Genomic DNA, 72,089 nt, shown 5'->3' with positions numbered 1-72,089 from the left:
CCTACCCACATACAAAAAATGATGCGGCAGTGGTTCTCCAATGTCCTATTTTCCTGGGCGCAGGTTACTTATCATATCAAACAGATAAGTCCTCCAGGTCCTTCCTATAGTAGTAGGTCTACCCCCTGAACTAGTGTAAGTTCTATTCAGTCTTCTCTGCATTTGCTGCTTATTCACACTCAGTCCCCTAGATGAGGGTCAGATGGCCTGGCACCAGACCACCAAGGATTGTCCATGGCCAGGTATACATCTCAGTACCCCATGTGCCTCAGTGTCACAGGGTGGGGTACTGATTCCTCTATGCCATGACTCTAAGGAACAGAGTGTCTATTTCTTTCTAGTCATTGGCATCCAACTCCGAACCTATCCACGGCTCTAATTGAGGACCAGATATAAGTTTGAGCCAGTGGTATTGCTCTCATTGGGAACTGGACATCTCAGGAGTCTCAGTATGCTTACATCTGAACTTATAAACTTATAAGACATATGATATTGTCCAATGGCTCCAGCTGAGGACTGAACCTCTGGGGTAGGTGGTTAGTTGGTTGATGATATGCCTCAGCCTATGGTATGGCACCCATTGGAGACCGCATATATGTTATCCGTGATGATATCTGCCTGCATGATGTCACAGCTCCCATTGAGGACCGCACTTGCATTGACCAAGTGTATTAATCATACATGTACTTATTGGACGGCACCCATTGGGGACCCGCATATATGTCATCCATGATGATATTTGCCTGCATGATGTCATGGCTCCCATTGGGGACCGCACTTGCATTGACCAGTGTATTAGAGTCTGTTCAGGCACCCTTATTTATGCAAATTAGGATCTGACTCATACAAACTTTTGGCTTAGGTGATGGTTGGAACTTCAATGAGATTGTCACGCTGATAATGTCTACTACTAGTGTACTACCAGCACAATGCCTCATAACAATCCTGATTGCAACACAGACTCAGTTGATTACGACCCTGCCCAGACCGAGGCAGAAGACATACCGGACGATGGGTCTGGTAACACAGAGGAGGATGTTCAAAGGTACCTATCATGGATTATGTATGCCACCATCAAGCTCTGCGCATGGTGATCACAGTGGTCAATGCAACAACAACTGAAATCGAGGCCTATTCCAATACACACTATAATAAACAGCCATATCACACTTCTGCCTTATCAGGGACTGCCTGGGTCACTGAGTTACTCACTGGACATCCAGAATGCATCTGATGCGAGCTCGGAGTTCGCAAGCACGTATTCTATGTCCTTATCAATCTGCTTCGACAAGCAGGATGCAGAGACTCAAAGCATGTGCCCCTGGAGGAGCAGCTCGTGATATTCCTGTATGCGTCTGTTACAGGTCTCTCAATTCGTCACATTGGTGAACACTTTCAGCGATCAAACGAGATGATTTCCAAGTACATACACTGCTGCTTTCCTGCAACTCACTAACACAATGTTTTTTCAAGATATTTCAAACAGATTCTCTTCACATTCTCTTCCCCACCAATATATACCACATATGTCCGACTCCCTGATGCGGACAGCCCTCCTCCTGTCGAAATTGTTCGAAACCCAAAGTTCTTTCCATTTTTGCACATGCTATCGGTGCTATTGATGGCACACACATTGTGTGCCATCCTTTCAGCGAGGATCACCATGCTGCCCAGGACCGCAAGGGCAATTTCTCCCAAAACTGCCTTGCCGTGTGTTCCTTCAATTTATCCTTCACTTACATGCTGGGCAGCTGGGGAGGATCCACTTCAGATGCCTGTCTCTACCATGATGCCTGCACTACTGACTTCACCATCCCTGAGGGAAAATACTACCTTGCTGATGCTGGATTTGGCTCATGTGACGAGCTACTAGTCCCATATTGGGGTGTGCACTACCATCTTGCAGAATGGGGTCGGGCCAATCTTTTGTAAGTGTGTTCCACGAGTGTCAGTACATATACTTATGTTCACATTGTTATATAGACCTCGCAACTGCAAAGAGCTATTTAATTTATGTCACGCCATGCTCTGAAACGTTGTTGAGCGCATCTTTGGTGTTGTCAAGCGCTGGTTCCACATACTTCTCCTTCCGCCAGAGTCTGCCATGGGAATCCAAGTACACATCCCTCCTGCATTGTGCCTCGTGGATAACGTCATCCGAGTTCATGATCTGAACGACATGATGGAGTATCACAACATGTTAGATGAGTACCTCCTCACTGATACCAGAAGCTTTGCTGATAGTCCTCCTACTGAACAAGCACGTTCTCATGCAAACCTTCGTCGTGACCATATCGCTGCCGAGATGTGGGAAGCTTACAATGAGGAAAGAGTTCAGAGGGGCGCACAAGCAATCATAGAAACATTATCATAGTTGTACGTCGAAATGCGGTGATATTACATTGAGCTATTGAATGCTAGTATCGTGGCGCGCTACTACTTTGAGTGCTGGTCCAAAAACAACTTTCTAAGACTAGGTTTTTCAATAGCGAGATAGATGTCAACAATGGCAATGTCACTCTGAAACTTATTCAATACATTGAGCAACTGATAATCCTCCAAGTCCTCAGTCTGCAATTGCGCCACTGCCTTCTGCCTACATAAGGGAATAGGATCCACACATTGTGCGGAGGCATTTGAGGCGTTGGCCTCAAAAGCATGAGTCACACGCTCAAACATTGAATTGAGGCCTCGAATATCAGACCCCATCTGCTGGAGGGCCAATGGCATTGACAGGTGTGCTGACTTTCCTGAATCTCTGGACTTCGTTGAATATGCAGGACGGACAACAGCGAGTGTACTATCGTTGTGTCATCGATAGCTTTCCGTTTGCCAGAAGCAGTCGATGATGGCGCACTAGGGAAAATGGATGCATCAAGTGGGAGTTGGTGTGAAGCACCAAAGATTGAGGGCCCTGCGGCATTGGTATTGCCAGTAGGGCCCATTTGAGGATCTGAGTCAGCGACAACAGTCGCGCGCTCAGGACCAGCCTGCACTGTGGTACTAAACTCGAGCCCATCAAGGGCATCATCAAGATCCGACATGTGGACTTCATTGAAAGAGGAAAAGGCGACTGCATTGTTGTTAGAGTGTGAGGGAATGTTGGCAATGTTCGAGTTAGAGCGCTACGTGATGCCAGTGGCGAAAAAGGAGTGGTTGTTCGCAGTTTTGATGAGACCCTTCAATGAGTTGTAGTGCTTCCACCCTTTGTCCTTGAGGCTCTCGGCTTTGGGGTTTTCTATTGGTATGTAGTACTATTAGCATAGCGCTGTGCAGAGTCGAATCGCCATACCTTGACAAAGTCTGCCCACATACTTTCTGACTCTGCAGTAATCGAGGCTCCATTCTCCAAGCTGTAAGACAATCCAGATGCGTTAGCCACTTTGTGGACTACGCCGTATAGACTTCGGAGCTAGAAGTCCATCAGTGAAGGTTTGACTGATCGAGAGTGAGATAGCATGCACCCGTGCCCATTTTGATTGACATGCAATTAGTGTCTTGGGTGCACCTGAGCAGGTATGGTTTGCCATGCTATCAGCAATAGAGACCCAGAATGTCTTGTCAAAGTTCATGCCATCCCCACCTTTGGGGTGGTTGGCAGTGATATACTCGATGAGTAAAGTCTCATCTGTTTCGGTCCATACACATTGATCCTTTGATTCCATCGCTTCTAAACTACCACGAGCACTTTTGCGACCGCGTGACATCCTGTGAGTGTTGCGTAGATAGGTGGACTGTCGTTGAGTAACGGGTATGCCAGCGATTGTGATTGATCTATGTATGTCACATTGTGACCAGCAAATCACCTAAGCCAAAATTTTGCATGAGTCAAATCTAAATTTGCGTAAACAAGGGTGCCCGAACAGACTCTTAATCATACATGTACTTGTAAGATGTCTCGCATGGTGGACCAGATCTCTTAAAAGTCTCATTATGATTTGAACTAGTACTTGTTGATGGCTCTGATTGAGGACCGGACCTTTGAGGTAGGATCATTAATGATATTTGCTTCAGCCGGCTGGTGTGATGGCTCCCATTGGGGACCACACCTCACTGGGCCTCAATGTTGTTTTTTGTGAACCTCACTTATTTATAGCAAGTGCGGTCCCCAATGGGAGCCATGACATCATGCAGGCAGATATCATCACGGATGACATATATGCGGTCCCCAATGGGTGCTGTCTGACAAGTACATGTATGATTGATACACTCGGTCAATGCAAGTGTGGTCCCCAATGGGACCAATGGACTTATTTTCTTATATGCCAATGAGACCTATGATCCAGACGATCCTTGGAATGGCCTCCTTCGAAGTTGCCTGCTTATCAATGTGAGTACACTTGGTGTCTTTCTATATTACATGATCGCTTAATGTATATACTCTTACAAGGCATTCAGGCATGTGTTTACATTGCCGAGTTTGGTGGAGAAAGAGCCCAAGGCTATGTGTGCTGGCAATGTCTGCATTCATAGTATGACTGTCATCACTATTCCTCTGTCACATATATTGCAATGCAGGTCATTGAAATACTTTCAATTAGTGTATTTTTGTGGCTGATGATTGAGACAGGTTTGATTTGCAATTTGTTCATCATCAGTGTTTTCTTGCATGGATACAACAACTGATTCAGAGATGTGTTTTACCACTCTCTTCTTGACCTTTTGGAAGATTCAGATAAAAGAGGGGAAGTAACAGATCTCTTTGTGTGGTGGAATTGGTAAGCCAATGATTTTCTGACGAGTTTTTAAGGTCTCAGTCCTATTGGTTTAGTCAGATATTTCCCCCTTCATCAGCAGCTAAACAAACTCTCAAAGCTAACAGTGCTCTCTCTAAGATTCACCAAAAGTGTGCAGCTCTCAAAGATGTAAATGCTGGTGCTTTGTAATGTATATCTGCATCATCCTAGCTGGTTGGTAGTAAAACTTTGTAATACTATGTGCTGCCGAGATCTTTTGCCAACAAGATGTTTGATACCAAATAAGAATTGGCTATCCCACAATATTGTTGCAATGCAACATAAACATTCCTGAAAGGTAGTAGTTAAAATTACAGCCATTGGAGAGAGATCGGTAGTAGCACCATGTGAGACTCGCCTTGCAGCTAAATGTTAGTGCCAGACATCCAGTCAATGACAGCACTCTGTCAGCCATGGACTCTTTGGCGGATATGGTATGGGCTGGAAACTAATGAGAGCACTGTAAATTTACAGTCATTGAGGAGATAGTGGCAGTAGCATCGATGTGAAACTTACCTTGTGATGCAAGGCCACCTTTGAACCTCATGGCACATTTGACAGATTCATAATTAGCATGTTTCCCACACCTTGCAATTGGTGACCATGCATTATAAACAGTTGGTATGATTGACAATTTGGAAGTATTCACCATTCATTTAGCAAGTGATAAAGATGACATTTAGCCAGCAAGCTGATAGACTTTATGACATCTCCCTCCTATATAAAAAAGATATGTATGGCACCTTACAAAAGTAGTACTATAGTAAGTGTACCATGTTTTCTTTGTTTTTATTTGCAACCATCTTTGTAGCCCCGACTTGTATAGTATTTCTGTGAAATGATTCAACTGTGATTATCCTAATCTAAGGAGATATGCTGACTCTGTAATTAATGATAAATCTTATTCCAGAAGAAACATACCTTTGTCCAACTTTGTATTTAATTTTTGACTCAACTCCTTTATTTGATAGAACAGAATAAACTATGATATCTTTCCAGAATTAGAGAAAACTCTTGAAACTGGAACCATCAAAACAGACTTACTTATTGCTTTTGTAGCAGGAAAATCATTAAATTTCTTTTGTGTTATGCCTTTCGGCAACTCCAATATTATAAAATCAGATTTGATCAAAATTCACTAGACTCAAAGTGAGACTCTAAGAATATCTGGGTGGCATGTGTTGTTTCAGAGATATACAAATAAAGTTATACTGCTTATAAAAGCTTGTTTGAACATTGCATTTTACTACATGCTTAATCTATTCATATCAATTTCCCACCAAGATCAAGTTGCAGATCAGCTTAATGTATCACTAGGTAGAGACATCTGGAATTTAACATCTCAAAGATTCATCCATTAGTTTTAATAGATGACATGTCTCCATTCTTATCATATTCTATACAATTTATCTCAAAGTCGCTGGACATGCAACTGTCTTCTGATTCTAACTATTATCACACCTTTAACATTATAAACATTAAAGCATCATTAATCTTCTTTCTCCAACTCAGAAGATGTCCCTCCTAATTCATCTGTCATTCCAAGCTCTTAGCTTCAGTTGCAACTATCATCAGAGGAGAGCTCAGAAGGAGAGCTCAGAAATGCTCTCCAATGCAAGTCATGACAAAGACGTGTCTAGCATATCATCCTTTCAGGCACACATAAATAGCTTGAGTCATCATATCACATATGATGATATATCCAACATTCTAGAAAAATATATTCAAAGAGATAGATCATCATTCAAGACAGAAGATTTGTCATCTCACTTAGAGGATGATGATAGTCTAGCTGATGATTATCTACCTACAAGTAGAGAAGAATATACTCCTATAGATATTGATTCAATGTTAAACTTGGCATGCTACATACTATGACTTCCTGCTTTGGAATAGCTTCATACATTAAATCCCTAGATGAATGTTGGAGAGGCAATTCTTAATTTCTTCTTGATGACCAAGTAGTATCTCAAACACGGCCAAGGACCTTTGAGATATGCTAATATGGCAGCTGTGGCTCCTTCCCTAGTCAACAATGTGGCTATCTATTGACTTTATTTGTAAGCAAGAGACTTTTAAGTGTCAAAAAGTCTTTGTTGCTATCTAAAGTAAGCAACTGTCTTAGTGGCCAAAGTTATGAAGACACTCATAGGAGAAATAAAGACAGCTATAGAGGCCACTCTTGCACTGCCTAATGTGATGCAATCACAATCTTATTTGCATACATCTGGGTAGTGTTCCAAATTTTCATATTTTTTCATGATTCATTACTTTTTCTTCATTGCAAAGTCATCTGAAAATTCTGAATCATCACATCACCAGGTTATAGACCAAGTGATCAGTGAGAAAACTTCATTTGAAAATGTCTCATTGTTATACTTGTCTTTGGAGGCACTAGATGAAGTTGCACTTTCTTCACCACACTTAACTATCCAGAAGAATTGGGTTATTTGGTATCTACTCCACCAAACTCTTCACCTTTATCTGAAGATGATTTGTAGTTTCAAGTTTCTGCCTCTTTTTTCTTACATATAATGGAAGAGTATGGGGGATCACCTTCTATTCAACCCCTATCTTTATCTAGCCAGGAAGAATCAGCTAAGCAGCCAATTACTAGCAAAAAATCTAAGGCCACTTTGATTTTCATCAAAAGTCTTAATGACCAATTTGTCTACCATTCTATAACCTATGTTCCCAATCAGCTCCAAATCAAATCCAAAGAAAAATCCAAGCAGTCATTAAGATATATTCAGTCTGTTCAGAAGAATGATGAAATGCTGGTGAGTTTCTTATTTTGTTTGATATCAATAGCAATTTTCTTAATATTTGATTCAGACCAGTGAATCTAACAAAAATAATCAAAGTCAAAGGTCAAATAAAGAAAAAGTATTAAATTTTACCATGTTCCTTAAAGCTTATCAAAATAATTGGATATTAAACAAGAGAAAGAAGAAAGCAGGAATCTCAGGCTCGACATGGAATGAGAAAGTAAGTTTTGGATAGCAAATCACAACTTCGGACTAAGGTGAAATTATTCTAGTTTCTCAAATCCTTTCATGTCTGGGACATGAGTGGACTCAATCAAATGAACCCCAAAGCAATATCAAATAACAAATTAGTCAAGCTATGGTGTCCAAAAATATCCAAGTATCTCTATCTCTATCATATTTTATGTGTGTATATTAAGTTATCTGCAGAAGGAGATCAAGGCTCGCATGCATGTTATTGTCTAGTATGTTTGTTGGATAAAACAACAGAAAGGAATAGACAAGCTTCCTGAGGAGGTAAAAATTGGATTTCAAGCTCTATTCAAACTTTTAGAAATGTAGTCTTAGTATGATGAGCTAGTTAGTTCCTTGTAATGTGAAAATTCAAATATTTCAATGGGAATTCAAATGAGTAGAAGTTTGATGGAGTCCTAGTATGTACAACATTATTTATAGCCAATATGCTGGACAGATGGGACATTGATAATAGATGATGCTAGACAGTTTTTTTGTAGGAATAATCCAATTATGATTGACCTGATCCAAATAGATGATTCAGTCATGAGAAAAAGGGTGACCTTTGATAATCAACTGGTGATACCATGCTCTTACTTGAGACATGGTCCATCCATTGCCAGATACAGCTGTAATTCCATACTTAATAGAACAGCAGAGAAGTGCTTTGAAAAGTTAATCTGTGAACCCTGGATTGACTTCAATGGAAGGAAGTCTGGATTTGAAAGACTGTGCTGGTTCAAGGACTAGCAGACATCTTGTATGATACCAGTGGTTGCAATTCAAGCAAAATTTTTGAGTAGCCTTATCAGGACTAAAGGAGTTTGGGGGGCAGAGATGATGTATACCAGCAGGTGTATAGACCATTCCAACTCCAGGGCTTTTGTGAGCCAGACTTTCCATTAAACTTGACTACATAAATGATGCCTTAAATATCACATTAGTTGGTTTAAGAGTGATCAATAAGAGATGCATATTTGTTACCAGCTATTATAGAGGCTTCTGACCATTGAGTGAGATCTGACTGTATACTTGTTTGACAGGGTGCAAATTTTCCATGACTGGTACAAAGATTGAGTGTGTACAGTGGGTGATGATCTTTGTGGGAGAGACCATCTTCAATACATAGAAATAATGAAATGGATTCTTGCACCTAACTAACAAACTAACCTTAGGAAAAGCTGTAGAGTCCAAATAAAACTTTGTGTTTCCTAATGATGTTATGAAACAATTTGATATAAGTTGAGGAAAGAGAGGGAAATATAACATAAGCCAGGGGGTCTAATTGATTTGTAGGAATAAGTGATGCTGCTTCCTAATGACATTATGAAACAATTTGATATAAGTTGAGGAAAGAGAGGGAAATATAACATAAGCCAGGGGGTCTAATTGATTTGTAGGGATAAGTGATGCTGCTTACATAAGTTACACAATAAGTCACAAGTAGAGGTCATCATCTGGTAGTGTCATATCCCATATATTCACACTTCTCTTCCGGACTTTGGACCCTTAGATCCAATCCGGTCCAATGCATAGATCCGCTTCCAATCCAATTTACGATAAGCTTCTTAATTCATTTCCTGTTCATATAACATTAAACACAGCCTATTGGGTATTTCCTCTTCCCAGTGTTTCAGTTATACTTATTACCAGTATGCTTACTGATCCGTTAACCTATGCTTCATTTCTGACTCGCGTTTGATAACCTTTGCACATGCTTCGTACATAGCCTCGGACCTTTGCTTACCGATCCTTCTGTTATCCTCTTAGTATATAAACTCGTGTATATGTCCTGTAGTACTTCAGTTCGAATATCATCTTAGTTTGTCCTCTTTCTGTCCTCCGGACTTGAGTTTAATAAGCTCTTGTCACCCTCCGAGACTTTGGATAGATGTCGATTGTCTATATCCTCAGCTCTACCTTCGGGTAGTCTATACTCTGTTAGTTTCTAGTTCGGACACGTCCAGATTAGTCTTATACGTGTTTCTGATATCCGGAAGTCATCCGGATATATCGACAAGACCCGTCCAGACCTTCGGACACATTATCAATAGCATCCTGAAATAAGGGACAGTACTTGGGAAAGGGGCACAGTGTACGAGTTGAGGCCGAAGTCCTTCGGATCTGATCCTATGAGAGTACGACCTTAACAGGTAGGTAGGACCTCCTACATAAAATATTCTGCTAATATGTAACTCATAAGAAACAATCATGAGTAATGTAGTAAGGTTCAGATATGTTAAGGTTAGTGGGCTCTATGTATACGTCTGTAAGATTTGGTAAGGAACGAGCAAATAAAGTGGCAACTGCAACATCATTGTAAGGTGGGGTGACTCCCACAGTGAGCATGTTGATCAACTTGTTGACAGGGAGAAGATTCAAGTCCAATGTATCTAGACTGCAGTTAAACACAAGCCCAAGATTACTCAAAACACAGTAATGCAGCAGAAGGGATGAGACACCGGCTAGCGATGCCCTAGGGGGGGTTGACCAGTATTGAGAACAGCCGAGAAAAAAGCTTTCAATTTGAGGTGAGGCTATGGAGAGTGAAAGCAGATCATCATCATCTAAGGTGCACATATTGGAGAAGCCCAGGTCGATATGTGTAAGTGAAATGGATAAAGCAGTGCAAGATTCTTGAGCTCTAGTGGGGGTACGTTGCATGGAACAAAAGCATGTACATTCACGCTGAAATGCATGAGGTCAGACACTGAGAAGAGGTAAATGGCGGAAAAATTGGGCAGGGCCACCAGGAAGTTGATGAATTCACCCAGTGTGATGCTACCAAGCTGGTAGAACAGCGAGATATTCAATTGCTCGCATGGGACCTGAAACTCACACAACATTATGAAGACAGTGGTGAAGACTTTGTCGTTTAGCATGCCATGCATCAAGTTCATCTGAAATGAGATCCCAAAGGAGAGAAGGGGATGATGGAAATTAGGGGTATGCAGTGGCAAGTACAGTTGGCCATATATGACCAATGTCAGGTAGAGTAGTGAGGGATGCAAAAATATGGGTTCCATGTCCTCAATCAAAGGGACTTTTAGGAAGTGAAGGTTAGGGAAAAGGTGAATGTTTTGAATGAAATCACAAACAGGTTGGCCAAGTCTGAGCCAGGCGAGGTTTTGGAGGGATGGAAGTGCACTGAAGACACAAGAGAGAACAGGCTGTGAGTGACCAAACAAGTCTGAGAGGATGAGCATTTGAAAACCACTATTGATGATGTATAGCAGGATTTGGAGAAGAGGACTGCTCAAGTTGGCTAGTTGTAAGTGGGTTAGGTGTGGAAGGAGGGGGGCATCAGATCTAGAGGCATGACAAAGGAATATGGATATGAGAACATCGACTGCCTCCATACTGAGACAGCCTGGAGGTGTCATAATTGTGCCAGGAAAACTTCTAATGTGACATGAGGATTCTGCATATAGAGAATAATGAAATAACTCACATAGCACCATGTTCCATTTGGATGGAGATGCCTTTGCACCACTTACTCCAGCATTAGGTGAAGCAAGGGTGTTGGAGAAGGCAACTCCTGTCATAAGACCATCAGAGCAACATTGGACATGAAACTATTGACTACTAGGAGGGGGAGCAAATGGCACTGACTATTAGGGCTGCCTGTCATATCCCATATATTCACGCTTCTCTTCCGGACTTCGGACCCTGAGATCCGATCCGGTCTGATGTATAGATCCGCTTCCGATCCGATTTACGATAAGCTTTCTAATTCATTTCCTGTTCATATAACGTTAAACACAGCCTATTCGGTATTTCCTCTACCCGGTGTTTCGGTTATACTTATTACCGGTATGATTACTGATCCATTAACCTATGTCTCATTTCCGACTCGCGTTTGATAACCTTTGCACATGCTTCGTACATAGCCTCGGACCTTTGCTTACTGATACTTCTGTTATCCTCATAGTATATAAACTCGTGTATATGTCCTGTAGTACCTCAGTTCGAATATCATCTTAGTTTGTCCTCTTTCTGTCCTCCGGACTTAAGTCCTTCTTACTCTTGTCACCCTCCGAGACTTCGGATAGATTCCGATAGTCTATATCCTCGGCTCTACCTTCGGGTAGTCTTACTCTGTTAGTTTCTAGTTCGGATACATCCGGATTAGTCTTATATACGTTTCCGATATCCGGAAGACATCCGGATATACTACGAGACCCGTCCGGACCTTCGGACGCGTTATCATTAGTACTTTGAAATAAGGGACAGTACTTGGGAAAGGGGCACAGCGTACGAGCTGAGGCCGAAGTCCTTTGGATCCGATCCTACGAGAGCACGACCTTAACACTGCCATAGATCAACTCACATATTTCCACATTGAATGGTGCACCTCGGTTTGGTAATATATGTACATAAAGATGTAACTAGTTGAGTGGGTATGCTAATGCAACTAATCTTAAATATATAATATATTCTTTATATGTGCTTGACAGGCTCTACTAAGCAAACATTGTCAAAACTTATGGTAACGGTAATCTGTGAAGATGGCAAAATCTTTAACTTGATAGTGCAATTCTTGATGTTGCACTTTGCAATGGTTCTTATTCTCCCTCAGTTCTGACCATCCATAATAAAACATTCCTGATTTTTCTTTTGGGGCTGAGCCAGAGTGAGACATTCAACGGGAATTTGGTAGTCTACCCTAGCACCTCCTGCAGTTTTGGCAGTGGCCCATGCTAAGATGTGGCCTGGAGGAGCAGGACCATTGGGCCCACAGAATGAATCAGGACAGTGACTATACACTAACTGCTTGAGTAACTTGCTGCCTTGGAAACTCACCAAGCCATTAAAAAGGGCATGGTAGTTGTGGAATTGTGAGACATGTGCCTTCAGCCAGCAAATTGAGTCTGTAATAAAAGTAATTGCCATGTTATGATGAATATCAGATTACTAACCATGTGGTTTCAGTGGGGTTGGTTCAACGACAGTATTACTGGAGTTAACGGTCTAGGGATCTTCTGTTGAAGGACTGGCATTGTCATTTTGGAAAGATATTGTAGCAAGGACCTCTGGGAACCGGGTCTCCCAGGTAATTGCTGAACTGGAAGCAAGGGCAGAGGGTGTGATTCTCTCAAGTGAAATGGTAACACTTTGGGGTGGTGCCATCACATATGATTTTCTGCGCATGTCACAGAATAAAGTGAAGTCACCTCATTTAAGTATTGCACCGTTTAATCAGCAACCATGGCTATCCAAATGTTAACTTGATGAAACAAAAAAATGATAGAAATGAAATGACTCACTTGGTGGCAACATCAGAGCATCTGACGGTTATGCAAGGTTGACTGTGGATGGCAATGATACAGGTATCCATAGATAAATTATAGAGCATTGCCCAGAAGCCCTTTTTTGGGCCTCCAATGACAAAAACCTCCTTCTTCATATACTTGTTGAATACATCAAGGTCAATGTTGTGTGTCTTCATGATAAATCGGATGGAAACTGTGACCTGCAAAAAGTTAGAGTTATTTTGTGTGAATAAAGTCATACTTACATATTCTTTGTTGTCAGTCTCTAGGGTTAATTGAGAGTTGATGAAGTCCATGCTGTGTACCACCCCCTCTGTGTAAAATTTAGGTCCATAAGCGATGCTAATGACATCTTCAGGTCTGACATTGTAACTGCACTCCTTAGTGAATTTGAGGGTAGCTGGAAGACAGGTACATTCAACCATTATAGCTTCGATTTGGATGAAATATGGGGCTACATGACTGCTAGTATCGTTCATTAACAGCTCATTTCATCCTGGAACCACATGAGGGAATTTGACACCCATTGCACAACCCCACTCTTCCCTATCCAATCTCTAACTAAGACTAGGAGAAAGTCACCAATTTTAATGGACTTTGACTCTTGCGGGGGGTTGACGTATGTTGAAATTGACATGTGGATTTGCAGAGTGTGATTGATCAGATGACACTCCAAATAATACTTGGAGACCTCAACCTAAGCAATATGTTAAAAATAATTGTACTACAAAGGAGATTTTGTGACACACCTGTTCCTGCGTCCTGGACTAACAAATGCAAAAGATATCATCATTTCTTTGGACGACATGACCTTGCAGCCCTAAGTCATCTCCGGCTACAACTCGAACTTCATCACCAACCCTAAAGACGAGCTCTACATCCCGGAGCCTATCTTTCACCTCCTTACACTGACTGTCCAAGTCAAATGCTAACTTTGCCGAACCACCAAATGCATGATCTGCCATTAGGATCATACAAATCTGTCTGACTAAGTCTGGCGTGTTAAGGCAAACCAAGTCGCCAGAGCGCAATAACTGCTTAGAGAACACAATTTTGGACTGTTTGCAGAACAGCGTGTCCCAATCAGACTGGATATGAAGTTGGATGACATCAGAATGGGGAACAGGCATCAACTCGGTGCAGTAGTGGTGGTAGTTTTACTTCAGAAGGCCATCATAGTATTCTTTGTCTTTGTTTTTGAACCTGACTTCTTCTCCATCGCAAATGATGGGGGACATCAAGATCCAGGTAGGCAGGTATGAAGGATCAAATAGGACAACCATACCTTTGGGCATCTCTGGCTGCTGAAATGCCAGGGTTAGCAAAGGCTGGTACACTCTCCGTGATTGATAGATCATAACAAGGTTGGGCCTGTATCTACATGTGATATCCCAATTCACTGTGGGACCTCATAGCTGACATTAGAATTATCTTAGGTATAACTCACTATAACCACCAATTTGCTCAACTAACATTTAACTGTGACCTTCCTCTCACATCAACATGTTGTAAGGACTCCATGCGTTCAAAGCCTCCTCCCAACAGGAGCTCCACACCATAGCATTAAAGTGGTTGCATACCTAGGCTGCAAGGGAAACCATCAATGATAGATGATATGGAAACTAAGATGTGTCTGAAGGTTATTACAACTGAGTGCATGGGCTAAGCTGATTCTCACAGTCAACAAGATATTGATTTGATTGTCTGAAAGTGTATAAAATAGGTGAAAAGATCCTCCAGAGCATAGTGACAAAAGAATAACAAGGAAACAGGTACAAGGCTTGGTATCTATTATACCAAAATTGAACATGTTTGAGCTTTGAGTTGACATGAGAGAACCTCCTATAAGGACCCAAAGATATCCTTCATCAATTCTAAAGCAGTAGTGTTTGCTGTAACATTTGTACCTATTAGCAAGGAGTGATCTCGATGAATAAACTAACCTTCTTCAGCTTGAACCCTCAGATTTGTAATCCTTGCAGGAATTGGGCACGAGCAAGAGTGACATATAGTTGCCCTATCAAAGATATTAACTCGGGATGCTCAAAGAGTCAATGACAATGTATACCAGGGGAGAACATACGAGAAAAATCTTCTGAAAACCAGAACATTGGCTCCTGTGAATGGTCATCGCCTACCCCAAAGAGAGAGGAACCTGAAACAAGTGTTAGAAAGAGGACTGATCAGTAAATGTGTGGTATCAACTTGAATTCGAGAAGCTCTCATTGTGTTCCTGTATTCTTCATAATCAAATGTAAATCAAGGCCTGTTCAGTGATTGTCTCATAACCCATGAATGAATTGTTTGTCCTGCTGTGAGGTTAGGGATTGATCTCAAGAAGAATAATCCAAACTTACCCTGTATCTTGTTTGCAGCAGCCCCTGTACTCGCAGTAACGGCCACCTCGTGCTTGGAGTACTTAGTTAACAAGTATTCAATAATTTTGATGATGGTGAAGGTTTTTCCCATTCCTAGAAAATATTGAGTACAGCAACTGAACTGGGTGTAACACTCACCAGGATCACCAGTCAGGAAAAAACTGGTTCCATTGCCAGTGAGATCTAACACGGCCCATTGCTAAGGATCGAGCATGGTTAAGTCAATGTTTCTATTGGTGGGTCTGGTCATGAGAACCCTAATAGAGTGGCTGGTTATAAGGTCATGGGTTTTTTGCTGGGGAGGCATGTTGTGGGAGGAGGACAAGGTGGGAAATTAAAAGATGGAGGCCAAGGGTGAGTATATATGTGGCCCAGCAACAAACTGGTTACCCCTATCTGTCATCTCAAATATTAACTGAACAGAGTAGTGCAATGTGCACAACATGTTGTTGACACTTGTGAACTTTATTGATGCACATTGCCTGATATGTTTTACTGTTAGAAATTCAACTGCTACATCATACAAAAATCTAACACTGAAAATACCTCAATGGTGAGGTGTTTCATGGAAGTGGGAAAGGTGCAACACATTGGATCAACAAAATTCATATAGGGATGACATAATAAGACAGATCCAGTCATTATTGATGGACCTAAGCAAGGAACTGTGAACACTTGTTGTCGACGTCACAATGACTATGCAAGTCATATCACTTCAGATCTAGATCACAATCATTATAGATGTGTCTTATTATTGGATGGCTTGCAAGTTTTATGCTTCAGCATGTCAACAAACTGCTCATAAGTCAAGCTTGTTTTGGATTGCATGTGCTCCTGAAATATTCTAGTTAGAATGAATGTGTTGATATCATCTCTAACTATGGTTGATGCGAAGAACTAGGTTGCCATCAACTGCATACACATAAGTTTTGTTTTTGTTTTGGCTCTTACATTTACTGTTCTTGTATTATTTTAGGCGATGCACAGGTTGAGTTGGATATGAAGCACTTTCCCTTCACAAGAGCAGCGAACCTTACATCAGGGTGAAGGACAAGCAGACCAAAGGTACATTAGAGTTAAAGGTGAGCTCTCCCTTGATGAGTGCTGAGTTTTGTGCTGAAAATCTGGTAAATTGCTCCAGCTAAAGCCCACTAACCATCAGGTGGAGATACACTTTCAAAACATGAGGTGAAGTTTGTGTAATTGATTATACAGAGTACTGCTAAAATAATAAAATTTCACACAACATGTCCATTAAGTGTTGCACTTGTCATAGTAAGTATGCAGCGAGTACATCCTACACTGATAATATTACTAACTACTTCATATGAACTTTTGAAGGATGAACCAGCAAACCAGTCTATTGAGAGGGCAGGGACTATGAATCTCAATACCTACTAACTGTAAAGTATCCTACTGTGCTTTGTTCATTTGAGTTATCTGGAATTTTTGTTATATACACCAGTCAAGAGCTCTCTAATGTAAGGGTTAGAGAGGGGAGAAAGAACTCTGCTAATTAGGAGCATATCCAAGCTGCATGAGCTTCAATACTAAGCATGCAAATATTATTGAATGTCATGATAGTATGTCTACATACAGCCACTTTCCACTACTGTTGTGTAAGGATGGCCAATGGAGAACCCCTGTCAATCTCTCGCACATGAGCAGTAAACCACCTCTCCAACTTTTTGCTTCATTCACCAGACCAATTCTTGTTTTTCTGCCACAGATCAAGAGTAGGCCAGATGCTACCATGGTTAGTTATGTCCAATAGAAGAGATATATCTTTATCACTAATGCAGTCATCCACCAGTGTGTCATGTGCTTCACAATGGATGAGATTTAAAGCATTGCTTGATGGCCCTGAAATTGCAGACTCAAAGAGTTGAAACAGTCCATAATGCAGCACAATGCACCACAAAATACCACCCATTGTGAGGAAACGACATGCACAAAGGAGTTGAAGGAAAGTATGGACATTATGTGTGTAATCAATAAAAAATGAAGTACCTGCCATCAGAGAGCAGTTAGTTGCCTGGATATTAGCAGGGATTAAAACAGATGGTTAAAGAGTCCTTGTAGATGGTGGGGTGAAACTTTTCAATCTATCCCAAGCAAAAGACACTAATAAGCTAAGAACCAGACAGATACTTAGAGGTGCTGAGTGTTTCATAACAGAAGTCTTGCTTAGGTCCTTTTTGAAACCACTAATGTCTCTTGGGTTACAAATGTTAAAGCATCTGGAAGGGGTATTTTGGGTACGCAGTAGTCTGAGTCAAAATAGATGTATGGCTTGTCGAATTGTTGCAATAACCATCGAGTCTTGGAGTTATCAAGAGCCTGTGAGGGATTGAAAAGATGTGACTCTTGTTTACACAAAAACTACATCCCTTTACAGGAACATATGCATTAGGCAGTTGGATGAAGGTAAAGAGGCAGTGACAGTCTGACATAGGACATGTGTGGCCAAAAGATATGACAGATAGAGACAATATGAGATGGAGATGTAGAATCAGTACACAAGACTGAAAGAACAAAACACAAAGACCCACCAAACAGACTATAAATAGACAGAGCAAGAGATCGATCCAACAGCCACTCCTCTCATGCATTACAGCACAAGAGTGCTCTGCCTTTTACAAGGCAGAGGGAGCATCATTTCATCAAATCTCATCCAGGTTCAACATTTACATTTATGACCATTGCAGTAAGCACATATTCCATAAAAATAGCTCACAAACCACTCGTAGAGGCTGATGTACCACTAGACTCTGCTCCCACCATCAACATATGTCAGGGTCTACTTTTGAGTATGTCCTTGTTACCTGAGTATTCAACTTACCCAAATTGCATCACTCCAGATGGTGGAGGATTTCTTTCAAGTATTTTTCACCACAAAAGCAAAGAAACAAGGATGGATGACACTATTATCTATATGCAGGTATGTGGACCGCAACATTCTTAATGATGTAGTAACCATGACCTCTGAATGTGCAAATGGCAGCCTGGGGGCCCCATATTATTCCCGATGAACAGTCCTCAAACCTAGTGCATATTGATGCCATCAGGCAGCTGTCCAGGTCAACCATGTTCCTTCTTGCAGCTTCTACTAGGGAAGCCGTAAACTAACCACTAAGCCAAATGATGCTGAGCCTTCATTGTAATCCCCAACAATAACTCATCCCTCCTATCAGAGGAGGTAACCCTCAGCATCCACGGCACTTGATGAATTAAGCAAGGGGAGCTGCCCAACTACCTTTTCAATCTCAATCATCTCATGCACCCTTTAGATCCATCCCTTGGCTTGGTTTCTCAGATGGCACATGCTGCCATTTCCAATCAGGTAGTTGCCCAGTGTTCTGGTACCCCAATAAAGGTGGTATGATACAACAGGACCTGGTACACTGAGTTTGTGCCCAAGACTATGGTAGCACTTTAACTTGCATCATTTGCACTGAGCCGGACAACATTAAGTTTCTCTCAATGTATGTAAGTCGCAGTAAACAATGTTCAGGCTAATACATACCTGATTATTGAATGCTATGAGGGTGTGTATATGCGCAATTCCTGTTATATATCTGGTATTCATCCTGGATAGGCAATATTACAGTTGAGGTTTGTGTCTTGAGTACATAGGGCAGCTGAACTCTGACTCTGGGACCTCTACAAACTTTAAAAAAATACACTCACTGCTATCAGTGGTGAATTTCTTGCACACAATAGCACTACAATTGATGCATTTGTGCTTATGGGGTGCACTTGTCTGATCACAACGAAAGTGACAGAAGGTGGCCATTGTGATGGCTGGGGAGGAAGAGTCCATGGCCTGGATTTGAACTGCAACTAGAGGTGCAGGTTTCATGATGTTTGAGTTGTACAGTAAGGTCTTGTTATTTGCAAGAAGTTTAGAGACATTGAGAGATGCAGATGGACCATTAATTAGATTAATCATACTGCCAACATCAACATTGGAAGGAGCAGCTCTTGAAATGCCGCTAAAGATGGTACCAACCTTGGCTTTCTTCCTACCCAGCTTGGAAACTTTGGTGGTTTTTTTAGGAGGCATGAAGATAATGTATGATGTCGAGCTTGATGGATGGAAGTGAGGAAGTGAGAAATTTTCATTCATTATTCTTTGATCTCATATATACTTCTAGAAATGTGGCATGGAGATCCAAACACACAATTTTGTGGTCTGATCTGAGCTCAGATCATGATTCTTGCCCTGGCACATATAAGTACAAATGACAAATACATATCATATTATATCAAATGGGAGATTGGAAGTAGTGATCTAGAAACTAGAATACAGACAATGCATAGTTGCCTTGTCAATGCAATCATAATAGTGTTAATTATGTGTTAAGGTCGTACTCTCGTAGGATCAGATCCGAAGGACTTTGGCCTTAGCTCGTACACTGTACCCCTTTCCCAAGTACTGTCCCTTATTTCAAGTACTAACGATAACACATCCGAAGGTCCGGACTGGCCTTGTATTTATATCCGGATGACATCCGGATATCAGAAATATGTATAAGACTAATCCGGACAAGTCCAAACTAGAAACCAACAGAGTATAGACTATCGGAATCTATCCGAAGTCACGGAGATTGACAAGAGCTTATTAGACTCAAGTCCGAAGGACAGAAAGAGGACAAACTAAGATGACATTCGAACTGAGGTACTACAGGACATATACACGAGTTTATATACTAAGAGGATAACAGAAGGATCAGTAAGCAAAGGTCCGAGGCTATGTACGAAGCATGTGCAAAGGTTATCAAACGCGAGTCAGAAATGAAGCATAGGTTAACGGATCAGTAAGCATACTGGTAATAAGTATAACTGAAACACTGGGAAGAGGAAATACCCAATAGGCTGTGTTTAATGTTATATGAACAGGAAATGAATTAAGAAGCTTATCGTAAATTGGATTGGAAGCGGATCTATGCATTGGACCGGATTGGATCTAAGGGTCCAAAGTCCGGAAGAGAAGTGTGAATATATGGGATATGACACTACCAGATGATGACCTCCACTTGTGACTTATTGTGTAACTTATGTAAGCAGCATCACTTATCCCTACAAATCAATTGACCCCATTGGAAGCGGATCTATGCATTGGACTGGATTGGATCTAAGGGTCCAAAGTCCGGAAGAGAAGCGTGAATATATGGGATATGACATTATGCCTAAATAGCAAGTGTATACAAAAACATAGTGATATGAGACTGCATTAAGAAGGAATAGGTGCAGTTCTTTCAAGCAAGCAAGTAGAAGATGTGGTTAGCTTTATCTGTGGAGGAAGAGCCTGCTACTGGTTTGATGACCTCAGCAAGCTTTCCTCACAATGAAGTAGAGGAAATGTGCGAGCAGGGAATCATCTGGTCATCAAGTGGCAAAGAGACTGTTTGAGTAGGAGACAGCATGGAAATAGAAGGAAGTGCGATAGAAGCCAATGGACCAATGTGTGATGCATATCCAGGGCCAGTAGGGCGGGGATGAGTGTACTGTCAATGTGATAGAGATGACACATCTCGCTTGCCATATATGCAAAGATAATTTGAACATCACTCCTATGGATCACTATGGATCACTATGGATCACCAATTCTATGTCATATCATGTTTATTTTCCATTTGTACTTACACATTCTAGCACAAGAATTATACATTTGGGCTTGTAGGGGAAATAAAATATTTGAAATTCATAAAACACTGAACTAATATAACAAACATGGAGATGTGGCTGCAAGCGATACAAAAGACAAAGTACAAAAACATTATGTTAAGTAGTAGACTCTAAGGGTATAGCCAACCAACAGCTGCTGCCAGTCTTCCCTGGGACAAACTTCTTTGAGTTAGTGGGTTGGCTGAATTGCATCAACTTTTTGCAATGCTCGTTGGTACATTGAAAGTGATGAATCAACCATTCTGCACCTTGGACATTGAAGTGGCAAATATTGCTCCCAAGGCCTATGGTCGACATGAGCCCAGCTGAATTTCACAACTGTCAGACCCCTACTACCATCAGTATTCTTCATCAGTAATATAACATCAGTGTGTCGACCTAGCTTTTTCGATTGACTGAGTATTTGAGAGAATATATATCTGTGATCCTGAAATGTTTGATAAGAACAATCATACTGCAAAAGAATGGGTGTTGTTCACCATCCCACTGCAAGAGAAAAGCCATAAGTATTACTCTTTAGCTCAATCAATGCCAAGCTGCTATGGCTTAAGAATGATCTGTGTGAACTAAAAAATACTGAGTATATGCAATCTAATCAAATGAGACTAATGAACCTCCTGCACTTCATCAGCAATATAATGGCTATCCTGATACCTGGTGAATGGGTCACCATTATCGCTGTCTGTGTGATTGGTGATACCAATCACAAGACGCTCACAAGGGTCATAGTTGACAAGTTCGCACAAGATCTTGTTACAGGTGCGCTGATAGTTTTTGACTTTGCTGTCTGTGGTGATGTCGAACTCCAGAGAAATGTTGAGTGTGGCAAGGATGGGAAGGAATATGAAGAGGACAGCTTGGTCGTGCCTGTAAAAACCCTATGCAATATGTAGATATGTCATCATCAATGAGCAATTTTTAGAAAACTTATGAAATATGGTCTGCTTGGCCTGTTCTTGTGTTGCTTTGCTATGTGGCAACAGATGCAAATGAATTTGACATCTTTGCCCTCAATCATGTCTTTGAACTTTTGAGAAACACTAAGCTCTTTGCGCAAGTCATGTGAGGGCACTGATCACAGCAGGACAAGAAGTTCATGACTACAGATCCATTATGGCAGACAATGCAGTACTTTGTGGATTTTTTGCAAGTAAAACTGAGATGTCAATATAATTTTGAGATGCACATTGTTATGATCACTGCAATCACAGACCTCCATCAATTCACCTTGCATGTCCTTTGACTCTTCAACAGACACATTCAGGTCCACACATAGGGCCTTGCCAACATAGGACTTCTTTGCAGTTATTTTTCTGAGAGGCATGTTGACTAGCAAGAATGTGGATGTGAATGAGCTTGTGGACAATGATGGGCAGTGTAAGGTAAAATTCTAACAATGGGCACCCACAAATAACAATACATAATATTGGACCCCATGTCACAATATTAAAGTCAGTGTTTTCCATTCAGCCATGAGACATGAATGTTCTGATCAGTCTTCAAAACCAACCGGTCCACATGTCACCACAATCAACTAACACATTGTTCTCTCTACCATCACCTTCATTGAGCAAGATATCCCTACATGTTCTTTTTGTCTCATTGTTTGTTTTATCTCATTTCACAAGGTGTTTCCACTCATCCTAACTTTGTTCTGGCAAATACTTGACTGATGACTGACATATCCTATGATTTGTCTACTATGTACATGTCTCAATCCATTGTTAACCATTCTTGTCCACTGCTCCTACTTGTGCCACATAATTCAGTATATTATTTTTGACCTAGTCAAATAGCCCAAGGTTGAGAATCTGCCTACTCAGGTGAGCCATCTGAGGTGGGCCCATATACAGATAGGACAGGTGGGCCAATCATGAAGCAATAAGATAATTTTTGGTGATGACAGGTGGGCCATTAGTATGATACAAGTAGGCCGGGTGGGCCAGTCAGGAAACAGTAATAACAGATGGGCCAATATCATATAGTTGCAGACTAGGTGAGACAAGAATAGAAAGGATGAGTGGGCTCATTAGTATGATACAAGCAGGCTGAGTGGGCCAATATCAAATAGTTATAGACCAGGTGAGACGAGAATAGAAGGGATGGGTGGGCCCATTCGTATGATACAAGTAGGCCAGATGGGCTGGTCAGGAAACAGTAATTACAGGTGGGCCAATATCAAATAGTTGCAGACCAGATGAGACAAGAATAGAAGGGATGAGTGGGGATACAAGTAGGCCAAGTGGGCCAGTCAGGAAAAAGTAATGACAGGTAGACCAATATCAAATAGTTGTAGACCAGGTGAGACAAGAATAGAAGGGATGAGTGGGTCCATTAGCATGATACAAGTAGGCCGGTGGGCTGGTTAGGAAACAGTAATGACAGGTGTGCCAATATCATATAGTTGCAGACTAGGTGAGACAAAAATAGAAGAGATGAGTGGGCCAAGAAGTGGACCCATTAGTGATGTCCGGATTGTTTCTGGTACTGATGGATAGGCCAAGAAATGGGCCTGAAGATTCTCCTCGCCTTGGACACCTCTAGATAATCCATTGCCCCGGTATCAACAGATGGACCAAGCACTGAACCAGACAATTGCCTTATGTCTTCTGGTCATCTTTAAAAATAATTGCTATTTCTGGTAACGACAGACAGGCCAAGAAATGGACCTGACAATTCCCCAGGATTTGGACATCTACAAATGAATTATTTCCAGCACTGATGGGCAGGCCAAGAAATGAACTGTCTTTAGTTGTCTATGGATGAAATGTTGTTTCTGGCAATGATAGATGGGTCAAGAAATGGATATCAATATCCACCAGGTCTTCAGTCATCTATGGATCAACTGTTTTTTCCAGTACTAACGGATAGGTCGAGAAATGGAGCCCAATATTCCGCCAGGTCTTCAGTCATATGCGGATAAAGGCTGAATTCCCGTCACCTTTTCCGAGTGTATGCACTGGGCTCATCCATTGTTGTTTCCGAGATGATCTGCATATGTGCTGGGCCTATTTGTCACCTCTGTGCTGTGGGCCCACCCGCTCCCACCCACCCATGGGCCCACCTTGGATGGCCTGGTTACCTGGGCAGAATCTTAGTCTTTAGCTGTCCAACTAAGTCATAAAATGTTACTAAATGGGCTCCTTGTGCAAGATCCAGGCCTTGTTATTCACACATATGATGCTGTTCATTGAAAAATTCTGTAAGATGAACCAGTATCTTATACTAATCTTCTCTCATGTGATAGATGAACCACCCCCTCCTCCAACACCAAATGACTCCAAGCCCTAATGAACTCTTACTGGTGTGACCTCTTTTGCACCAGGAGACACTATACTAGCACCCTGAGCACCAAATAAACTATCTTGGTCCTTCTTGTTACCTACAAACCACAACCATTCCTCTGAAGTATCACAAATCTATGTTGCCACAACTTATATAGCACCAAGTTCATCGTCACGCCCCCTCATCTGTAACATTACCTAAAATGCTTTGTATTAATACTACTGTAACTATAACCTTAGTTGTTCAACAGACCATATTGGATACTATTGCATCACTTTGCAGGATCATCTTGGAGAAAGAAAGTCAATGATTGATGTTATATGTCTGAACATATCATATTGTGTGATGCTTTCAACTTGAGGCCTTATGGATCATGATATCTCGCTCCAAGAGTTGCTCCCATCTGATTTGCAAGCTACCTGGGTTGGGCGCGGAGCTACTTTGGTTGGGTGCAAAGCCACCTGAGTTGGGTGCGAAGCCACCTGTGTTGGGCGTGAAGCCCTCCCTTGGGTTGGGCGCGAAGCCCTCCCTTGGGTTGGGCGTGAAGGTACTGGAGTTGACTGCACAGCTTCTTGGTCAGATGAGGGGAGCTCTTCAGTTACCTGGTTGGTACTAGCTTGATATGGGAGGGGGAAATTCTTGAAAAACTTGACCAAATTCCGAAGCTCACGGAGGACCTCGCCGTTTGTGTCTATGACCAGGGGGATCGAATACATTGAGGGAGACTAAGATTCTAAATGTTCAACATCATCTGTAGTATCATTAGTGCGTGCATGAAAGAGACAACTAAAAAACATACACTCAGACCACTCTCTAATGGACAACACAACATCCGGCTTCTCTACTATTGTACCCTTTGTCCTTCTGTTGTGGTTTGACTTCTTGGATTTACCCTTACACTTCTTTGTCTTCGCGGTTTCTGCCTCACTATCATCGTCCTCATCATCTTGACCTAAGTCAGCCTCGTACATTGCCCCAAGATGCATCCCCAGGTAAGGAACACCAGTGCACGCAACTGGCTCACTGACAATGCTTTGAGATCAAAGTTGGGGCCGGGGGGCGGTACAACAGCAGGCCAGTTAAGGATGAACAGCTGCTCAACATAAAGAGTATTGAGTATGTCCAACCATCTGTTGTTGGAGGTTTTAAGCGGATGGCCAGCTTCAGCTACCAATGAGATACAGCATCAGTAAATTAGCGACACAATAAAATAAAATAAAACATACCAAACTTCTCGCTGATGATCATTGGTGTGACTTTTCTGTTCCTGTCCCTAGCGGACTTGCCATTGCACAAAAGTGTGCCATTTGGGCCAGTGGTAGAGCGAGGGAGAAAACTAAAAGATATCCCTTCTGCTTGCGCAGCCTCTAAGTCTTTGTACCTATCATAAAGTGAGCAATATCCAGTAGTATTGCCAGAAAATGCACTTGAGAATGGTTGTGAGCTCGCCCAAGATATGACTGATGTCAGGTTGTCATGCATTGATGATATCCTTCATGATATCAGACCCAGAGAAAAACCCTGATGCTTGGTGGCCAGCATCCTCATAACCAGGAAATATTGCAACACCAGAAATATGAATACCATGGGTGTGGTACCAGTAACCAGCCTGTGTAATACTTAGTCTCTCCATCAATGTCCTATTAATGTGAGACTCACCGCTTTTGAAAAATCATCACAAACGCGCAGCATCAGAGAACTAGCAGATCATGACATCAAGTCCTCAGTTGCACCAGCAAGTGAACCACCCCAATACTCCTAAATCTTCTGCTACAATGCTGCGTGTTTGGGGTCTTTGTATGGATGAGCCTTGTAGTGTGCTGCTTGCTCCTCCTTCCAAGCTATGATATCCTCTGCGAAGAATGTAAGCATACCACGCACACCCGCAAAGGAATATACATACATTCTTGAGAGGGGGGGCTAAAAGTCTTGAACCACGTTTGGTGCTGATTCCAAGGAGACTCCTTGCGTGTTGCCTTTGTGGCCAGCCCTACCTCAATGAGGATCACCCTCGCACTTTTTCCATATTCTTTCCCTCATGCTTTTGCTGCTTTGATGGTGGTTCACCCAAGTTCCTGCACCTTTAGGACCACTTCAAATGGCAGCCTTCCCTTCTTGGCGGGGCCTTTGTCACTCTTATCCTCATTGACCTCCTGTTCCTCATTATAGTCCTGCTCATCATTGTCACCCTTATCAAACGCCTTAGCTCTGCCTTTTCCTTTTTGTTCATGGGTCAATCGGAGTGGAGACAAAGAGGGATCGTCGCTGTTGTCATCACCATCAACGGCAGAAGGGCGTGCAGCTTTTTTGTGCTTTTCTTCATCTGCAGCCCAGTTGCTATCAGAGGGTGAACTCTCTGCGCCATCGCTGTGGTCGTGTGTGTAGGACTTCGCAGCACCCAACCTACATGGGCGAGGAGCAACTGCAATTTTTGATTCGCTCTGGGCAGTAGACACTAAAAGAACTGTAAGTGAGCTATAAAATAAGAACGGCTCAGAGTGACATACCTGAGGTATCATTACAAATGTTAGTGGCTTCCTTTGGCTTGTCCAATCAATGAGCAGTGGAGACTAAAAGGATAGTTAGGTGTGACCTAGTAATCTAACGCTGGGAGCGACAGACCTGAAGTGTCCTTGTCACCTGCTGTGACATCTCCTGAGTGGTGTTGACTTGGAGCTTCATGGACTGGGGTAGGTGTTGTCTTGGTGGCATCCGACCTACATGAGGGGAGAGCAACTGCAACATTTGATTCGCTTTGGGCAGTAGACACTAAAAGAACTGTAAGTGAGCTAGAAAATAAGAATGGCTCAGAATGACATACCTGATGTATCCTTGCAAACGTCAGTGGCATCCTTTGGCTTGTCCAATTGGCTTTGAGCAGTAGAGACTAAAACTACAGTTAGTCGACCTAGAAATGCAATGTTGGGAGTGACAGACCTGGAGTGTTCTTGTCGCCTACTGTGACAACTACTGAATTGCGGACAGGGGTAGGAGCTAGCAAACATTGAGTTAAGGTAGACGTCCACCAAATGAAAGGGGCTTGCCTGATTCCTCATCACCATTTATAGCTACTCCGTCAGTATCAGCTTTGGGATTGTTGTAGGCGGACGTCTTTTGGATGGATTGGCGCCTCGAAAAAAAGGGACTGGAATGGTCCCGAGGATCCGGTCAACGGATAAGCGGTAAAGGAGGACGAGCCGGTAGCAGGTGAGGATGAGGATGAAGGGAAAAATGATAGGGGGCCAGGTAGCAGATATTACTTGTAACAAAACCTCACCGCTGTGCAGGCCTCAAGTCTGTCATCAGCAATAAAAATTGAGAAGAGGTAAGTCATGTGGTCATATCGTTGTTAGTATTACCATTAATTTCTTAGCTGTCTGTGCGTCGACCCAAACCAAAGCCCTGTCCCCTTCCACGGTCCTCCACATGGTCTGGTCCCATGACTTCATCAGCTGAGGAGGGGATTTTTTCCTCTCTTGCACCAATGTGCGCACGTGCCTTCAGGCTATGACTCGTCCTGACTCATGCCACCAATGTGGCTTCCTTATCTCGTCTTATCCTTCCTCTGACTCATGCGTGCTGCACATTGTATCCCTTACTGTTGGCTCGTTCCAATGTTTCTCGGTCTCATTCTGCATTCGACCACTCATCACTAATCCGGCTCTGTTGCCAGTGTACCTATACCCTTTCTGTTTCCCCTTTACCATTACCTACAGTATGGTAACCTTGCCCTCAACCCTTTCCACTTAGTATAAGTAGTCGGTCACCCTGTACTAGATTCTCTAACTTGAATCTACTCAATCTTCCCTGGAACATACTTCTCTCTGAAGCCTCTCAGCTTCAGTCTCTAGTATCTTTTCTTAAGTGCTCTTCGTGCTTAAGTCTACTTCGATTGACTCTTATCGTTTGGACAAGACTGTCCTTACTTTGAGACTTCTGTGACTTTGAAGACATCTGTCTTAGAAGTCACATGATACGCGCATCTCTGATATCTGCCGACTCGATGTCACCAGTCTCAGTCGCTACACCGGACCCTTCCGGTTACGTCATGAATATTAGTGGACAACACCCCTCTCAGGGCTCCACATAACAGATCTATTTGAGTGCATAACAGGTTTGGGATGTTCGAGGGGCTAGAACATCAATATCATCAAAAATCATTTGAAAATTTTGAAAAAGATCAACTTGCCTCCACATCATCAGCATCGGACTCTGTAGGATGTTTTGCCCCGTGGGTCTTGATATAGGGTACAGTTAGTTTGTGAAGACAAAATATTGAGAATTATTACTGTTCTGGTCTTCGTCACATTGCGTGGCAAAGTTCCATTGGGCAGATATGAGGGTCTGGCATGACGGCCTGAATGGGTTGTAGGCATTTGCAATAATATTCCAACGATCACAAAAATACGTAGAATTTAAATTGAGAACTCAAAGTTTTCTCAACAATGTTTCGCGACACAAAGCCGGGCAAGACAATAATAGGTAGGGAAATGCTAAGAATGTTTGCAATGATATCATGGGGATGAGATGCTCAGAATTGGGAGGATTGCCTTTATAACATGATTGGGCGCCACTGTGAGAACCCTGAAAGCCAAAATATGCTAGCACCAAAAATGAAAGAATTAATTCGGTTTGTTAAAATTTGAAGGTGCTGTATGCATAAAAAGCTAGCTTTGAAAATATTATACTCCATCGAAGAAGATCGGAGGTGATGACTACGTAATACCTGCATTATAATGTCGAAAAAGAGCCAACATTGCAATCAGTGATCGATCATAGGACAGTAAAGTTCCAGACTCACTCAAACGGAAAGGGTATTTCTTCCCTGGCATGACACTCATATCAGACAGCCAAACAAGCTAGTCTGCAATATGACAGTGGTACCCGTTGAGTTGAAACCTGAGATGAACAAGTCGAAACACTTGCTGGTCACAAAATACGGTTTCATTCACCTATATGACCTGGGTAGTGGCACATGTGCGACATCGCAATCAGTGATTGATTGCAGGACAGTAAAGTTCCAGACTCATTCAAATGGAAAGGGTATTTCTTCCAAGACCCTCTTTTGGTGTGTCGCTGCCATCACTTCCATCTCAAGATCATTGGTGCTGCCCTGCACAATCTCACTGTTTGCACTCCTGCATCTAATTGATGAGACTTCCGTACATTCACTGCTCCACTGTCTACTGATCTCATGTTTTGCAGATTAGAGTCCTTACATTTGTCTTCCTTTGTGGTAGGTACTCTTTATCATGTATTGTATGATAACCAGCACTTACACTCTCACCATATCACACTCAACTTGCAGGTGCGTTGTGACTTTTCATCAAGTACGCGCTACTTAAACATGGCAGTTTTCATCATGCCCACCGCTCTATCAATGTTCAAGAGCAACACAACTCTTTGGGATGGTAGGAGGGGTTATTTCTGACATCTGTATCCTACTAATGTGCATACATACTACAGGATGGCTGCAAGCTTTCGACGCCTGCGCCGTTGCTGTCCAAGGAAAGCTGGTTATCACGATGCCAAAAATGGACTTCGTTCCCACATTCCAGCATTTTGAAGAGGAAAATGTACAGGCTCGTGCGGATGGTCATTTTGGCGCCATGGATTGCTTTCAGTGGCTTCAAGCTTATAATAATGTTTTTTTGCAATTCAACTTGCATTCCTCGAAAGGAGGCATTCCCATCCCTGCATCCGCTACATTGGGCTTGGTTCACTCCCACCCAAGAAGACTTCAAGCCAATCCCAGGCAACTCATTCCCTGTAGGCACACTTGCAGCAGATAAGGTCGAAGGCTTGGATTCTCTTCGAAAATTGGCAGAGAAGCGGGTGCAGGATTGGAGAGCTAATCGGCAAGGCAAGAATGATGCTGTTGTCAGTCGCATCTTGTCCCTTCGACATGGCATCTCATGGTTGAAGACGTATCCCCTTACATTCTGCGACCTTCTCATGTTCGTGACTGATGCCCAACGGCTGTTTCTTGAGATTCATTCATTCATGGACTGGATCCTCCTTGCTCAGCCTCATATCACTGCCAGTGACAGGACTGCCATTGTCAACTTGGAGTGGATGGGCGCCTTCACACACGACAGTGACATGTGCAACAAGCTGTACATTGCTGGTATCCCTGTTTGGTATGTCCGCACCACGGCATACATACCTTCAAATATGACAGTAAAACAGCCCGTTTTACTCACCTATCCTAATCAAATCATCCTTTCAATGTACGCAGAGGCCAACAAAGTTCAACTGTACGAAATCATCCATCATGGCCCAGGCGGCAACAATCGTCAGCTTCATGTTCGCCACCTCTATGGGGGCACAACTTTCAAAGACCCTGAGCCAGGTCCTTCATCAGGTCCTTCGTCGAGCAGCTTATCTGCACCCAGTTCTTCTACTGCTGGGCCATCCTCTCAACCATCCGTTGCAGGCAAGGCCCTTCAAAAACATCATAACAAGAAGCACAGGCACCAGCCCTGTAAGTACTATTCGCCCCTCTTTCTTATGTATCATAACTAACTACTAAATATTAGATGTCAAAGATGCTCGGCCCGCACACCACAACCAGTCAGGTGAATCCATTAGGGACAAATGGAAAGATCCTGAGAGCCCCTACTTCCCACCGTCAAAGCTTCATTGGGATGATGCCCTCAAAAGATGCATCAAGGATTCATCTCGTGTCCGCACTCCCTACATCATTGACTGAGGATACAGGTTCCCCAAACCAGGTCTCCTATTCAGTCCCAAGCTGCCGGAGCACCTTCAGGGATATATAGCCACTTGGCTCGCCTGTCGTCCAATATGGATTGGGTGGGTTGATCACAGCCCTCCTCACAATTACCCGTCCCCTCAACTATGGTGTGACTTCCTTGGTAGCAGAATTTCTGCCCAATCACAAGCCGCAGCGCCCAAAGGCAAAGCCCCCCAAAAAAAGGTCTTACTGTAGCGGAGAAGTGCAAGGGAATGATGAAGGATTTGCTCGGAGATGATATGGTGGACTCTCACAGAGATTTATTTGCACCAGAAGGAATGGTAGAATTTCGTGGTGAACAGGTCCCTGTCGCCAGTCTCGCCCACCCTCCCCAGCTCCTTGCCCAAAAGATTACCTGGGAGTTGTTCGAGCTTGGATTCCGCTATGAATTGAGGGATCTCGATCATCACTTGGCCAAGGGATGCTGGGCAGAAGATCCGGTTGGTCACGAACAGTTGCTGCATGCCGTCTTCCCTGGTGAGACTGGCCTTGTCATGTGGTCAGAGCCATTTCCAATGGACAATTACAGGATGTGGAATAACACCTTAACTGGTGTTCTTCCATACCTTGAAAGTTTGCGACAGCTGCTGTGCTCTTGGGATGATGTGCTGCCCCTTCTTACATCTCCGCTCATGCAAGAGAGCTTTACAGACACAAAATTGTGGGAAGTCACTTGCACTGCGACTGTGTTTTATGTTCAGATGTTTTTTGATCACTTCGGTAGGCCTCCCATTGTTCCTCACTCGCTCCCCCTGTAATCATGATTTCATAATGCTACATCGCATACTACATTGTCTTCCGTGTTTGTGTACAAATATTATGTTCCCTCAGCCATAATGGTGAAACGGATGCTTCCGTAGTTTCCTCTAGTCCCGTTGTAGTAGGGTGCATGTGCCTCAGGAGCACTTCCGGTTTGGGGAATCAGCGGGTTTGGCCGGTTTGGAGCCTTTAGAAGGCACTTAAGAGTAGCACCGCTTGTAGAGTAGCTTTCAGGTTTTCACATCTTGTTCAGACCAAGTGTCGAGGCTGTGCCTCTCCACCTAGTGACTAGAGCGACCATTCACCACGGCCATTACTTTAGACGACCTCTGTCACATTCAAAACATCCAACATATGAAAAGCCCACCAGCGCTTAGGCGCATGGCTTCAGACAAAATTTTCCCCATCTTCCGCTCCACCCAAATTCTTCTGTGACCTTGCCATTTCAACGCCTAAGAAGCTTGCACACTGCGACTCACAAAATCTATGATTCATTCAACAAAGAGCAGCTCTAAGCAGAGCGGTCCCATCTCTTTTGCAGCAACCACAAGTCATCTTAGTCCCAACCTCTCCACCAGCTATGGCAACTAGCACTTCCACGATAACTCCACAACCAAGCTTCCATGGAGATTATGAAAAAGACGAAGAACCCACGGACTGGCTTAGAAAATATCAACTATCCTTACCGGCATCATACTTAGACAAGGACAAGATCGACCATTTTGAACTTCAATGCGCTGCAGCTAGTCCTGCCAAAGAATGGTTCGTAAAACTTACCAGCGTCAGACAAGTCAACCTGGGCAATGTTTCTAGCAGCCTTCAAGACACGTTGGCCCCCACCAGTACATGCAAAACTTACGGCAGCACAGAAGAAAGAACGCCTCAAGTCGATAGTCCTTAAGGAAGAAGACATTGGAGTGATGATCAAGAAGGACAGAGGGAGAGACTGGGGTCATGTGAAGTGGGCCAAGCAGGTCGTGCAGATGGTGTTGGGGTTTGGAGACGTACAATGTCATTTTTTGGACGTAGTGTTGGAAAACACACCAGAAGTCTTGCAAGATTTCCTTGCGGATCAGTACACTACATGGGCAGAGTTCGAGGCGGACGTCGCCAGAACGTCAGTGTCTCAGCTCATATGAGCTAAACAACGGATGGTAAACGAATGGAAACTCAGAGAGGATATCGACAGATTGCAGTCGACGATAGGCCGTAAACAAACAGGGCCAACACCCCAATCCATGCAGTCCACGTTCGCTTTACCATCCACATATCGACCTTGTTATATGGCTAACACAGCAAAGCAAGCCCAGGTAGCACTGCAAAACTCACAACCCACACAACCACCCCCACCTATAACACCTGCACAAATCCCTCAGACGCCACAGAATCCGTTCACCACGACAATGCTATTGCCCAGAACCAACCTATTCTACGGATATAAAGGAGGATTCCCCCAAACACTGTCACAAGGAAGAGGAGCCTCGGGAGACGATCGTATGCGTGCTGCAGCACAGTTTGCGGTGCTGACGCATCACCCAGATCCAGAGGCAGGAAGGCAGGCGTATAGTCAGCAAGTACAAGATTGGCATGTGCAGCACAGACAAGAAGCCACCCCCAACACCACGAAGCCATACCCGTTAAAACCGGGAATGTCACCTCTTGGCTCGAGAGAATGTTTCAACTGTGGGCTGGCAATGATGCCAAGCCATCAAGTGCATGAGTGCCAGAATACAGCAGTTCCTCAGCAGGAAGGACACTGGAGGGAAATGGTGTCCCATCTAGTAACACGCTCACTCGCACCTCCACAGACCCCGTCAAGCGTTCAGTTCGTAACACCTACGCAAAATCAGATGCAGCACCAGTTCTACCCATCCTATTTCGCACAAGGACCTTGGCCCACCTATGATCAGTTCGACCAATCAGGAAACGGGTACGGACCACAACAGTAGGGGACTTCTCTGCGGTCCATATTGAGAACCAAGCATCAAACATTTCACCTGAGTCTGACGACCAGCAGATGTCTGTGAAGTCCCTATGTCCTCCAATCTCTCTGAACAATCATCCAGCCTACCATCCACAGTACCATCGTCAGCCTGGCCCTCCAGCCTTGGTTCGTCCCTCATCAATACACCAGAGGCGTCCCCACCAGCAGAACTGGTGACAGAAAACGCCAACGATGAATTGGAAGATGACGACTTGGTCATTCCCATGTTAGAAATCACTTCACCGGCCAGTACTTTGCCTTTACCTGACTCACCTTCTATTATTTCTCTTCCTGATTCTTCCGATAATGTATGACTTACTCGATTCTATGTTGGACTCTGATACATCAATGCTCCCCTTCACCATACTTGACGATGTGAATACAACACCAAACATAGATTCTGTTATGAACACTAACATTACGTTGAGTGACATGTCTATTCCAGAGTCAATAGACACCACTGACTCCTACCCAAGTGTGACCAAGTTAAATGTGATTGACTTACATGCAATCTCGGAGGATGTTGAGGATGCTACGGAAAGCACACCATTCACGACGCAAGTCATCTTGTACGGACCAGGAGGGAAAACGTCATGTTTCCAGGCGAACATAGATGATGGAGCCATGGTAAACATTATGGATCTTAAAACTTTCAGGAAAGTGAGCCAGCACCTTAAGAAGCCGATTAGATCAAATAGAAGCCTTTGCATGGCCAACGGATCAATTGTGCCGTCTCAAGGAGTATGGCAAGGAACGTTCCAGTGGAACAAAGTCAAAATCCGCACTTCCTTCTAAATATTTGATACTGGCGGAGTTTGGTCGATGTTGATTGGTAAGCCACTGCTCGAACAGCTGGGAGCAATCCACAATTACACCCAAGACGCTATCATCATCCCGCATCACCCCACACCTGTCGTCATACGCAACATCCATGGAACGACAGCAGCTCCGATCCCGAAAAAGTCAAAACTAACTGTAAATAATGCAGCTTCAACAGCACAGAAACCCGTACATAGTAACATTGACCATTCTCATTTAGACTCAATTCTTGTCATTTCTATACCACTAGATACCAATACTAATTCCACTTCACAGAAAAATCTCAAAAGACCAATCACAACGACGGAACATTATGTATTCAAGATTGATCCTCAAGTAACAAAAGACCAGCTAGAAGACCATTCAAAACACCTCGCACAAGCTGGAGCACACGTGGTGCAAGCAGATCAACGACCAGTCATCTCAGTAGTAACCGAACAGTCATTGCCATCACCATGCTCACCCGCTTCATTCACAGCAGCAGACATAGAGAATGAAAATGACGCCAGCACACCAGCATGGCCAATTTTCAGTCAAACTGAAGACACCGAAGACGCCAATATAGGAGAAGTACCCGAGTTCCTGACAACCGAAGCTGCACCCAGCATCTACTCAAGACACACCAATCTGTTCAATCCAGCACGCGTAGCAGAAATCATGCGAGTAATAAAGATAGGCGATGATCTCTCACCAAATCAGAAGATGCAGGTATGTGATCTCTGCGAGGAATTTGCTGACACGTTTGCTCTCAGCATCAGTGAGGTCTATCCGGTCGACTTCAAAATGTTCAAACTGCATTTCCTGGAAGGAACCAAATTCAAGACCAAAGTTAACCAGCGACCATTAACGCTGCCTCAAAGGGAGTTCCTGTACGAGCATCTCAATGAACTCGAGAAGGCAGGCATCATCCGAAGAATCGAACCAGAGGACGTCAGGGCAGCAAGTCCGACAGTACTAGCCCAAAAGGCTCATGGCTCAGAAGGACTACCAATAGAAGAACTCCTACATCGGATCAACGAACAATGCAGTGCCCACGGACTACCAATGTGAGACAATCTCCTGCCACGTCCTCCACTCGATAACAACGCTAAGATCCAGAAATCGACCCCAAAGTGGCGGATATGCCAAAACTTCTCAGAGGTAAATCGAGCCAGTCAAGTCCCACCTGTTCTGCAAGGAGACATACAGACTAAACAGCAATGGCTGAGTGGGCACAGGTGGATAAGTATCATAGACTTCACAGCCGGATTTTACGCTATTCCAGTCGATCCAGACTCTCAACCTTACCTAGCGTTCTACATGGAAGGCCGAGGATACAACTGTTATTGTTGTATGCCTTTCGGACTGACAGGAGCACCGACAAACTTCGGAGACATGGCTGCTATCACCCTCCACAACTTAATTGGTTTGCTCTTCGAATTGTATGTTGACGACACTGGAATGGCAGGAGATGTTTTCACAGAAAAACTATCATGCCTACGAACATTCTTCGAGCGTGTACGAGACATGCACCTGTCACTATCTCCCTCAAAGATGCAACTGTTTATGACAGAAGTTATTTTTGCAGGAGCACGAGTAGGACATGAAGGTATCAAACCCGACTGAACCAAAATTTCAGCAGTAGTAGACTGGGCAGTCTCCAACACCGTTCACGATCTAATGCAGTTTCTAGGTTTAACAGGGTATTTCAGATCGTTATTGAAGGACTATGCAAGACGAGCGGCCCCATTAACAGACTTAATTAGGAAGCTGGGCGCCCCTCTGGGAGGCCAACATGTCGGTAGGTACAAGTACAGACAACACTTACATCATACACAGCTATGACCACACTGGGGACCTCGTCACACGGAAGCGTTTATGGACCTCAAGAAGGCACTAGTGTCAGAACCAGTACTCAAGGGACCAAGATTCGACGGGACACCATTCATCGTGACCATGGATGGGTCTCAAGATGGATTTGGCACCATACTGGCCCAGAAACACACCTCCACCCTAATGTCAGGGAAAGTAGTCACTTCCATTCACCCAATAGTGTATGCGTCAAAACACACATCACCTACCGAAAAGAAGTACAAGCCATTTATACTCGAGTTCACTGCACTGAAGTACGCTCTAGATCAATTTTCAGACATTATCTGGGGCGCACCGGTGGAAATCAAAACAGATTGCCAAGCCCTACGGGACACGCTACTCAGTCCAAAACTTAGCATGGTACACGTGTGTTGGAGGGACAGAATCCTCGCATACCATATAACTGACGTTTGACACCGAGTAGGAATATCAAACACAGCGGCTGACAGACTGAGTCGTGGATTCATGACAAGGGAACAAATTGAAGGAGATGGCAGCGGATGGACAGTTAGTGAAGATTGGGAAGAAGCATGAGGAATCATGCAAGATTTGTTTGCAGTAGGATCCAGTACTCAAGTATCAACCACGAATATGGACGCCTTACGATCGCACTTTGCTAACGAACCTTTGTTTTTAGAAATTGTCGACGTGATTCAGGACTTAGACTCAGAGAAGACAGTCAAGGAGAAAATGCGTGCTCATCATCGAGCACAACACTTCTTCATCTCCAAGGGTAAACTTTGGCGGGTACCCAACGACTCGTCAACATGAGTACACAGCAAGTTAGAATGCGTCACACAGGAGGAAGCTATGGAACTGGCAAGGATAGAGCACTCGATGAAAGGGCATTGAGGGAGAGACTTAGTGAAGCTACAGCTGATTTATCACATATACAGCCCTCGATTGGACCAATCCATAAGCACCACCATCGTAGATTGCGCACAGTGCAAGGGATTCGGCGCAGCACACATCAACTCTCTCCTTGAACCTATCGTACGAAGGCACCCATTCGAACTATTCATTGCGGACTACTTAGCCATGCCCAGAGCAAAGGGAGGATTTCACAATGTTCTTCTCATCATCGATACGTACTCACAATACATTTGGGGATTCAAACTCAAGGTACACGGCACTGCAAAGACAACATTGGCAGGACTCAAGAAAATATGACACAACTTCAGACAACCGGAGGTATTGATGACAGATGGAGGAAAGCATTTCAATAACATGGACGTGAAGACATGGTGTGACGCACATGAAGTCAAAAGACATATCATGGCAGCCTATGCTCCATGGGTCAATGGGCTCATAGAAGGCACCCACAAGATCTTATTGGCGCAGCTCAAGTACATGTGTGCCCCCCAGTTGAGAGAAGATAACTATGTCGACATTGACCCGCAGACCATACCTGTGGCCTGGTCTGACCACTTTGACCAGGCCATTGAACATCTCAATGGGAGGGTCCTACCAGCCTACCAATTCTCGCCAAGAGAACTCCTACTTGGCCTAGTCGTCGACACGCCACGCACACCTCTTCCAGCCACTTCTAACCAACTCTCCATGGTAGATGTACACATCCACTCTGTGTACATAGCGCAACAACGGCTAGACGCCTTGGCCAACCGCGTCGCAGATTCGCTCAAACGTAAAGCAGTGTTCGACAAATGAGTCCTCGCATTGTCAACAGGACACGTTGTCTTTCACCCAGGCCAACTCGTACAAGTATATGCGAGTGATGTTGACGGCAACTACAAGTCATCAAGAAAGATCACACCACGTTGGTCCACCCCTTGCCGAGTAACGTCTCAGTGAACGAATTCATACGCACTAGAAACTCTCAAAGGATTTCCAATGGCAGGGTGGTTCCACGCGAGAAGACTTAGACTGTTCCTGCCGTGCACGGGCACACTGCTAGATGAGATGGAGAAAGAAAGGGAAGAAAACGAGACATGAAGAGAAGAGGAAGAAGCTGGAACAAAGGAATAGATGTAAAAAGACAGAGAGGACGAGAAGCGGAAGAGCGAGAAAGATACGGCCGAATACGCAGATTTTTTCCTTTCTTTTTCCTTTCTCCTTGGACGATGCGACTCCGGGGACATCACATTTTTGTGGGGGGTATTTGTAGTAGGGTGCACGTGCCTCAGGAGCACTTCCAGTTGTAGCACCACTTGTAGAGTAGCTTTCAGGTTTTCACATCTTGTTCAGACCAAGTGTCGAGGCTGCACCTCTCCACCATTTTAGTGACATGGTGCGTGTATTTGTTTCTCCAGCCTTCTGCTTGACTTTTCTGTGCAGGCATGGGACATAATGTGTTCATATTCTCTGTGGCCACCAACTCGAGCGGTTTGTCCCAACTTACTTTTATTTCTATTATATTTACCTTCTCCATCCTCCACTTCCTTCCATTATCTTACTCTGCCCACCTTTGTGCCTCCCTGAGTGAGATGATGAGAACCTTCGTGACATGTGGTCGATGCCTGATCAGGCTAACCTGAAGGGAACGATGCAAACCTTTTCCCTCCATATTTTCCCATTCTGATACTGAATTATTATCCCATTGATCATTCGATTCCGCTTGTTATACTTCATTTTTTTCCCTCCCTTTTCATCCAATGTGCGGGTCAGGTTGTATGCTTGACCTTTATTGATCTCTGCTGTCTGTCACTGATAAGCAAGCCCCACAGCTACTCCAACTGACTTTGCATTGTTGGTGACTTTTGTTCACGAGTTCATCCAATTGACTTTGTGTCATTGGTGTGTGGCGCCCGTTATATTAACTCTTACAGTGCTGCACTATGGCAGTCCATTGTCCTAAGCCTAGACATCACAAAGTATCTACTCTGGAAGCGGCATCTACCATGCAGAAAGGACTGTCTCCAAATACTATAGTCTGTGAACCTTGGTTGAACAAGGCATTGTGATGTCCCCACCAGACTCGCAAGTTAGACCTCTATCTTCCTGGACCACCCCCTGTCTTGATTATGCCCGGACGTCAGTGTCTCACTCAGCAAAGTTTATCTCTTCCATCCACACCTAGGACGGTTACCCCCAAGATCGTGACGGACCCACAGATCCTTTTAGCGACTCCCTCCATTTCTTTAATGATCCCAGTACCTGTCATCTCACCAGCTCGCAGAAAAGGCCAACCAGTGGCGCAGATGGTCAGAAGAAGTTATTCCATCACTTATTATGCCCTATCTATCGTACATGCAGGAGACTTCAATGCTACGCTACACCAACATTGTATGACAGCCACACAGAGATACTGTAGCTTGTCATGCTGGGTGTGGGACACACAGTATCAAGGTTGCATGCATGTTCTTTGACAGTATGTTGTCTATCTTCTTTTCTCCCCTGATGGCTGATCTAACATACATTACAGGCTTGTCAGAAATTAATATCATTGCATGCCCCTGTTTTCCTGCCCCTCTCCAGCTCCATTATTGTGGGCTGTTTCCATGTGCTCCTGTTGCTCCCTCACTTGCAGTAGACTTACGTGTTCTAGAGTTTGTCCGCCTTCTTTTCATTTGTCAGTCTCCCAACCATACTGCATGGTGCGATGCAGTGGAGACATTTCTAGATGGAATGTGATATAAGTTGACATCAATGGTTAGCATTTGATCCTTCATGTACATAGCATGTTTAACCTTGTATTAGCATAGCCTGCGCCGTCGCTTCGCCAATGCATTTCACTGGTACCAGGTGTTGATCATTTTAGCTTGTGATCACATCTCCAATCTTATTGCCGACACCTGGAAGGACAAGATCCGTTTGCAACTAATAACAGTCAAACAACCTACTGAATACCTTCTTTCATGCTGCCCACTTTGCTTCGGGGCAAATGATTGGCAAAAGGCGAAAGATTCTCGTTTCATGTAAGTTCATTTATGTAGCTATGGTGCTGCGTACTCAGTTGATCATACTCAGGCCAGATATTATCGTTTGCATAGATGCATGCTTTACTCAAAAACACTCCACCAACCCTTGTGGTGCTGATGGTCAGGACCCTCCCAACCCGACACCATCCTTTTTTCTACCAAAGGATGACGTGCAAGCGATGGATGAGTTCATGCAGCGCTGTCGAGGAGAAAGACGTCAGGAGAGGGTCTCAAGGACAGAGCCAGAAGAGGATCACTATGAAAAGGGTATGAATGTGCCAGTATCAGTCCTGGATGGATGCAGAGAATCTTTCACAGCTGCAGATGAGAAATGGGAGAAGGCAAGCACTCATTTTTTTACTGATACAGGCCTTATGGCGCTGCTTTGTAGACATGACCATGTTCCCTAGATTGTGAACCTCATATTGGTGGGGGAGAAACAACATTACTTGCTTGCTCTATTGGACCGTCTGTTCAAGCATCTACCCCCTCAAATGACCGTTGGGCTTCTGTACGACATTGGGTGCCAACTTGAATGGAGCTGTCGCAAATAGAGTCTTCTGGATGAATCTATTTTTCACTGTCATCTGACATATGTGGAATTTAGCCTGAGTCATTGTTGTTGATGACTAAGCAAAATTTATCACAGAATTAAATGTACAAAAATATTCAGCCTATCTGAGTTCTGTTGAAAAGATGATATAAAATATTGTCTGAGCTACATTCTGGCTTTAAAGTAGAGGGAGATGGTTTCATAGTGATTTCTAGGGTATTAGGCTCATGGGAGAGCATTAGTCATCCATGCACCGAACTGGTTTGGTGCAGGTCAATGGAACCTGGGCAAAGTTCTTAGATGACTTCGCCACTGCCTTTGATCTCATTGACTCCACGGGTACTGCATTGTACAAACAGCACAACCTTAAGCAAGGAGCAGATGTCAACGAGTACATCAACACATTCAAACAGCTCTGTGGCAAAGCTGGAATCACAAATTTTGCTCCCAAGAAAGACTACTTTCTCTGTGGTCTGAAACCCAAAGTCATCCAGAACTCTGGAGATATCTCCGACACTTTCGATGGCCATGTCAAAAAGGTTGTCAGCATGGAGTCTGCATACCAGCTCCTGATGTCTCACCGATCCCACTACTCTTCCCAGAATAACCGGAAGATGACCCCATGATATACGCCCACCAGATCCCATGATCCTAACATCATGAACGTGGACTGCACGACCAACGAAGCCAGAACCAAGCATATGAAGAAAGGCTTATTCTTCTTATGTCACAAAGCAGGACATCGCGCCAATGACCCTGCTTTTCACCCCAAGAAGACCAGAGATGCCCAAAAGAATGATAAAGGGAAGCAACTGGTAAGGCATACAAAGCCTGATGATAAACAGACCTCAAGCAAGGTTGAAGAACTATCTGACGATGAAGATTTGGAAACCAAGAGAATGGATTTTTAGAACAAGAGCCTACTACAGCATTAGAACTCCCATATCTCAATGTACGTACCGTCAAGAATGTAGGAAAGACCAGAGAATTTAGGGTGCCAGTCACTGTCTTATCCTCTGAATGTTGAGACAAATCACTGGAAATCACTGCCGTCATTGACACTGGCACAGTTGCAACATTCATTCACTGGATGTTTGTCAGAAAACACAAGATCACCACCCACAAACTATCAAAACCAATCAAGATATGCACCACAGATGGAGAACTCTCCAAGCACACTGTCACACACTTCTGCCATCTCGCGATCAAGATTGACAACCGAGTCATGATAGGAAAGTTCAATGTCTTCAACATGAGTCACAAAGATATGATGCTCCTTGTAAAACCCTGGCTGAATGCCATAAACCCTGACATCAATTGGACCAATGACACCCTTCGATTACCTTCTACCTCTCAATCTATCAGACTTGAAAACATTTATCGAAAGAAGTGGGAAGTCCATATGACTCGTAAGAAACTTACTGTCTCCGAAGAACTCGAGAAGGAGACCACCCTGTCTGAAACCCCCTGCCTATGAATGGCAAAATAACCATAGAACAAATCAAACTTCAAGAAGAAGAAGTTTTCCATGATGCTCTTGAAGAACTCCCCCCAGCAATGCCTAGACAGATGTTTCCCCCCCATATGACACCAATTGGGACATATGGGATGATGTTCCTACTGAACCATGGGAGAAAGACTGCTTCCTCACCAAAAGGGTAGACGACCCTGCAATGTACACTCTCAATGACAATGAGATACTGATTAAATACACCCAAGATGGTTATGAGGTAACCCTATTCGAAAACCTCACCTTTGACACTTCTCTCACTCATGATGGCACATCCACTACCAAGATCCGCTGTATGGCATCCCTCACCCTGCTCAGAAATCAATGGATCTTGAGAAAGGCTGAAGAAGACAAATATCTGAAGACTAGCAACAAAGCTCAAGAATTTGCCCTCAAAGGTACTCAAGAAAAAAAAAATCCTTTGAAGAGCTCGTTCCCTCATACCTCCACGACTTCACCAATATTTTCGCCAAAGACAGCTTAAATAAGCTTCCCCCTTCCAGACCTGGTGTTGACCATAGAATCAAAACCAAAACAGGTTTTATCCCAAAATCCACAAAAACCTATCCTTTATCTCCTAAAGAAACTGATGCTGTGAAAGCCTTCCTTAATGAGCACATTGCCAAGGACTTTATCCAGCTGTTGAAGTTACCTCAAGTGAGTGGCTTCTTCTTTGTAGGAAAGAAAGAGAGTTCCCTCAGACCCTGCCAAGACTATTGTTACATTAATGAATGGACGATAAAGAACACCTATCCTCTTTCCCTGATCTTGCCTCTGATCGCAAAGCTTCGCGATGCAAAATACCTCACCAAGATGGATGTTCGTTCCAGATATCACAACATCCTGATCCACCCTGACAATTGCTGGAAAGCAGTGTTCACCACCTTGTTTGGACTCTTTGAACTGAAAGTCATGTTCTATGGACTGTGCAACTCACCAGCTATGTTCCAAGCATACATGAACCAGACCTTCCAGAAAGAGATCAATGAAGGATGGATAATTGACTATATGGATGATATCCTCATATTCTCAAAGTCCCTAGAAGAACACTGTAAAAGAACCCACCGTGTACTTGAAATTATCCACAAAAGAATCCTCTTCCTGAAACCCGAAAAGTGCTTGTTCAACGTCCAAGAAGTCAACTACCTCGGCATGATCATGTGCCCTGGCCAAATAGCCATGGACCCAGCCAAACTCTTTGGAATCAAAGATTGGCAGACCCCCACCTCAGTTCAAGAAGTCTAATCGTTCCTCAGATTCTGCAACTTGTACCAACACTTCATCACTCACTACTCCGATCTTGCCCGTCCCCTGATCGACTTGACCAAGAAAGATGCCAAGTTTGACTGGACACCATCCTGCACTGAATCCTTTGAGAAGCTGAAGAAATGCTTCCTCTCTGAACCCGTTCTCTGAAATCCTGATCTCTCCCGACAATTTGCCCTTACCAATGACGCCTCTCTCATAGCCACTGGAGCTGTCCTCCTTCAGACTGATGAAAATGGAGTATATCACCCTTGTAGCTACCTTTTCCAGTCCTTTAACCCCACAAAACGAAATACCAGGTGTATGATCAGGAACTTCTTGCCATTATTTGTGCCCTGAAAGCATGGAGGCATTACCTAGAAGGAAACCCACTCCCTGTGATAATTTTCACTGATCACAAGAACCTCCTCTACTCCCACTCTGCACAGAACCTCACCCGCCGCCAAGCATGATGGCAATTAACCCTGAATGAATTTGATCTAGAACTTCACCATGTTACAAGAAGCAAACTTGCTGCTCCTGATGCCCTCTCCTGCCGCCCTGACCACTCCACTGAAGCCTCTGATAATACTGATGTCACACTTCTCCCCAACTCCCTGTTTGTCCATATTCTTGACACCGATCTTGCCCAATCTTTGAAAGATGCATCCTTGACTCTCTCTGATCCCATTATTCTCGCTGCTCAGCAAGCCCTTGACGGGCTGAATGCTCCCCCTATGAAATCTGCACTATCTGATTGGAAGATTGATGACGGAACCCTATTTTACAAGAATCATGCCTATGTCCCCCCATCACTCTGTCACCAGATCCTGTCCCTCCACCATGATCACCCTACTGCTGGTCACCCAGGACGCTTTAAGACCGATGTAGAGACTAATATCTCTGTGGGCTTGCAGGGATCTAAAATCCCAATGTCTCTATCACTTCCCAACATAGCGTGACTCATATCTCACCCAGCGCGCTCAAGCGCTTTGTCGGCCACTCGCGTGCGCCAGCACTCCGGTTGCTCGTCTGTCGCGCATCCTCAGTTCCGTTGCACGTCCTCCGTCCATCCATTCCATGTCCATTCAGTTCGTCGGTGCATATTCCGATTCTATTTTCATTGATTCTGACATATCTCCGGCGCTTATGGCCATATTCCATATGTTTTTCGTTATGGACCCTTTTTATTACATATTATCTTGTGTCCGCTTCGCTTCTCAGTTTGCTTTAGCACTTGACAGCCCTTAACATTACTTTGTATATATAGATGTGCATAAACTGTATAATGACTATCTTCTGCCCACACATTGTTGGACTCTAAGTCTAAAGTTCTCCCTCTAAAATCTAAAGTATCTAAGTACAATACAAGCGCCGCCGCCGTACATTACTAGAAACTCTGCCAATTAGTTTTCTGACTCATTAAGAGTCGCTGCGCTCCACCACCCACATGCGCACCACTTTCGCTCAGCGCGTGCTTCCGTTATAAGTCGCGCACCGTTAATTATCGTCAGCCGCTATTGCTCATCGGCGCTTCACATCACTTTCACTCACTCGCACTTCGCTCATCGTCACGTGCCTTACCAAGTGCCCGGTCCAGTGTTTCCCTCCATTTTATACACTTAGAGGAACCTTCTCAGTAGCAATCCTCTTGGGCCAATGTATATCTCGCTCATCGAGGACTACTTGAGCATATCTCATACCATCTTATTACCCCACTTCCCATTCCTCTTCTACACCGAAGAACTCGTCAAGTGACATTACTGGTGGCCAGGCATGGGCACATTTATCCAAAAGTATGTAGAGGGTTGCACCCTTTGTCAGCAAATGAAACCCACACTCCTCTTCCCCCCCTTCCTGAACCCTATTCCCTCCTCTGCGCTTCACCCCTTCCCGCAGATCTCTGTAGACCTGATCACTGACCTACCCGAGTCAGGAGGCTATGATTCTGTCATGGTCTTATAAAGGGGGTGATTCTCTGTCCCTGCAAGAAAACCATCACTGCTGAAGGAGTTGCCCAACTCTGTTTCAAGAAAGTTTTTCTCTGCTTTGGCCTCTATGACAAGATTATCTCTGATAAAGATCTGCAATTCACTTCTAAGCTTGCAAAAGAACTTGGAAGACTCCTCGACTATGAAGTCACCCTCTCCACCACCTATCATCCCCAGACTGATGGGCAGACTGAATGCCTGAACCAAGAACTCGAAACCTATCTCCGCATCTATTGCAGATCCACACCTTCTGGATGGGTCAAGCATCTTCCTATGACTGAATTCATCCATAACCACTGAAAACATGACTCTCACTGTACCTCTCCTTTTTTCCTCATGATGGGCTATGAACCCCAAGGAATTCCCTATGCCTTCCCTGAATCTTCCATTCCTGCAGCAGAAGATTGAATCAAGCACTTCCAGAAGATCTGAGAAGAAGCTTTATCTTGCCACAACCTCGCAATGCAACACATGGCTGATCGAACATTTGGAAAGAAGTTCATACCCTGGAACCCTAAAGACAAGGTTTGGCTCTCTGCTACGCATCTCATCACACACCTTTCCTCCAAGAAGCTTGCTCCTAAACGATATGGACCCTTTGAAGTAGAAGAAGTCCTCTCCCCCATCACACTCAAGATCTGACTTCCCACTTCCTGGAAATCACATCCTGTCTTCCATGCCTCTGAACTATCCTCCTATCACAAAACAGAAATACACAGACCCAATTACCCTGAACCACCCCCTGACCTTATCAATGGACATGAGGAATACAAGATAGAAGCCATTCTTGCCCACAAGGGAAATGTAAAAGGAAAATGCTACTTCCTCATGTCATGGAAAGGGTACCCTAGTTCTGAAAACTCATGGCTTTCCAAAAAGGAACTTGCCAACACCAAAGAAATCCTGAAAACCTATAAAGACCGCCTCAGACTCGCTAGACTCCTCATCTAACCACAAGCAGCATGCCTTCCTCCAAGAAATCCTATTTCTCTTCCACATCCTCTCTCGAAATCCATTGTTCTGACCTTGCTCTCTGTGAGAGACAAGCACTTGTTGAAGCTGCCCTTTTATCCTGTAACTGTATCCTTCCTTTTGAATCATTTTTCTGTGAAGATCTTGACACTGTAACACTCAGGTTGGCATTGGGCATGTATCTGGTGATAATCATGTTTTATATTCCTCGACACACTTCCGATCTTCCAAAAGTTCCGCGCACTTGTCCGAGTTGTCCGAAGGTTGTCTGAAGACTGTCCGCCCAATTCCGAGGCCTTTCTAGTTTTTCTGATCCTCTGTACCATGTCCTGTCCTTGTCCATTTGACTTCGCTGGTGTGTTTTTCACTTGGTTATCTGTTATTGATTATGTCTAGGGGCACATACGTAGAAAACCCTTGCTAATACATATAGATATGCACCTCATGCATTATTACAAGCATATCTTCGTAGCGACTCGCCTGGAGTCTTATTACATTTCAGATGTCTCATCTTGCTACAGTTTTTGCCTACACAGATTCTGGACTTTCACGTCGTAGGATATATTCTGGCTTGCTAGATACTCAGATTACACTTCATTTCCCTTGCTTTGAGTCATAGTTAGTAGTAGTCACTTCCAGATTTTAGTACTTCACACAATCGATCGTTGTTCATTCGGAATGATTGTGTGGCCTCACTGCTGCCATTTTGCTATTGAAATCCTTAAGTCTTTCGACAAACTTTCACTAGTCATACTACGCAGAGTTCTATACTTCGACAAACACTGTATTCTCTACCGGAAACCTTGCTGTTTCACCGGAAGCTCACCGGAAGCTTCGCGCAACCTCGGACCTTCGTTTCTCGACGTCGGACCTATACCAGACACTTTGGACAACTCATCGGACACTTCAGGCAATTCTTTGGAACTCTGAACATACTTGAGGTATCCTTTCCTTCACTCATTCTAGATCTTAACAAGATATCCCTTGCATTTTATATCAAGAGATAATCCTACAGGCAGTCTCTTTGGGACAAACATCTCACTCACACTTTTGAGTCTTAAGGTAACACCTTGAGTATAGCCCACTAGGAATTAACTCTTTACAACACGCTTGCACAGATCACTACCTTCTACACCACTGACCTCACTATAGCCTACACCAACTCCATGATAATTGACGACAAAGCTAGACTTGTCATCCCCCAGCAGGTGAAGGTCAAGTGCCTTACCCTCTGTCACTTGATGGGCAAAGGGATTGAGACAGCCGTGTCTCTTCCTGATTTCCCCAGACCTGATAATTATTTATGTTCTTCTTGCTATTTTATTTCTCTTTCTCCAGAACCCATGATACAGACCATCCCTACCTCCCCCTCATCCTCTGATGATGATAACCCTATCCCTGCCCCACTGCGATCCCAACTCACCATCTGCTCCTTGGGAATCCCACATTGTAAACGCAAGAAAAGGAGAGAGACTATCTCCTTCAGCGTCATACTCTCATGTTCCATTAACCCTACTCCTCCTCCTGTTGAAGAAGACAAGGAGTATCTCTCCCAATCTGTCTTTGCTCCTTTTAAAGAAACATTCCGTGATCACAATGGCGTCGACTACCCTACCATCACCTGCCAATATTGCAATGAGGAAGGCCATCGCCAGATCAAATGCCCTAAGTACTTCTGCTGTGTCTGTAATAAGCACGAGCCGTGCCACCTCTCCACCAACTGCCCAGACCTTAAAGGTAAGTCCATCATCTCCGCTAAGCTGGGCACTCATACTGTCCACTACCAGCTTAAGCAGTGGAAGAATGAAAGAGATAATGAAGCAGATGAATATGAAGCCTAATTCGCGAAAGACGCTGACGTCAACCCAGAGCTCTACCAGAATATCAGCCTTGGTACAAGATGTTACATTTTGGTCCTACAATAGGGCAGTAGATGAATATGGACACATATTGAAAGAATACTTGTTCCCGAGGTCATTCTACTAGACCCATGACTATTCAGTGAACTATTCAACACACTTCAGGTTCAGGTCATCACCCCTGGTACAAGGCTTTACATTTTGGTCATACAATAGGGCAGTAGATGGATATTGGCACATATTGAAAGTAAACATGTTCTGGAGGTCATTCTACTGGATCTGAGACTATTCAGTGATGTTATCTGAACTATCCAACACACTTCCAGTTTGGGTCATCATAGCACCAGTAGTTGGCCCATCCCTATATCTTGACTTGTCATATTGGCCCTACTATTGATTAATATAGGTTGTATGGTTGTATTGGCCCAGTTGTTTACCTCAGCAGCACATTTGTCTGGGCCTATCCCTATATATTGCTTACTCATATCAGCCCTGCATATCCATATAAGTGGTATCATTGTATGGGCCCATTCATACATCTCAGAAGCACAGGCACCTAGGTCCATCTGTTGATCTCAGCAGCACAGGCATCTGGGCCCATCCCTATATCTTGCCTACTCATATCAGCTCTACCATCAGTATGGGTATACCATTGTATGGATCCAATCATCCATATTAGTAGCACAATACTTATATCACATACTGGGCCCACTTTTAAATTATGGACCACTAGACCATATCTTGGGCCCACCCCTCTCCATTGGTATACCTTTATTTGGGCCCACCTCGGGTGACCTGTCTCATTGGGTGGATTATTAACTTTGGGTGGCCCTATATATCAGAAAAAGTTACTGAAGGGGCTTTGGACGCAATATCCATGCCAAAATAGACATCCTGTCAGCAGGTGGACATGATGGTGGTTCTCACCAGGATATCCACATCCTTAAGACTTCAGTGCCTGATAATCTCCTGAAAGCCTCCTAAAAGCATGCAAAGAAACTCAAGCTCACCTATGTCAAAGTCACCCTGAATCTGAAGGCGCATCCATTACACTCTACAAACAATTGGATATTTTGGGCAGGTAGTACTGTGGTCACACCTGGTCAAATCATGACTCAGGCGTGTTCTTCTAGCACAAGCCCCAAGAGTTTGTGCCTGGCGCGATTGTGCATATTTTCTCCACAGAGGAAGCAAATCAGAACCAGAAGTATTACTTTGCAATAAGGTGTAACCTACCTCTAGCCAGAGGATGCCAGGATCCTTTCAAATCATACAGTGACTTTGGTGCTTCACTGTGGTATTCTGCATACCACCAGGATCTTGACATTTTCCCACTGTGCATTAGTTGCATTGCTACTCTATCTCAATGGAGTGGGGCAATGCTGAGGTTGTGCTGAAACCTTTGAATCAGGTAAAACATTAGGATATAGATCAAGATACTACGACTGACCAAATTCTCGCAGAATTTCGGTGAAGTACTTCTGATATAGGTTGGTGGACAAGTGATGGGTCCCAAGAGAGCTCACACAGGAGTTTGTATAGGTAGAGGAATGGTGTCCAACAGTCCTCCAGATATTTACATGCATGTATGACTATACCCCAGCTCCAAACAGAATCATTTTTTTGAAGAGTAATGACAATGCACAAACCTTAAGGCATATAGATATTGGATTGTTATTCTGATTATTATTCATACTGCAGCATTACATAATTTTTAATATAACTAAGTCAATGTAGTATTGCACAAAGGTATGTCCACAGTGATACAGTAACAGTACATAGTAAATTACACATAAGCACATCATGGAGTACATGATGGAAGAAAGGAAAGATTGATAAGGGACGACTTCAGACTTAAATGGTGAACCAGAATTCCCTAGTCAATGACACACTGATCGGCCTGGCAGCAAGTTCAGCCGGTCTATGTACATAGCAGAACTGGTTGTGCTCAGCAGATTGGGCCACACCCATATGTGACAATTCACAGGCTGTGTCGTGTTTGGAAATATCAGATTCACCATTGAAGCTCTGAAATCATTTGGGGATGTTTTTTTTTCTTTCACCTTCTACAGCAAACTCTTGATAGGTAGCTATGATGCATAGGCTTAGGACCTAATAGGAGACACTTATTTTCATTGATCCAAGATGCGCTTTCGGCCATGTTGCACTCAGTGATCGAGTATAAATTATGTTAAATTCTTCATAGCAAATCACCACATGTGACATTCTGAGAACCATCGCTGGCTGTATTTTGGGAATATCCAGCTGGGTTTTGTTCACTATTTAATGCCTTAAACCACCTGATTTGTTTCTCTTTCCCAGTTCATTGTCACATCTCAGTAAGGGCTTTGGCTCTTGTTGTAATCATAGATTACCATTGGTTCATTTCTATTGTACATATTATACTTACAATTTATGAATATCATGAATGAGACCTCATGAACACCAGAAGTGCATATTAATGCTGTACAGCCAAAGATGTCTCATATGTACCCACACTCACCCACCTGGGACTTACAGAATTTGCAGCTCACTCCTGTATCTACAGATACTCCTTTCAAACAAGGCAGTTTCACCAAGGTCCCCTGTACTACCAATGCACGTTACCAGAACTTCACAGTCAATGCCATGGGCAAGGAAATGAAAAATCATTGCATTGGCCTGATGCCAGTCTGGGAATTTCTCAAGGAGTTCCTGCCGACTTCAGAAATACCAGGCCTTCTCCCTATAAACTTCAAGAGTAGCACATTTGATAACACAGTTCATGTTAAAGATGAGGTGCAGCCTTATGAACCATTTGTGAGCACCCTTAAAAGTATATCATATTGAGATATGCTGACAGTCAGTTCAATGTTGTAGATTGACACCATGAAATATTTTGCCTCCACTCTATTGTTCATTGAGACTTTCAACCATCCAGACATGAAACTTGCTAGGTCATTTTCATTCACCATCAAACTGGATATCAGCATATATGCTGATGGAATATCGCATGGCTGTGATGTTTCTACTGCAGCACTCATCATCAAATTGAAGTAGGCTGCCATCCACGATGCCTTTCGTGACCCTCCTCTTGACTTGATGGAGAATCCATCTTTCTTTGTCAACCCAACTATGAAGGGTCTAGTTACAAGTTATGCTGCAGCCCAGCTTGGTGCTCAATACTGCACCCACACTTGTTCTGTCCTAATCATGCACAATTTTGCTCGCATCATCAGATGGGACAGGGAAGGAGCCATTGTTACTTGCGCTTTCAATTATAACAAGTCTTCTCACTTAGTCAACTTTTCCATCACTTTTCACAAGCATCACCTGCATTGCATGGTGTTGATACATCAGTGGTGGCTGCTAGCACCGAAGAGGTTATTTGCACATGGTCCAAGTTAAACCTTCATGCCAGTACATGCATGTTCAGGGTTATTGTTTCTGCTGCCGAGGATATTGGTTCAACCAAGTTGGTCATTCCTGCACCTGTTTCCCGCAGTGTTTCACCTATTGGCCAAGGGACACATGCATGTCCTACATTTGACACTGTCAACAACAAGGTCGTCATGTTTAAGGACTCTTAGTGCATGTCATTTCCCAATATCTTGCCAGAGGGTGAAACTTACAAAGTCTTGAAGAACGCCAATGTTCGCAATATCGCAACATGCATCACATGTCATGATGTACCATCTCTCCCTCAGCAGCGCACACAGACTTTCAAGTTTGTGAACACTTCATGGGTGTGTACTCATCAAGCACTCACTCCACATATACATTACCATTTGGTTTTCAATCTTGTGGGCAAGCTGTTGCTACACTTCAAGAGCTCTCATCAAGTTGTCTATGCTGTTCATGATGCACTGATTAGTATGTGTTTTGGAACCTACACTATATACCATACATCATATTTATATATCTCCACAGCTCATGAGGATTCATGTAACAAGGTGGGTGTGTTACACCAAGACCTCGGTCCAGGAAATATTGTCATGCATAGTGCCATTGGCATCCTCAGATTGGGATCTTGCAAATTTACTCAAATTTCAAGGTCCTCGACAACTCACATGCATGGTACATTTACTCCTTCATGATTCATATCTTGTGCTCGGTTTTTTATCACCAAGGGAACCTGGCAATTTATGTCTGCCAACATTGTTGAAAAAAAATATGCCACACATACCATCAAGGATGACCTTGAGTCCAGTTTTTATGTTGTTTTTTGGGTCACCTTAATGTACACAGAGAGCTATATGAACATCTCTACTCAGTTGCTACTTGTGAAGCAGGTCTTCAAGGTTGAGGAGATAAATGGGGTTGCTTTTCTCATCTCGAGAAGGCAAATCGTGTCTGATGTGTTTGTTGGGCACCAAGCACTCGACAAGCTTATTGTTACACTTGCCAAACTCTTCACTTTTCAGTACACTGATTGACAATGAGTAGCAGGCTGCATTCAACAAAACATTCCCCTGTCTGGAGACCGCAATGGGGACTCTCACTTATGATTTTATTCTCATGAACTTGAATGCAAATCCTGCTTACAAGAAGCATCAAGCCATGGAGAGTTTGAGGTCACATTTGAAATAATAGCCATCTATAATGAATATCTTACATTAGACACTTGGCTTCCCTACGAGATTCCCAAATGTCAACTTATAATTCTTGATGAAGAGAGGTGCAAGCCAGACAAATTCCTCATGAAGTCATGATGCTCCACCAATGTCTCAGTCACTTTTGGAAAGAGATGGAGGCCAAACTTGGACTTAGGCTCACACCACTCTTTTGGCTGAAGCTGGTGATTGTATGTTCCATTTGGTGAACTGTGTTCCATCGCTTGGGTCTGATTATGCATATCATGTTTTTTTTGGATACCTATGACTAGGTCACAATGCGATAGATGATCAATCGCGATGCTAGACTTACATTACAATATGCACAATCAATTGTATTGTTCGCCAAAATTGTGGCCAAAAGTATCATCTATGTAAGTCACTTACCTGGTCTGACAATCAATATTTGGCATCACCTTTCTTTTTGTCTATCTGACTGGATAGAGTCCCACTCACTGGACGCACTGTTTTTGTATTGTATCTCTAAGTCTAATTAGGACTACTTACAGATATTACTTCATCTGATTCTATAGTACTCATAGCAACCTGTAGACCATGGCAACATATTATATCAATAATTTTGAATTTGCTCTATATATATGTATCTGATAAGATAGGTTTTCCCCTATATGATACCTCCACCAATATCTTCACCTGGCCATAATTTTGAGGCTTCTGGGGAATCATCACCAGATCATCGGCCTGGAGAACTTGCATTAGCACTTACAAAGATAACCTTCATTGTACAACAGTGCATATTCAATTTTATAATATGCCTTCAATTCACATCTATCTTTGTAGGTTTACAACATGCAGTTCATCATTGGCTCAAACTCCACTATTACCAAAACACCAAGTTCACCTTAGAAAATAAATTGAGAGTATACCATCATACATGCTCTATAACTCATTCCATCCATGTCCTGTAAATTGTGGCACCATCTGTCCTTCCTGCCCCTCATTGTGCTGTATCTACTCTGATAGTAGTCTTGTCATCAGAATTTCAGTCCCAGCCCTGTCTTTACATCTAACCCTACAGTCCCCCAACCTGTCATTGCCTGGCCAACTCAGGTATCTCCCTATCCCTGTGTCAGTTGCTGCTGTGTCTCTTCGATCTCACCCTGTGACATCTACTCTAATTGAACCACTACTCAATTCTTGTGTTGCTTTGTCGAGACTAGATTGTAGGAACCATCAAATAGACACTCGGCCTGATACCCTACCATTCCGTAGAGGAAGTAGTCATTCAAGAAGTCCTGACATGTTTCGTTGTACAAGCACTCCATATGTAGGTGGGTATCAAAACCCATGTCCTATGATATCCACTACTAATATACTGCTACAGGTACTAGGCATCAGCCTATGATTTTCTCTATGTCTCCTTTGCCTGATCATGGTACAGAAAATGATATCTCAATGGACAACAAGGAGTATCCAGTTCACATTTTCAGCCCTCTAATTGAACCTCAAATTTCATCTTCTTCAACTCAGATGACAGATACGAGCATGAGTCCCATCATTGGCCCTAAGTCTGCAGACTTCTTACATCAAACTCCCTTACCAGCGAAATCTTTCCTGCTGCCTTCTTTCATTCAGGATCATTTCAACTAGCTTGTTGCACAGCACTTTCTTGAACTATTTGACCATGTCTTAGTTCTAGCTCAGAAAAATGCTGTTGAAACCTTGATTCCTTCTGTAGTCAAACAGATATCAGATGATATGAGGAACACTACCATCAGTCTCTATTCACATAGTCATAAGGATAAGGATAACCTATCAGACACACAATCAAGTGACAGCAACGATGATTTGAAACCAAGCCCTCATAGGAAGCACTCTGACAAGTGAGGTCTAAAGAATGATTTACATGTATGTCTGTATCAAATTGTTTGCCTCAACCTATGTTAATCACATCAGGTTGCATTCTGGAACTATCTATGAGAGAAAGAACTTCTCAAGGGTAGAAAATGTTCACTGCCTTAACCTCCTCCACTAGAAACTCTGTGTGCCTTGGGTGACAACAATGACTGCAGCCCTGCCCTAGGCAATATCTTTATTGATTAGAATGACTCACTCAATAAATCTCCCTGGAACACGGAAGTCATTAACCTCCTAGTTATCGATTTTCAAGCAAAGGTCAGCAATGATACTTTTGTGAACCTCCTAGTCATTGATTTTCAAAGTGAAGGTCAGCAATGGTACCTTTGAAGAAGTCATTTTTGATGCAGAAACCATGGGCCTCGACAATTTGCACACTCTGTGTATCGAAAAACTACGGTGAATGCAATTCCAGTATTAACAGGATGTTCAGAATGGTAAATTGGCTAATATTGAGGACATGAATTGCATCTATCATGAATTTTCAGCTCAAAATGACCAACAACAGCGCTTGGATAGGTGCAATACTCGAAAGCATGGGGTACATAAACAGTTGTCAATCTGAGTACCATCTAAATACCATCTTAGACCCTGGAACGACATCAAAAAATAGTGGAATAAAATTGACACCATGACACTGATACCTGGAATACCACTAAACTTATCATTGACTAGTTAGATGTTGAGGGGATGAGTGGGAATGAAACAGACACCACACCAGGGGTGATTCCAAAGGTGATCAGGCAAATTGGCCTTTTATGGCTCAGCCCTGACATTACACAGTTGCTCCATGCTGTGGAATCCTATGTGTCAGCCACTCATGAAGAGAATATGACTGTCCCTATCAGAAATTCATCCCTTCCATAGATTTTAGAGCAGAAGCAATACAACTGGTACAATGATGACTGGTACAAAGCTGACTCAAGTAGTGCTCGTGCACTACTGGGAGCTCGCAAGTTGTTGACCTTACCACTTTTGAAGCCCTATTGTTCTCAGACACATTGATGAGTATCATGTAGATTATATATCATTTAGATCACTCTCTGCTATTATTGACTGGTACAAAGCTAGCTCACTGAGGTAGTGCTCATGCACTACTGGGAGCTCGCAAGTAGTTGACCTTACCACTTTTGAATCACCTATTGTTCTCAGACACGTTGATAAATATCGTTTGGATTACATATCTTTTAGATCACTGTGCTATTATTCAACTGCCAATGCTACCATCTATATTGACCCAAGCATTTTTATATTGTGTCAAGTCTCTTAGAAGAATCCCCAACATCGCCTGATGCTCATCAATGCTGATATCAATAACTCTATAACAGCCGAGCAATGCTCTGTAAGTAACACATTCATCTTTGAGTGCACTTAATTGACTGCCTGTATAGGCTCTGGATTATCAAATCCACTGTTCCTACAAGACACTAGAATCACCATGTCTCCTGATCCTATCTTAGTCACAGGGCATGTCCTTGCAATGCCAAAGATCCACTACTGAAATCCTACCTCCAGTAGACCAGTGGTAAGTCCAGGGTGCCAGAATGCATGGATCACAATGATTTGATCTTCCACTTATAGCAACCAAAAATGGTTCATGGAACATCATCGACCAAACTTTTCATGAGTCGAGGAGTCTAGGGCTTCTTAATTACTCAAGAGTCAGCGATCAGACAGTCAATTTGTCTTAGAAATGAGTAAATGGGCTGTCAAATTTTGATTCTAGCTGCTGATCGCTTTTGGAAGATGTATGATACAGATGGAAATTTGGATGAGGCTAGCAACTTCAAATGTTGTGTAATGCACAGCCTGAGTGCTGTGTTCAGGTATGCATCTAAATTATAGTTCCTCCTCAAACTGCATTCGCTGAATGATCCCAAGTCAGGTGTTTGGGGAAGTCTCTTGGAATGCAGTTGGGTACTTCAATAGCACTATAGAGAGCAGTCCACCTGTCAAATTTGATAGAACAAACAACCTGTAACGAGAGAAAGCCAGTGCATCTCAACGACCCTACACGTCGCATATGTTAGCCTATGTATTACGCTCAGAACTGATATTACTATTTGTACTTATATATTTGTGGAGGCACAAATTAAACGGATACATAGTCAACACAAAACAACATCATATACAAGTTCATACAGTCCGGTTATCCTAGTTCCATCCTGTCATCTCACATACAAAATGATTAAAGGCACAGGATTCATACATTGTGTACATTCTGAATTTACTTGTTATTATTACCTCTGCTCAATGTACTCTTGGATACTCAAGCCATTACAAAAAGAATGAGGAATCAAGATGGAGATTCACTCAGATCTAAGCTTAGATGAAATATACCTGGTATGTGCCTCTCAAATAGTGTTATTTGCAACTTGCTAAGGAATACTGCAGTTGATGCAGGGAATACTTCAAGAAACAGACTATATAGATGAGGTGGACCTGGTATGTGCATCTTAATTCATTTCCACTGCAACTCACTGAACACTGAAGTTGATGCAGGGAACACTTCGGAAACTAGAACACATCGACATCGACATCAGCTTAGATCACACAGATGCAGTATATATATATCTCAATTTATGTTATTTGCAATTCATCAAGCCCAGGGAACATATACTATGGATGTTGATGCAAATGTTGATGTGGATACTGACATGGATGAATTTTATCTGGTCTGTATATGCACTTCATATTTTTTTTCTGTTTGACTTTCATTTTATGCAGGAAAATGTGGAAAATGGAGAGGTGATGCAGGTCAATGCTCACTCTGATCAGATGGATATTGACTGAGAAAGATGCTAGTGGATACTTGTAATGATAGCTTTGTGTTATAGTCTGTTTGCATTCATCCTATTGCTAATTGTGTCACTATACATTCTACTCCGCTCATACCAGATTTTTGCAATAATCTCTAACACCCTAATGCTATTTCTGGACCCTAGACCTGTGTGATGAAAATTTCGCCCATGCTTACTCTATGTTAACTTTTAGCCTCTTTGATACAATGCAGAGGTAGTATTAATTGCCGCACAAACTTGTATACAGTCACTAGTTGCATAATATAGTGATATACACAAAATCAAATCTGGTCTATCAATATGAAAGCAGCTGTTAATCGATCAGAGAGGGCCGCTCAGAGGGCTGCTCAGGGGGCCATTCATACATATCTTTGAAAATATTTACAATTTGCTAACAAATCTGTTACATTAGTGAATGATGATAATTCTATAAATCTGTCTTCAGGCATATTACTGATGCAGACCCTAGGTCTGGAGTGTGATTTGATCCTATTTTTTCTTCAGAAATATCATTGTAAATATTTGTAAATAATTGCAGGATTGGATATATTTCCTGATTTGTAATCAGATTTTGGATATTATGTCCACCTGTAACAGGTGCACATTATGAACCACATTCTCCCTATCTGTGGCCTATGCACTATAAATTTGACTGATAAAATTTAATTCTTACATATATTTATACTTACATTTTGACACTGTTCATTATCTGCACAATGGCTAAATGATTCAATATATGCTAAGTTTTTCTCCTGATATGCACCGCATCTGCTGACCCAACTTTTCCTATTGTGTCTCAGGTGTGTGTAGCAGGGCATTATCTGACCTTTTACCACTGCAGCATAAGCTTTTGATGAAGTTGCTTCCAAAGGTTATAGGAAGTATAAGTGAATTGATACTCCAATATATGTATTATAATAACAGTAGCGCTATGAGACAGAGACCAACATTAAGTAGTACCTTTCTCTGGATCTTTTAGAGCAGCTCTCTTTTGACAAATATTAGAGAGAGCACTATTGACTTTGAGAAGGTATTAGGCAGCAGATGATATTGGAAATATCTGACTAAATCATTGTAAGAGTTTCAACATTTCAGAAAACAGGTTGACTTACTGATTCCACCACAGTAGCAACTCTATAACCTCCCTGCACTCACCTGTATCCTTTAAGAGGTCAAGAAGAGAGTGATAGAAAGTTTCTAAATCTGTGACTGTGTTAGTGCACAATAATACTAAAGATGAACAGAGGGCAAACTAAATCTGTGGCAATTATTAGTTACAAATATCCAGTAATGTGAAGTTCTGTAGAAACCTGGGTGGCCACATATGCTACCAAAGCAGCTATAACAATAGTCATACCATGAAGTCGAGTATTTCCTGTATATATTGCCTTGGGATCTTTAGACTTACACTCTCTTGCAGGGACCCATCTAAAGAGCAGAGGAATCTGTTACGCACTCAAATAGATCTGTTAGGCAGAGCCCTAAGAGGGGCGTCGTCTGCTAATGTTCGTGACATAACCGGAAGGGTCCGGTGTAGCGACTGAGACTGGCGACGTCGAGTCGGCAGATATCAGAGACGCGCGTGTCACGTGACTTCTAAGACAGATGTCTTCAAAGTCACTGATGTTCTCAAAGTAAGGACTGTCTTGTCCAAACAATGAGTAGTCGATCGAGGTGGACTTAGGCGTGATGAGCACCTAAGAAAAGATACTAGAGACTGAAGCTGAGGGGGCTTCAGAGGGAAGTATGTTCGAGGGAAGATTGAATAGATTCAAGTTAGGGAATCTAGTACAAGGTGACCGACTACTTATACTAAGTAGAAAGGGTTAAGAGCAAGGCTACCATACTGTAGGTAAGGGTAAAGGGGAAACGGAAAGGGTATAGGTATGATGGCAGTATAGCCTGATTAGTGATGAGAGGTCGAATGCGGAATGAGACCGAGAAACGTTGGAACGAGCGAACGGTAAGAGATACAATGTGCAGCATGCACGAGTCAGATAAGAGATAAAGGAAGATAAGGAAAGCCACATTGGTGGCATGAGTCAGAATGAGTCATAGCCCGAAGGCATGTGTGCACGTTGGTGCGATAGGGGGAGATGAGGGACGGGGACGGTCCCGAGGATCCGGTCAATGGATAGTCAATGGAAGAGTATGAGTCGGAGGAAGGCGAGGACGAGGATGAAGGGGAAAATGATAAGGGGGCAAGTAGCCGATGTTACTTGTAACAGAAATCCCTCTTGTGAGATTTGTTTGAAGATGAAAGGTTATTGTCTATCTCAGCGTATGTGCAAAGGTCTATCATTATGTCTCTTATTTATATCTAACTAGCTGATGCATAGGTGTCAGAGGGCTAATGGATGACAATAAATGCCAAGTGTCATTTCATAGGTGTGTCAGCACTTCAACAGTTGTGCTATAAGACCACATAATATAGTGTCATATCTCCTTACTTTATAGTCAGCCCACCTTGACATTTTGTTCATGTGACATGGGCGCACTTCATAAGTGTATGTTGGTGTAACTAGATGGGCCTGGAGGTTCTATGTAGCATATAATTATAGGCAGGCCTACTGCCTATATTCTTTGAAACATTGAGTGGGCTGATGGGACTCTGAATGAAGGATAGTGTGTTTATAGGGCTTACAGTAATGAGGAAAAGAGATGATTCAACAATTCTGAGTGAGCTCATGAGTTTCTGAGATGACTGGAATACTGGTATTGGTGAATTGCCAGTGGCTAAAAATGAGGCATTCCGGTGAATGTAACAGTAAACCAGTAAATGGAATACCACCATCAGTGATTGCAAAATAGTTGACCACTGATGATTGCAGCAGTGATTAGACACCAGTGGATCACAGAATCAACCACTGCTGAACTATCAGATGTCCAAAAGTAATCAATTACTGGCAGATAAAAATATAGATTGTAGCCAGTGAGTATAGACACACTATCAGTGCTATCATATGGCCCTGGTAACCACAGATTCTATTCAATTGTTTAGTGCACTGGCAATGTCATCCAGCAGATCCTACCAATATTTTATTAATTCAGCTAGGTGGGCTCATATGAGAGGTAGAACAAAGCAATGGGCTCATCAATAGTAAGAGAAATAGCAGGGTGGGCCCAAGCAGATACTTCATTATCTGTGGCTGAGTCAAGGGTATAGTGACAAGGGGCCTAAGGGAGTCCATATTATGTTGAATTAATTGAGTAGACTCGCACTCTATACATGTGACAGATGAGTGGGCCTGGTGTACCATATTCATGAACACTGCTGGGCGTAGCTCTATATCTTGGAGCTAATGGACTGGCCACATAATCATACCAAAGTCCCAAGGAACAATATGCAGTATGCTGGATGAACAGCCAGGCCCGCAGATCTCTGCACGACATACAGTTGGGCCTACACCCTCTGGAGCAGCATCTGAGTAGGTCCAATATCACCAGATTAATGAAATGGGCCCACCCCGTGAAAATAGGATAGGTATATGGGCCCATGGAGCTGCCGCTGGTAGTAGAATATAGCCTAAGAGACACATCATCAATCAAGGGTAGGATCACATCAAATCTCATGAGAAGAGGAGGCTTAATCCAAGCTAATGAAATTGACAGGCTGGCCAGTCAGAGACTAGTTCAGAAGTTTGCTGATGTATGTACAGTCCAGAATCTGGGAACAAGTGCAATCAAGGAAAGTGAAGCTGACAGTAACTGTGAACCCAATGAAGGCACAATGAGAAATCAGTCAGAGCAAGGGGTTTCTAGGTAAAGAGTAGTGGATACTAGATAAAGTATGGTTCCACAGGTAGCAGCTAGGTATAGATGAGGTTTATATTTGAGGTATACCTAGGAGTGAAATGCTAGGTCAGAACCTGAGAATGATTTGAATTCACACAGAACCTAGGGAAGGAATTTAGAGGTGCATATTTGAAGTGGTCAAGAACACGTGGGTTTGGAGTGAGAGAGAATCAAAGTTTGTCAATTGATCAAAGATACTAGAAACATCTAAGTGACTTTACAAAACAAAGGTAGTGTCTGAGGGAAAGGAAGTGCTGTACTGTATGTAGCACATAAGATAATATTCTAACACATGAACATTTGGAACCTATAGGCAAGAACTGTAGTGATGAAGAATGAGGCAGATAAGTAATATGTAATATAAATGTGCATGGAGTGGAATATGCAGATAAATGTAATAAGCCATACTATTTATTAGTCAACCTAAAAGAGAAAATAAACATGCACCAGCGGAACTTGGTGGACATAGAAAGGACATGGACAGATGATATAAAGAAGTGGACCTGTGAACAGTAGGTCTTCAGATGAGGCACAGCCAAGGAGGACTTTGTGGCTAGATGAATTAGGAATGATATGAAACTTGCAATTTCCTATAGGTCTAAACAAGTGTCTTTTGATACTAGTGTCAAGACTTATAGAAAGTTACAAGTTCTATATTATTCTCATCTTCATCTAGCAACAAGTTCTCCTTGGTCGACTCTCATCTAACGATCACCTAGGATGGTCAACTCCCTCAGACCTCTGACTACAATTCTTTCTCATACCAATATGTTACAATCCTTGAAGGCTTCATTCTAAAGCATGAAGGTAGTGACTACACAGATAATGTTTTGTTACCAGACAGGATGGATCTACTGAATCTGCCCCCTGGCCTTGGTCACTTCAAGTAGTTAAAACAGTTATATGTACCTACCCTTCAGCAGCTTAGAGAGTGGTGGATGATCTTGGTAGACTGCAAACCATTGTATGTTATTCACACAGCTCTTAGAAATAGAGAGCAGTGGGTCTTCTTACATTGGAATGCTAGTCTGTCACTGGTAAAAATGAGGTGAATGCTTTAATCAACCATCCATCATCATCTAACAAATCTTAACTTGGAGATTGGCACAGTCTGCTTATAAGGGAACCTTATGTCTTTGATGATATCATATATCTAGTAGGGGGCATACTTACTGAACAATGCCTAGCTGATCTAGAACTGGAGTTCTTTATGATAGCCATATTAAGTAAACTTGTATACATTGAGGAAGAGTTTCTGGGTGCATCCAGCTCCTTGAGGCTAATAGTCAGAGTGGATGTCAGTATCATGCATGGTCCCAATGGTCAATTAGGGTATTTCATCAATGAGGTGAAATATAGTATGGGTATTAGGCTATTTAGTACTGAAAATCCAAGATGGACCTTACAGCTGGCCAATAAATTTTTATGCATGTTCTCTAGATGGTGGCTGACCCCTACATAACTATAGGATGCCTAGTAAAGCCAGAGATATAGTTCTAATAATCACATGTCATACATATGCAAACTTTATTATTTGATTTAACCACTATATGCACAATTAAATATGATTACACCTCTATAGATCTTCAAACAAGTAGACTGATGTTTGGTAGTAGATACTGTGATTGTACAGGTATAATATGGCTGTTGCACATAGGGATAGTCACTCTGGAGTGCTGAATACTGTTGTTAAATTGTGTATAAATAACTGATGTGCAGTCAACTTAGATAAATTACTAAAAGATCTTGGTGACACAGAATCAGAATATTTTCTAATATAAAAATGTTCTGCTATACCTTTCATTTCTCTTCCATCAACTTCACCAGCTAGTTTTGCCTGTGGCACTGACACGAAAACAGACTTGGGTAACACCACTATACACAGTCCAAGTCAAATTTGAAAACCTCCTAGAGAGCTTATCAAAATGGAAAAGTATAGAGACTTGTGTAAAAGTTGAGGGAAACAGAAGGGCAACAGAATTGGGGCAGTTGAAGATTGGATAATAATTAATAATGGTTAATTAACTGTGTTATCATATAATAGGGCTGTGTATTGTTTTAGCTGTTGTTGCATGATATTGCACCTAATGCTTATAATATTGTGAAATCATACTCATACTATGTTGGGAACATTTTTCGAGGCATCAGATGATGGAATGAGCTTGAGTACCAGTGGGACATGTAAATTTTGTGTTCACAAAATATTAATTAATAGGAGTCATCACAGTTCCCAGGGCCAAACCCAGTAGAAACAGATACCTACCATAAATCATACCACACCTAGGACTCCAATGCAAACTCAGCTAAACATAGCACCCAGTCATCCAGATTCTCATGTTTTCTCTGGTTTGATGTGGGTTTCACATAATGCCTCACTGGACAGGCTGGACTTCAATGCACTAGAATGTTGGACTAATTCCGGGGCTGAAGACCTAGTTGTATCATTTCACAGCATTCAGTATCCTGACTGGTATGCCCAGAAGAAACATTGGCATTCATGAGTATCACACAAATAAGATGGATTGTGGTGGCATCAAATGATGCCTGATAGCATATTTTTACCCCTGGATAATGAAGCCAGAGCCAAAGAAGACCTTTTGGATATGGTCAAAATCCTAGGTGTTGTATATCATTATATCCAATCCAAGGGCCCAAGACCTAATAATGTATATGACATTGACAATATTAATCTCAGCCTTCCAAGAGACCATGTCTATAGATTCATACTTTCTGCCAGCATTATATCTGTTGGCTAAAAGCTCATTGTGTGGATGATATGGCTAGATACTTGATATTTTAGGATGTAAAGCTTATGCAGGCTTGGAGGCTAGACTAGACAGGAGGAGTGGGTGTCATTTTGGACCTAATGTGGGATAAAAGGGAAATGATCATTGGACTGTATCTGCAATACAACATTCTGGTCTACTATTCTTAGACTTTATTTGCGGCCACTGATAGCGCCTTCTACCATCTATATCCCTATTGCTTGCTATCTCTAGATAATTACCAGAAAATATTCTCAATTCTACTCACAAATTTTGATTTCTTTTTCAAGCTAATATTGCTAGGTCAAAGTGTAGGAGTTAGCGCATATTGGAGATAGAGGTACGAGCATAACAAGGAAAGATTAGTAATATGTAGAAGAATTAGTAATGTAGGGAACAAATAACCGGTAATGTCCGAAACGGACATTATTTGTCATCGACTTGCGGACCATAGACAAGTCCGTGATTACATATACACGGTCTGGGTACTTACATTTAGCGTACCTTATTATATATACTGTAGCATTATTTTGAGTAGGAATTCAGTCCAATTAATTATCTCAAAGTCTTCATTCAAATACTACATTAAAGTTAACAGGTTATGAGCCCTGCTACTACCATGGATACGACACTCCCCGGCTCCTCATCATTATATCATATCCCCCAGCTCTCTGATGATGGAACGAACTAGATAACCTATAAGGAAAGGGCCCAAACGGTGATACGAGCGCGAGGTTTGATGCGCTATCTTGATGGTAGGACGAAGGAACCTGTACCTTTCGAGATTGACTCGCAAGGACAAGCACTGAAGCCAAATAAATCAGTAGCTACCCAAACAGAGATTGAAGAACAGGAGAAGAAGGAAGACGAGTTTCAACAGAAGGACTCACTCGTCAAGCAACACATATTTAGTACGGTCTCAGACTGACAATTGTTGCGCATCCAGAGCCTCGGGCAAGCCTCGAATATATGGACAGAAATATGCCGAATCCACGAAGGCAAAACAGAGATGGTACAGATAGATCTGCAATGGAAACTCCAGGACACCAGATGTAAGGAAGGTGGAGACGTGACGGCACACTTCGGAGACCTGTTAAGGATCTGAGAATCGTTAGCAGGAATGGGAGTAAGCATAGACGAGAGAGATTACTATGCCATTATCATGGGATCATTGCTGGAATCCTACAGACCAATTCTGTCATCAATAAATGCCACAGCACGCATAACGAAGCAGCCGCTTACCTCATATGAGCTGATAAACATTATCACAGAAGAATACGAACATCAGCAGATAAACAATTCCAAGACACAGAAGAAAGGGAAGAATAGTGCATTTACAGCAAGGACAAACACGCGAAGAGGACGTATCACGACGAGCAAGGGTGAAGATATCACTTGCTTCAATTGTGACAGGAAGGGTCACTATAAAGCCGATTGTTGGAGGAAAGGAGGCGGAAAGGAGGGACAAGGACCAAGGCAGACGAAGAAAGGCCAAATGGAAATGGCAAACGCTGCAGACAAGATCGAAAGAGCAAATGATTATGCATTCGCAACGTCAGATCTAGCAAATATTGCGAAGAAGATAGACATACCAGTCGAAAAGTGCGGAGCAATTATTGACTCTGGCGCTACGTCCCATTTTTGCCCAGATAGGTCAAAGTTTGTAATGTTTGAGCCAATTGAGGCCCAAGATGTACACACTGCAGATGGATCTATTGTCAAAGCCATAGGACGAGGAGATGTTAGCATAGATCTTCCTCTGGGAGATAAGAAAACAAGCATTACACTCAAAAATGCTCTCTATACTCCAAAAATGGCTTTTACACTCATCTCAACGAATCGTATTGCAACGGCAGGATTCGCTATCCTATTCGAGGATAAACTCTGCAAAATCCTGATAGCAGTACCAGAAAGACGGACCATAGCTGCTATTCCGCAAGTCAACGGGTTATACAGCATTGTGGATCAAAATCAGCATCAAGCACATGCAGTAAAGACAAAACAAACCATTTTTGAGGCACACCGGACGCTAGGACACGTGTCACAGACTGCGATACTTGACGCTGTGAAGAAAGGATTAATCCAGGGTCTAGATCTCGATATAGAATCAAAACCGGAATATTGCGAAACCTGCGCACAGGCCAAAGCAACGCGTCAATCATTTCCCGAAGAATCCAGAACTAAATCTCGTACCTATGGTGCATTGGTCCATACTGATCTCTGGGGACCTGCACAAACAGCAACAATAGAAGGATGTCTATATTACATCAGTTTTACTGATGATTATAGCAGGGAGACGAAGATAGAATTTCTGAAGAAGAAAAGTGACGCACTTACCGCATTCAAGCAATACGAGGCTTACGTCAGCCGTCAACACGGAGCGCATCTGAACATAGTTCGTTCAGATCGAGGAGGTGAATATCTGAGCAAAGATTTTGATGAATACCTGAAAGATCAAGGAATAATGAGACAATTCACAGTACATGATTCGCCACAGCAAAACGGCGTGGCTGAACGACTCAATCGAATGCTGGTCGAACACGCACGAGCCATGCTCATCGCCAAGGACCTTCCGAAGTTCTTATGGGCCGAGGCTATTAATTATGCGGCATGGTTAAAGAATCGCTTACCGTCTCGTTCCATTCCTGGGCATACGTCTTTCGAATTGATGCACAAAACTAAACCAAGCTTAGCGGCAGCAAGAGAATTCGGAACCAGAGTATATGTGCACTCACCAGGTCATGGAAAGCTCGAAGCCAGAGCAGAAGAAGCGTTATTCGTGGGAGTAGACAATGAAAGCAAAGGATACCAAATTTTTTGGCCGATGAAGAGACGGGTATCTATAGAACGCAATGTTAGCTTTGTCCCACCAGATGTCATCATTCGTGACAATGTACTGGACGAGGGGGAGTATAACCAGGAAGAACAAATCAACGCACCGAAAATCGCCCAGCCCATCGCACAAACTCCCCAACTCCCCCAAACACCAAGTCAACCTCCCAAAACACCACCCCAGAGTGTACAAAAACTGCCGGATCCAATAACACCCAAGGCCACGAGAGTACGACCACCTGCAGGATACTATAAAGCCTTGAATGAAGGAGAGAGAGCTAATATAGCAACAGAAGACTCACCAGACGACACTCAAATGAATTTTTCGTATATGGCCATGGCAGCCGCGCAAAGAGAACCAATGCTCAAGGAAGCGTTAAGCGGACCGGATGCGGATGAATGGCAACAGGCCATAGACTATGAGATTAGTCAATTGGAGAAACTTGGAACATGGGAGAAAGTAGACGCACCAAGAGGTGCCAACATCATACCGTGTCATTTCATCTTAGTGACGAAACGAGGACCTGATGGGGAGAAAGTCAAGCTGAGAGCACGTCTAGTTGCGAATGGTCACCGTCAAGAATATGGCATCGACTATCAAGAAACATTTGCCCCTACCTCAAATATGACAATGATTCGGACAGTATTGTCAATGGCTGCAAGAAATGATTGGGAGATGCACCAAGTGGATATAAAAAGTGCTTACCTAAATGCTACACTCAAGGATGACGTGTATATGTGGGCACCATCCGGATACTTGAAGAAGGGAGAAGAAGGAAAGGTCTTGAAGCTACTGAGAAGCTTATACGGCTTGAAGCAAGCCGGGTTTGAGTGGTCCGAGGAGCTAGAAGAATTTTTCCTCGAAGCCAGATACACACGCTCGCAAGTCGATAGAGTGGTGTACTATCGGAGGGAACAGGACGAGCACACCATCATAACGGTATCGGTTGACGACATGGCCGTAACATCAAAGCATCTGGAGCATATACAGAAGTTTAAAGATCAGTTGTGCCAGAAATTTGAGATAACAGACCTGGGAGAGCTTACCTGGTTGTTGGGTCTCAAGATAGAGAGAGGCCGAAGCGCGCGAACCGTAACGCTGTCGCAAGAGGCATATGTCGACACAATTGTCGAACGCTTCCGCCTCGAAGACGCAAAACCGGCGCATATTCCCATGGAGACTGGGATACAACTGACAAAAGAACAGTCAGACCATTCGCCAGGCACCAAATCTGAAATATCTGAACAACATGTACCATATCAGAAAGCGATTGGATCGCTAATGTACGCGGCAACTTGTACTAGGCCGGACATAGCACTAGCAGTGTCAGTACTGTCGCAACTCATGCGAGAACCGGCGAAGTCACACTGGGAGGCAGCAAAATTTGTCATCCGTTACCTGAAGGCAACAAAGAAGGGAAAACTTACCTTGGGGGGGAGAGAAAGATCTAGAGGCTTATGCGGACGCGGATTGGGCAAGCCAAGCCCACAGGCACTCCATATCAGGATACCTAGTCCTGCTGCATGGACCACTGATAGCTTGGAGCGCGAGGAAGCAAATGATTATAGCATTATCAATGGCCGAAGCCGAATACATTGTGCTAACGTCTGCAATGAGGGAAGTGCTATATCTTCAGTCATTACTAAAAGAACTTTATAAAAGAAAGGACACACCTATCACCATCTATTCAGACAACCAAGGCGCCATTGCCCTCGCCTCAAACAACAAGTTCCACGCTAGAACGAAGCATATCGATATACACTATCACTTTATCAGATCAGTCATCGAAAATGACACGATAAAGTTAGAATACATACCAACGTACGATAACCTCGCAGATGCTTTTACAAAAGCACTGCCAAGGCTGAGACTCAAAAGATTGAGAGATGAAATGGGAATAGGCTGTGCTCGAGGGGGAGTGTAGGAGTTAGCGCATACTGGAGATAGAGGTACGAGCACAACAAGGAAAGATTAGTAATATGTAGAAGAATTAGTAATGTAGGGAATGAATAACCGGTAATGTCCGAAACGGACATTATTTGTCATCGACTCGCGGACCATAGACAAGTCCGCAATTACATATACACGGTCCAGGTACTTACATTTAGCATACCTTATTATATATACTGTAGCATTATTTCGAGTAGGAATTCAGTCCAATTAATTATCTCAAAGTCTTCATTCAAATACTACATTAAAGTTAACACAAAGGAGCTTGACCATGATGGCCCAAGAACTGCACCCCTTGACACACCAGGTGTTGAACTTCCAAAGTTGGATACTCAGATCCATCTCTGGCAAGGCAGCATATCATTGTTTCTAGTTGATTTACTTCAAAGAATGCATAGTAGATGTGAGTGTGGCTCAATCATATCTTTATATCTATCATAGATTTATATCCAGGAGAGATGGAAGTTCAATCATGCCCCTCCTGCTGGTCAATTTTATGATATAGCCACTCAGCCACTGAAGACTGCTGAACCCACCTCCATGCAAGTACTATCACCGATGAATTATTCATGGAGCTTGATAATCCCTCCATTGGCCTACACAAACACTGGCTGTCAGGTTCCTACCCAATCTGAAGTGGGAGATTTGGCAGACTCAGATCCTGAGCAATTTGTGCAAGACATTATTATTCAGGTAGACTTTGGGACTCATAGTAGCCTAGATTCACAGATACATAATTTTGTTTGGAGATTTCCAAACCAACTTAGTGTTTTATACAATAGTGGTTTGTGGAGGGCCTCTCTCAATACATCTACCAGAAACTACACTTAGGTGTTCTGTTGTGGCCAGTCAATTATATGCAGACAGGGCTCAGAATTATTTTACTTTTCAACATGTGATCATGCTTCTCAGATGACTATCTTTCTCTTGAACTGAACTGCATGGAGGAATTCTCTACATCAGGCATCAAATTCATGATCATATTAACTGAGGGAATGAACTAAAAACATTCAGCTATCTCTAATTCTTCCAAAATACCTACAATAGTGTGATGTTGTAATTACAGATAGTATATGCTGAAACACAGATCCTTCTTTAATACACAAAGGAAGATGGAATAAGTATATATGTTTTATATAAAGAAGGTATTGGCTATGTTCATATCCTTCGAGCAGGCTGAAGAACATGAGACAATGCCACATGTTCCAGGTCAATGATTTCCTCGAGCAAATGACATTGAGCACTATGAACTATATTGTGCTTCCATACTCACTCTTCTCAAACCATGGCACAGTATCATAGAAATAAAAAACCCCTTCAATCCATTCTCAACCACAAATCATTGCCCAAATTCTTACAAATATTCAATACTTCCATGACTGTTCTAATAAAGCTTAAAGTTATCAAGAGAAATAATTGCCTTGCAGTTTCACTTATTGTAATGTTTTCCATAGAGATGCAAAAAGATAAAATAGAAAATAAAGTAGATGATGTACCCTATGTACTTAGTTCAATATGCGGGTGCTTTGATAGATAGCTTATTCATGTAGAATGATACATATTGGAAAAGAAGCAGTGAGTGCGCCCTTGTTTTTTTCTGTAGAATGTATATTCAATATGTGGTTAGAGACCGAACCATGGTCTGGGGTTGTGGGTTGTGTGGATCATGTTTCAGCTGTATGAAATTTTTACAAGCTGCATCGATGTTCAAGGGTAGGTTATACCATTATTAGAGAAGAAGGCCTCTGCATGTATATTGGCTCTAAATCATCTTTACTGCAGTGGCCGGTGTAGGGATTCATTTCTGGTTGGGCTTGTAGAGACTGTTTTTACCTTACCTTATGTTGGCACTTTTGTAGCTTACATAATCAAGCAATCTTTTCACCAGTTACCAGTATGAGTCTGAGAGATCAGCAAGTTTTTATGGTATTTCCTCTCCTCTGAGCCTTGAGCCTGGTCCAGAAACTCTTTAGGGTCGAATAGCAGCTAGGTTCTGCAAGACCCAACACATTGTTCAGACTCACCATCTGAATTGTTGTACCTTCACCGGGTTCTTCAGGCATATTCTGGTCGTAGTGAATTCCTGGGCTGTGGGAGAAGAGACCATGACATGTTTCTTTATACGGGGCATGTGTACAGCCAACAACATGGTGCTTGCCATGCCTATGAATCCTTGTCTTATGAAAGATGAGGAGGATGTATTTTTGCAGTTCCTTGTTGAGTTACAGGCTTGTCCTAATTCTATTCCAAAATGGGTGTAATATATTCTTCCTTACCACTTTATCACTGGGCGAATGAATGAAGAGGGAGAAAAACTCATCATAACAGTGATATCTAAATTACTATGCTCTCAATGATCTCCATTGACTCAAATCATTACCAATTGCACTCTTCTTGCTTCTGTCATGATTGTTTACAAGAAGGACATAGCTTGTCTTGATAAAAGGTGCTGTTGATTCATTCAGTGGTTCTTCTTATTATTAACAAACAGATTGTGTAGTTCTGCTTTGCCTCAACTTGTGAAGTCCTTTTTGACGCATTTCCAAAAGGCTCTCTAGATGTGCGACAGAGAAAATATCAACAGTTACAGCACAGCAGTAGCACACTGAGCATGTAACCTCCTCAACGTCATCTGTTACATTCTTAAACTTACTGGATGTCAACTACCTTTACCCCATACGATGCACAACCTAGATGTATGCAGGAAGATTTATTCATGGGAGAGGTCATCCAAACAACTAACCCTAAATCTGACTTCCATATGACCACACCAAACATCACTAGTCTCTCAGACTGGCTATTGTTATTGCTGTGAGTGTATCAACTGGCTAAGGAACAAGGCTCAGCAAGCTAAAATGGCCCACTGTAGAAGGATGTAAGGATGATGTTTTAATACCAAAACACACATCCAATGTTGATGAACTCACATTGC

General features: G+C 42.9%; 10 protein-coding genes across 10 annotated transcripts; 6 read left to right on the top strand and 4 right to left on the bottom strand.

Moving 5' to 3' along the window:
* Positions 1–10,305: 10,305 nt before the first annotated feature.
* F5891DRAFT_1183632 (uncharacterized protein) lies at positions 10,306–11,121 on the bottom strand (the record flags this gene model as incomplete). The annotated part of the gene is made up of 1 exon (XM_041366316.1): positions 10,306–11,121. The coding sequence occupies one exon, from the start codon at positions 11,119–11,121 to the stop codon at positions 10,306–10,308; it is 816 nt and encodes a 271-aa protein (XP_041230550.1).
* A 1,192-nt stretch (positions 11,122–12,313) lies between these two features.
* On the bottom strand, positions 12,314–14,141 carry F5891DRAFT_976553 (uncharacterized protein; the record flags this gene model as incomplete). The annotated part of the gene is made up of 7 exons (XM_041376620.1): positions 12,314–12,609; positions 12,733–12,881; positions 13,006–13,211; positions 13,257–13,465; positions 13,495–13,708; positions 13,761–13,778; positions 13,872–14,141. The coding sequence occupies 7 exons, from the start codon at positions 14,139–14,141 to the stop codon at positions 12,314–12,316; spliced, it is 1,362 nt and encodes a 453-aa protein (XP_041230549.1).
* A 10,070-nt stretch (positions 14,142–24,211) lies between these two features.
* F5891DRAFT_976551 (uncharacterized protein) lies at positions 24,212–27,216 on the bottom strand (the record flags this gene model as incomplete). The annotated part of the gene is made up of 14 exons (XM_041376619.1): positions 24,212–24,280; positions 24,383–24,499; positions 24,618–24,653; positions 24,968–25,056; positions 25,165–25,327; positions 25,390–25,532; positions 25,592–25,746; positions 25,886–25,974; positions 26,025–26,026; positions 26,269–26,381; positions 26,433–26,820; positions 26,873–26,909; positions 26,988–27,134; positions 27,187–27,216. The coding sequence occupies 14 exons, from the start codon at positions 27,214–27,216 to the stop codon at positions 24,212–24,214; spliced, it is 1,578 nt and encodes a 525-aa protein (XP_041230548.1).
* Positions 27,217–29,727: 2,511 nt separating this feature from the next.
* F5891DRAFT_1183629 (uncharacterized protein) lies at positions 29,728–31,880 on the top strand (the record flags this gene model as incomplete). Its single annotated transcript, XM_041366315.1, has 6 exons — positions 29,728–29,776; positions 29,832–30,010; positions 30,045–30,849; positions 30,905–31,050; positions 31,086–31,181; positions 31,248–31,880. 6 exons carry the CDS (start codon positions 29,728–29,730, stop codon positions 31,878–31,880), a joined length of 1,908 nt encoding a protein of 635 aa, XP_041230547.1.
* Positions 31,881–38,780: 6,900 nt separating this feature from the next.
* Positions 38,781–40,823, top strand: F5891DRAFT_1126283 (uncharacterized protein; the record flags this gene model as incomplete). Its single annotated transcript, XM_041364074.1, has 4 exons — positions 38,781–38,787; positions 40,041–40,122; positions 40,198–40,410; positions 40,463–40,823. The coding sequence occupies 4 exons, from the start codon at positions 38,781–38,783 to the stop codon at positions 40,821–40,823; spliced, it is 663 nt and encodes a 220-aa protein (XP_041230546.1).
* Positions 40,824–51,021: 10,198 nt separating this feature from the next.
* Positions 51,022–51,582, top strand: F5891DRAFT_1183621 (uncharacterized protein; the record flags this gene model as incomplete). The annotated part of the gene is made up of 2 exons (XM_041366314.1): positions 51,022–51,342; positions 51,403–51,582. The coding sequence occupies 2 exons, from the start codon at positions 51,022–51,024 to the stop codon at positions 51,580–51,582; spliced, it is 501 nt and encodes a 166-aa protein (XP_041230545.1).
* Positions 51,583–51,663: 81 nt separating this feature from the next.
* On the top strand, positions 51,664–51,831 carry F5891DRAFT_911344 (uncharacterized protein; the record flags this gene model as incomplete). The annotated part of the gene is made up of 1 exon (XM_041373629.1): positions 51,664–51,831. A coding segment is annotated over one exon (168 nt), but the record flags the coding sequence as incomplete, so codon positions are not given.
* Positions 51,832–52,139: 308 nt separating this feature from the next.
* On the top strand, positions 52,140–52,394 carry F5891DRAFT_897069 (uncharacterized protein; the record flags this gene model as incomplete). Its single annotated transcript, XM_041373385.1, has 1 exon — positions 52,140–52,394. A coding segment is annotated over one exon (255 nt), but the record flags the coding sequence as incomplete, so codon positions are not given.
* Positions 52,395–57,314: 4,920 nt separating this feature from the next.
* On the top strand, positions 57,315–57,806 carry F5891DRAFT_1183620 (uncharacterized protein; the record flags this gene model as incomplete). The annotated part of the gene is made up of 5 exons (XM_041366313.1): positions 57,315–57,356; positions 57,408–57,458; positions 57,516–57,575; positions 57,623–57,688; positions 57,741–57,806. 5 exons carry the CDS (start codon positions 57,315–57,317, stop codon positions 57,804–57,806), a joined length of 285 nt encoding a protein of 94 aa, XP_041230542.1.
* A 1,116-nt stretch (positions 57,807–58,922) lies between these two features.
* On the bottom strand, positions 58,923–59,217 carry F5891DRAFT_944335 (uncharacterized protein; the record flags this gene model as incomplete). Its single annotated transcript, XM_041374539.1, has 2 exons — positions 58,923–59,066; positions 59,125–59,217. Coding segments are annotated over 2 exons (237 nt in total), but the record flags the coding sequence as incomplete, so codon positions are not given.
* Positions 59,218–72,089: the final 12,872 nt, after the last annotated feature.

The sequence above is a fragment of the Suillus fuscotomentosus genome (genome assembly GCF_016647785.1).
Source record: "Suillus fuscotomentosus strain FC203 chromosome Unknown F5891scaffold_8, whole genome shotgun sequence".
Classification (NCBI taxonomy): domain Eukaryota; kingdom Fungi; phylum Basidiomycota; class Agaricomycetes; order Boletales; family Suillaceae; genus Suillus; species Suillus fuscotomentosus.
Note: the sequence above shows the minus strand (reverse complement) of the source record. Positions and strands in the feature narration are given on the sequence as shown.